Source organism: Zingiber officinale, chromosome 5A, assembly GCF_018446385.1.
Source record: "Zingiber officinale cultivar Zhangliang chromosome 5A, Zo_v1.1, whole genome shotgun sequence".
NCBI classification, from domain to species: Eukaryota; Viridiplantae; Streptophyta; class Magnoliopsida; order Zingiberales; family Zingiberaceae; genus Zingiber; species Zingiber officinale.
Genome location: NC_055994.1, coordinates 140352990 through 140425078, shown reverse-complemented (window position 1 = coordinate 140425078; position 72089 = coordinate 140352990). Strand labels below are relative to the sequence as shown.

The following is a 72089-nucleotide window of genomic DNA, read 5'->3' as shown; positions in this document are numbered from 1 at the left end:
ACTTAGCTGCTCCATAGAACAAATCAGAGACATAAATGTCCATAGAACGAATCAAAGACATAAATGGCTTGCTTTTACCCCAGATTAAATTATTTACATCATCATGAACATCTCTAATCCCTCATATTGACCATATGTCAAGAGCATGTTCAACATCTCCAATCAAACAAATTATTCACAATTACATTTTATGTACTGAACTAAAAATGTAACCAGTACCAGTGAATAAATGTCACAAATGTAAATCAATCTTAATCTTCCTTTTTAGCTAGAATCCATTCATTCTAATCAGTCGCTTTCCTAGTTATGCTCCATAGATCGAATCATCCATAGCCAATAGGAAACATGCTAAAGTAGTAGACACTGATCAGAACTTCAAGTAGACAGCTAAATAGTCACTTAGGGTAAAATCGAGATTAACTTATAATCTCAAGGGTCTCACATAGTAGAGAAGCAGAGATCCATTCTCCTACTACCCTTCTTGTCGCCATAGCACATGTGGTATGAATCACATGCTACGATGTTATTCTCTTTACCAAAAAGAGCGCATGTTTTTCCTAAATTTAACATCGTACAGATTTCGATCTAGACATTCCTAATGTCTAATCCTGAATTCAACATATGAATTCTAATCTGGCTTCAAGCAGATTCAGTAAATGGTGGGTGCATTTACTCCAATCATTACACAAATGATCTCATCTTGACACAAATATCAAGGCGACCTTAACTTATGGTATGTCTCTATTCACAGCTACATAAGCTGTCCCATAAGCAACGGTCTTACCTCTATTCGTACTTAACAAATAGAGATGATTGTCCATGTGAGTGGACCAATCTTAATCTGCCAACATGCTTATCGAGACTTTTATTCGAATGTAACCAAGACATATACACTGAATAGATCATGGTATTTTCCATTTATCAAAATATCTTTACAATTGTTACATTCTTCGAAGTCCCAAAGACTTCATATGCCCATGAAATGACTCTTTAGTCAATGGCTTAGTAAAAGGATCAGCAAGCATATTTCGTGTAGGGATGTACTCAAGAATAATCTTTTTCTTGTCAACAATATCCCTTACAAAATTATACTTAATTTCTATATGCTTGCCTTTGCTGTGGTATTTGGGATCCTTCGAAAAAGCTATCGCAGCTTGACTGTCACAGTACACAGTAACAGGACTCCCACTATCCTCAGCAATCCTCAAATGCTTCAGGAACCTTCTTAGCCAGACAGCCGCTGCACAAGCCACATACTCAGCTTCCATTGTCGACAAGGCTACACAAGCCTGCTTCTTGCTGTTCCATGAGATGGTGCCATCATTCAGCAAGAAGACATAGCCAGATGTGGATTTTCTGTCATCAAGGTCCCCTGCCCAATCTGCATCTGAGTAGCCACTTAGGCTCATATCTGATCCTTGGAAACAGAGGCAATAATCAGCTGTTCCTTTAAGATATCTGAATATCCTCTTCACCGCTTTCCAGTGTCTCGATCCTGGGTTTGACTGGAAATGACTAACTAAGCCAACAGCATAGCTTATATCGGGACGAGTACACAACATAGTGTACATCAAACTACCAATAGCACTAGCATATGATTTCTTCTTCATTTCAGCTATTTCCTCAGGAGTCTTGGGATACATACTTTTGCTTAAGATGGTACCTTTCGCAATAGGCGTCTGTTCAATGTTGCAATCTGACATATTGAAGTGTTGTATCATCTTAGTGATATAAGCTTCTTGAGACAAACCCAAAAGCCTCTTCGATCGGTCTCTAACGATCTTCACTCCTAAGATGTACTCTGCTTCTCCCATATCTATTATGTCAAATTGTGATGAAAGCCAACTTTTGACTTCTATCATACACTTTATGTCACTTCCAGCTATTAGCATATCATCAACATATAATGATAAAATGACAATCTTTCCTTTTTCCTTTTTTAAGTAAACACAATGATCCTCTTGATCATTTCGAAACCATAAGATAATATTACTTCATTAAATCTTATGTTTCATTGTCTTGACGCTTGCTTTAGCCCATATATAGACTTCCGAAGTCTACATACTCTTTTCTCTTGGCCTTCACCAACATAACCTTCTGGTTGTATCATATAGATTTCTTCGTCAAGATTACCATTAAGGAAAGCCGTTTTTACATCCATCTGATGTAATTCCATGTCATAGTGTGCTACTATAACTAGGATGACATGTATTGACACAAACTTCACAACTGGGGAGAATGTCTCTTCAAAATCAATACCCCCCATTTGGGTATATCCTTTTGCAACTAATCGAGCTTTGTATCGATTAATCGATCCATCTGCTTTCCTCTTTACTTTGAGAATCCACTTATTCTCAATAGCCCTTCAGCCCGGAGAAAGATCGACTAAATCCCAAACTTGATTCTTTCTCATTGACTCCATTTCTTCATCCATTGCAACTTTCCATTCTTTTCTAACTGAGCTGCTCAAAGCTTCCTCAACTGTTCGAGGTTCCTCAACGTCAACTGGGAGAACCATTAATGTCTCATTCTCAATATCAAACCTTCTTCGAGGAATAATCTGACGACTACTTCTTCGAAGGTTAGACTGTTGAGAAACTGACTCAATCAGTGGCAAATTACTCCCACTCGGTTGACTAGATTCAGGCATCTCCTGATTCGTTGATAAAGGAACATTATCCTCCTCCTCTATCTCATATAGAGGAATTGTCTTATCAACTTCACCTCGTATTGGGAACTCAGTTTCTAGAAAAGTAGCATCTCTTGACTATATTTCAGAGATGGTTCCATCTTTTCGCTCACCAATAAAAACAAAACCCTTAGAAGTCTCAGAGTACCTTATAAAGATACACTTCTTACCTTTAGGTCCTAATTTTCCATATTCGTGAGTCTTATCATGAACGTAGGCAGCTGACCCCCAGGGTCTCAGATTACTCAAATCCGGCTTTCTGCCTGTCCAACGTTCATGTGGGGTAGATGGAACTGACTTTGAAAGCACTTTGTTAAGTATATAGGCTGCAACTAATAATGCATCTCCCCAATAGGAGATTGGCAAATTAGCCTGCGCCATCATGGACCTAACCATTTCAAGAAGAGTCCTATTTCTTCTTTCAGCAACCCCATTTTGCTGTGGAGTTCCAGGGATAGTAAGCTATCTAATAATCCCTTTCTCATTACACATTGTCTTGAACTGATCAGACAAATATTCTCCTCCACGGTCAGTGCGTAAGGTTTTAACCTTACGTTCCAATTGATTCTCAACTTCATTCAAGTAACGAATAAAGCAATCCAATGCTTCAGATTTGTGAGAAATCAAATACATATGACCAAAACGTGTGAAGTCATCGATAAATGTAATGAAATAAGAACTCCCATTTCTAGCCTTCATATTCATCGGACCACAAATATCCGAATGAATTAATTGCAATGGTGATTCAGTCATAATAGCCTTACCAAACGATTTCCTAGTCGTCTTTCCAGCAAGATAATGCTCACATACAGACAAGTTAATCTTAGCATGAGTGCCTAATAGGCCCTCCTTAGCTAATCTATTCATTCGTTCTTGTCCTATATGTCCCAATCTAGCATGCCAAATTTCATCATTAACATCAGTATTACTAGTAAGAGCAATATTTGAAAAACAACTATTATTATTTGGTTCTACATCAAGAACCATAAAACCATTTGTTACATAACCATATCCAATTAACACAGAGTTAATTCGAAGTTCCACACAACGGCTATAAAAATTTACATTGTAACTTAAATCAAGAAGACAAATAACGGAAACCAGATTCCATCGAATCTCAGGAGTGTACAGGACATCATGTAGAAATAAGGTGCCTCCACCACGTAGGTTGAGCTTGCAAGTGTCAATTCCTTTGACTTCAATTCTTACATTGTTTCCTACATATATCCATTTGTTGCCAGCTGGTACCCGACGGTACTCCACATATGTAGCTCGATCACGAGCTACTTGGTTCGTTGCTCCTGAATCTACAATCCACAAAGGATACGAATCAGCTAACAACACTGTACTTGCAACATATTGCTCGTGGAAAGAAGATAAAAATGGATTTACCTTTTTAGGCTCAGTACAATCCCGAGCAAAATGGCCCTTCTTGCCACAGTTGAAGCAAGTCAACCTGCTCTTAGGTTTTTGTCCATATTTCTTTCCTTTCTTCTTGATTTGGTTTTTCGCAGCAACAACATTAGCCTCCTTTCCTTTCCTCTTTCCTTTCTTAAACCACTTGTTCTTATTCTTGGAACCAGAACCTTCAGCTACAAAAGCTTGACCCGAAATCCTTGCGGATTCAATCCTCTCCGCCTCAAGTTCCACATAGCGTGAGATATCAGTGAAAGTCTTGATACTTTCACTATGGGTCAGATTCTGTTTCATCGTTTCCCAAGAATCAGGAAGGGAACGGATAACTGCCTGAACCTGTTGTTCATCGGTCAGCGTATAACCAGCAGTCTTAAGCTCTCGAATCATGTTACCCATCTCCCTGAGATGTTGGGCCATGGTAACATTCGAGCGCTTCTTACAACTATCAAACTTGATAGTTAGCTGACAGAGCTTACTTAGACTGACTCCACTGTACTTCTCTCTAAGGGCTACCCAGATAGCATGAGCCGATGGTAATAGCTCATATTCAAATACCAGGTCATCCATCATTGAACTAATCAATATACCCTTAGCAATGGAGTCCTTCCTTTTCCATGCCTTATAGGCATCAAGGTCACGTTTGTGCTGTGCTGTGGAACCATCAACCGGTTCCTCCATGAACTGATTTACAACCTCTAAAACTTCTTGTTCCTCAAGAACGTATTGTATCTTGAGGTGCCAGATTTTGTAGTTATCCCCATTCTCACCCTTATTGAGTTCAGCTATGATATTTTTAGTTGTCAAGATCTACATAAATAAACAAATTATTTATTATTTCAGTGTAATTCATATATGTGCAACTATTTATTGACTCAGTGTAAATTAGAGTTAGTTTACAAAATCAAGTGATAACATTGTTTCCACTCATCATTTGTATGTTCTAATCTAATCAACACTGATCAATTATATTACACATATCTCAACTAAATGAACAAATCATTTTATATGAACGAATCATATTTATATGAACCAATCATATCATGAAATGAACTAATCATTTCCAAGTTGGTTAACATATAACATAACTTTTATTATATAATTATGTTCGTACAAAACAACAGAAATTATTACATGACTCAAAAACTAGATGAGCTAACACTGCTCGTACATAACGACAGTAAACAGAACACTAATAAACTAGATAGGCCAGCACTGCTCCCACTAGGACAAACACTAGTATAGCAGCCAACACTATCCCTATTAACCTGGACTTATTTGGGATAATCTCAAATGGGGCAGCTTCAGGATTCTCCATTAGATCCATTTCTGGATCTTCCTCGAGCATCTCCTGGTTCTCTTCAGACTCTTCAGGCTCTTCTTCACCCATATGGTGAAGTAGTTCCTCACACAGTACTGAATATGTGACACCTCCTTCATGACACCCTCATACGAAGTCTGCTATTATGCTGGGATACTCTGGCAATGAATGCATCAATGCTTAGATCCTATAACTGTCCAGGACTGGAAACTCTTCTTGCTCAAGTTTCTAAAATAGTCTATCCAGCCGTCTAACATGTCCGTCAACTCCATAAGCAGACTTATACTCTATCTCCTCAATCTCCTCTCGGAGCTGGTTTCGCCGTACTTCGCGACGAGTCAATGTGATAATTGTCCGTGCCATCTGAAAAATTGAATTTAAATAAGTCAGTACAAAACCGACTAACCAGTACAAAACCAATTTAATTCAATTTATACAGGCATACCATCATTATAAATCAAGAAAAACAAATCTTCTCGATTTTCATAAGTTTAAGTCGACTGACCCATTAAACCGGTCAATCAGGAGTCTGGATGTTAAACTTAGTCTATTGTCCTCATTAGAATTAATCTAATTGGACTTATGTTCTGTTATCCTTTAAGCTCATTTGAGTCAATCACAGACTTATTAATCAAACTCAGGTTCGTTTGACTTGTCCAATTGCCCATTGGATTAAGTCTGACTCATTAGAACAAATCCAATGTTTTATGATCAAATCTAACACACCAGAACTAATCCGGTCATATTTGATCAACCCAACTTCTGCAATCAAGATCACCCTAATTAATTCAACAATAAATCGAGCTGGTTAAACTAACAAATAATTTGAACCAGCTTTAGGTATCATTGAATCAAACTGGTCTGCTTAAATTAATTAATAATTTAAACCAGACCTGGGTTTGATCGGCCAAGTTGGTCTGGTTCCATTTTCAGTAAATTGAACCATAAATTAATTAAATATTTATTTATTAATTAATAAAACATTTCTATATGTAATTAATTAATTAATAAAAAATATTTAATTAAATCTTAAACTACTGTTGTATGTGAAGAAGAAAGAATAAAAAACATGCATGCATTTACACATTTTTTTTAAAATTTTTTTTTCTTCACTGTGCTTTGTAAAAACCAGTACATGTCTTTAATCGATTCCAGGTTTCTGAATCGATTCAGGTCATATTTTTTTTTTCTTACAGTGCTTCGTAAAAACACTGTTCATTTTTTTTTCCTTCTCTTCAATCGATTGAAGTAGTGTCTTCTTCTCACTGTGCTTCGCCAAAAGCACTGTTCATCCCGCGATTTTGAATCGATTGAAATACCATTTCAATCGATTCAATCCAATTGAATCGATTGGTTAATCGATTCAATCCAATTGAATCGATTGGTTAATCGATTCAATTGATGAACAGTATCATCTTCTTCGCGACAGAAGAAGAAAAACGCGAGCTTTTTCGCGTCGATTCCTATGCCTTCAAAACTATGCATGCTCTGATACCATTGTTGGTAGTTTTGAGAACATGAAAATCGAAACTAAGCAAAGATAAAACAATACAGTAACCACTCACAGTGATCTCCCGAAGAATCGCAACCGAAGACGTCGGTCGATGAAGAGATTGCCGCTGTCGGAAGCACGATCACGGAGCAACCGGAAAGAGCTTCAAGGTTCACGAGCCAAATCTCAGCCTCTGGATGCTCTCCCTTTGCTCTCTCAGATCACCTTCGCTGCTCCTCTGATCGCCTCGATCACCCACCTGATTGCCTTGGACGCTACCATATATATCAAGCAAGACATCGGTTATCAACCGATGCCTTGATGGCAGCTTTCAATGGAGGAAGATGAAGGTGAATGGGCACCCCTTCATCTTCCCGACGTTGCAACTAATGCAACGTTTAACAGATAGGCACAACAGGGTTGTGTTGCAAGAAAAAGTTTTGCTATTAGAAACAAAATAGGGAGGTGTCTCACGGAGAGGCGACGGCGGTAGGAACGGCGTGGCCTCGACGGCTCTTGACAGACAACGTCAGCTGCGACGAAACACGGCAGAGATTGGCGAGCGAGGCGAGGGCTGCGAGGATCGAAGAGCGAAGAAGGCGGCTCTCGACAGACAGCGACGGCAGTGACGAAAGACGGCGGAGATCTGCGAGAGAGGAGCGTCGAGGCGGGGATCGTCGAGCGGCGTCGCGGGAACGGCATCGAAAGTTAGTTTAAAGAAATAAAAGGAAATATCGAATGATGTGACAAAGAAAGAAAAATAAAAGGAAAAAATGTATGAGATGCCATGTTAGATGACATGTTTACTGTTGCAACGCGTAAAAATAAAATCGTGTATAATATATATATACAGATTTGATACTGCGCGCGACGGCACAGTGCGCGACTGTGCGCGTCGCGCGCAGTATCAAATTTTTTTTGTTTTTTTTTAAATTTTTTTTAATTTTTAAATTAAAAAATAATTAAAAATTTTTTTTACGATTTTATTTATAGGGTTCAGGCTTTGGGTATAGTGTTAAAACTATTTTTTTTTTAGATTTTAACTATAGGGTTTAGGCTTTCTAATTAGGTTATAGTGTTTGGTTTAAAAAAAAATTAAAATAAAATTAATTTAAGTATTTATTGAATATTGTAATGTGTTTAGGGGATATATCTATATATTAAATTTTAAATAAGGAAATGTTGAATTTTTAAAATTCAAAAAACAAAAAACAAAAAAAGCGCTGTTACTGTGCGCGACGCGCACAGTCGCACACTGTGCGGTCGCGCACAGTAACAAAACTCTATATATATATATATATATATATATATATATATATAACATGGGCGGATTTAAGGGGTGACAGGCCTGGACTGTAGCCCAAGCTTACTTTGGACTATTATCTCAACTATTAGTAGGATAGTAAAAAAAAAGTTAATATGCCCAATGTACAAATTTAATTTAGCCCAGTCCAAAATCTAATTTTCATTTTCCTCATTCCTCCCAAATGTTAAAGTAATTGAATGATCATTTATTTCATTTTATATGAGTCATGACTCATTAGAGATACACAAAAAAATCGAAGGATTTTGAGGAGTTAGAGCAAGAGGTAAGGACAGAGCTTGAGAAAATTTTTAGTCACCCCTCTAATACCGTGCAAAAAATTGTCATTAAGGTTTGGATAAGTTGGTATATATGAAAATTTTAGCGATAATTTTAGTATATAATTTTTTTTATATGAAAATTTTAACATTTATGAATTTTTTTTTGTACATGTGGAAATTTTAGCATATATAAAATTTTTGTGAAAATTTTGAACTTTTAGTATATATGGAATTTTCAACATATATATGGAACTTTTTTACATATATGAAAATTTTAGCAAATATAGATTTTTCCGCATATATGAAATTTTTTATCACATATGGAATTTTGATTTATATGAAAATTTCAACACATATTAAAATTTTAGTACATATGTATTTTTGGTATATATGAAAATTTTAGCACATATCAAATTTTTTACATATATAAAATTTTAGCATTTATGAAAATGTTAGGTTAAGTCAACTACTATTAATTCGGTATATAATTTGAAATTTGAATATTGGTATAGTTAAATATATATTTTGAGATAAATTAATTCAACCAACTTACCCTTCTTATGAAAATTAATTTATTTTAAAATATAAAAGAGTGTGTGTTTGCAATTTAATTATGTGAGTATTTAACCGGGCTAAAGGAGGTAAATAATTAATAGAATTGCAAATACTGAAATACATGTGGTGATAAACACTTAATGATTTTTCAGTTTTACATATGTGTAATAAATTGGTCAATATTTGAAATTTAATGTTGGACTAATATTTAAGTTTAGCAGTATCCTCTGTGCTTAGAACCCTAATAAAATTAATTATCATATATATATATATATATAATAATGACATCTTATGCATCGCACATTGCGCGACTGTACCTGCAAGATTTCAACGCATTTTATTATTTTTTTTATTTTCCATTTTAAAAAATAATATTTCTCTAAATATAAATCCTAAATATATTATTATGTCATGTAAACATCTAATTTTTTTTATTTTTTATTTTTCTTTTAACTGAACACTATAACCTAATTAAAAAATATAAATCCTAAAAATAAAATTTTAAAATTTTTTCAAATATAAATCCTAAATATATTACTATACCCCGTAAATATCTAAATTTGTTTCATTTTCAAATTTTCTTTTAACAGAATACTATAGCTTAATTGGAAAGTCGGAAAGATAAAATCTTAAATTTTTTTAACCTGAATATTATAAATTAATTGGAATTAGGAAGTCTAAATCATAGGTAGAAAGTTATATAATATAATTGACTCTTTCTTTTTCCTATTGATTTCTAAAAAAACATACTCCCTAATAAATGTAGGTAATCTCGTATCTATTTATTTTATTATTGGTGTTGTCATGTCTTTTTTCTCTCTACACGATGATCTGATGTCTTTCTCATCTCTCATCAATGATACTCTCAAAGACGTCATTTTCCTTCCTCACTAATAATTTACTTTCTGCATTTTTTTTCTTCTCCTTTCAGATAAGAACACAAAGTAATGATTTTTATGCATTCGATTTGATGCAAGATAGTATATCAGTTTTTTTAAGGAAAAATTTACCTGCAGTACCCATTAGTAAATAAATTATTTATCAAATTAAATACGTTTCTTTTTTCACCTCAAAATATACTCAATTTTAATTTAATGTATTGAATTTAATAAGAATTATACTCATTTTTGAACTATTGTACCGAAAAATATAAAGGTTAATTTCGATAGAAAATATACTAGATCCTAGTATAGAATACTAAATTATAGTGTAAAGTGCTGAATTTAACAAGAATTATACTTATTTTTAAACTTTTTATACCTAAAAAATAAGAGGGATAATTTTGATAGAAAATATACTCGATTTTTAATATAAAGTATTGACTTTAAGAACAATTATACTCAATTTTGGACTTTTTGTACCTACAAAATCTTAGGGGCAATTTAGGTATCAATATTTGCATGAGAAAGTTGGAACAAGTAATACTTTGTATACAGGGAGTGGAAACAAAGTTTTTTGGACATGGGTATTGTATGCAAAGTTAATATTGTGATTGGAGATTTTTCTCTAATTTACCATTTTTTTTAACATCAAATTAATTCCGGATATTAAAAAGACATTATTCAATCAAAATGTGAACTATATAAATTTGTTATTAATATTAAAAATAAACACTCAAAAGAATCAATTGAAAATTTAAATGAAAAATCACTTAAATTTTCCATAGAAGATAATACTTTAGAAAAAATAAAAATAATAAATCTAAATTAAATTAATACTTGAGATATTAAAAAATATTTTTTTAAAATGTATGAATAACTTATAGAATACTACTAATAATATTTGTTAATATAATGTCATTGGAAAATAAATTTTAAAATTAAAATCAATAAAGTTTTATTTATGTCTCAATAATATCTCATAAAAACAAAATAATTTAACAATTTTATCATTGAAAAAAATTATTATCAAGCTTAAATATAAAATTTTAATTAATTTTTTCATCTAAAAAAATAATAAATAATAAATTTTATATAAAATAAATTAATAATATTTTTTTAAAAATATATTAAAAATTTGCCTATGGCCTCGGAACCAGTTGAGACGAACCTGAAGTTTAGGCTAATAAATTAGATCTCACTTATATTATGAGCGTGTAAAAAAAAGTCTTTGTAGGTCTAAAGACCGGATATAAGGTAAGAAAAGTCCAAGAAGATTGAGCATCATATTCTTGGCAAAAGACATTTGTGCAAGTAGGAAAATTGGATGTAAGGTAAAAAAAGTCCAAGAACAAGAAAGTCGAAAATCTAATTCTTGACAAAAGATGAAAACCTAAGCAGATCAATCAGATGTAAGGGTAAATGAAAACTCGAAGATAAGAAAGCGTCACAAAAGTCTAGAGAATAAGATGAGAGAGATAAGAGAGATTAACTGTCTTGCCAAAGTGGCGGGAAAGTTGGGGCGCCCCCAACCCCTCAGCGTCATCATGCTCCCATTTCCTTGGTGCTACCGACTCCATGGCACCCCTACCTCGGGCTTCTTCATGATCTCGTTTCATTAGCGCCTCTTGGATTTTGTGGTGCCCTCGTCTCTTTGACAACTCAACTCGGGATTTAGGATTATTTCAAGAAGAAGATAATACTCATATGAATTTTAGGATTTATGACTATTTTAGAAAGAAGATAATACTCATTAGGATTTTGAGATTCAGGACTATTTAAAGAAAAAGATAATACTCATGTGGCTTTCGGAATTTAAGAATATTTCAAAAAGCAAATAACAAACTCCTAGGAGTAGAGAACATATGGAAAAGGTAGGGAGTATAGACCTAAATAGGAGTATAGTTGTGAGAGAGTTGATAAACTAAGGTGCAATTTACATGCTGAAAGGATTGATGACAGATCATTTGTCAATAAAGGCAAACAAAACCAGTTGAATTTTTTAAACAATCCTTGGTGGCTAAAACTGTCGTATGTTCTAGTAAGCAATTCCCAGAATATAATTTCTGTAGCAGTTTAATCTTTCTCTATGAGCAAATATTTTCAGTTCCTTTTAGTTGTGTACTGGCTTCAATTTGTTTCCTTGCAGCCAATTTGGCACTGATTTATGTCTTAATTTCAAACTGATAAACTTGTATATGTATTAATAGAATGATTACTCTTGATTTAGGGTATTCTTCTGCGGAGAGGATCTAATGGTAGGGGCCCTGAAGGGCTTTATTCTTTGGAGGCAAATCCCTCATTAGGTGAGGAAAGTGCTTCTTATACCATTATCTTCCAAGATCGTGGTCATTCCCCCTCAATTCCTCTATCCATACATTCAAATGGAATCATTAAGTAACAAAACCATTCCATTTTAATTCCATTTATGAGTACCAAATGCATCCTAAATTCTACAATGCCGCATTTGGCTATGGAATATCTTCTCTCCAAGTTCTTAATTCTCTCCTTCCAATATTGTCCATGTTGCTACTGCTTCTAAACTTGCCTATTCATATATGCAAAATCCTCCTCTTAAAAGTCCACAAAAACATGCTCCTGCTTTTCTTCCATATCCTATTTCAAGCACTTTTAGATATTGCTTTAACTATCTTCTACTTTTATCACTCCTATTTGTCTCCAATAGACCAAACAAGTAAAATATTTTGTTCTTATTTGCTACTTCTAGCAAAGAGTTAATTTGTACTATCCATCTCCAGTGAAGATCAAAATAGATGAAAAGGTATTGTTTTCAATTTATAATTCTAGTAGAGTTATGCTGTTTTATCCTTCTTCGCTTCATGATGTTTAACTAACTTCCTTTAAGGAAAAGGATACTTGAGAGATTTGTTCCTCAGGTATCTCTTCATCAAAAATTCATTTCATTTATCCTATTTATGTCGATTTGATTGTATGATGATCTGAGGTCACGGAGATTTTTGGTTATGATAATTATGTTTTGTTTCAAAATGGCTCGTGATGTAGTCTACATTTTCTAGTTCTAGTCCATGTAACAAGTTGGCATGTAGATAATATTTATACTTTTAACTCAACCAGGAGGATTAAGAGTATTAGAGTTAATAGGTTATTAGGAACAATGTTTGGTACCATATTAGTAGTTTTAGAGTTAGGATTAATGAGTATTTCATAATACAATATTTCTTTTCCCAAACTTAGCAGTTCAACTAATTCACTGATGCAACAAAAATTAATTCTTAGTGGTTGTATAAGATTTACCCATCTTTATAGCCGTATCTTAAGAGTTGACAATGCACAATGCACTAATAAATGTAGCTGAAGTATGAATTATTTTCTCAGAAATGCACGATATTGAATCAAGATGATTGGCATTTGCAGGAACTTATAGAGGCACTAAATTCGGATGCTTTAAAGCTACTTGTGTTGAGAAAGGGACAGATTTGTCTATATGCTGGCCAACCTCTCACTGAAGTTGAGACCGAGATACGCTCTTTGTTGAACTAAAGAAACTACAATGCGCTCTTGCTTTACATATTGAGAGGTCCATTAGAGATCAAAAATTTTTGAGGAAAAGACGAGCCAACCGAATTATTAGGGGACTTGGGTCTCTTTCTTGAACAGAATTTCAGTCATTTACTTAAGGATATCTAAGTTTTCCTCACATAGGTCAAGGATTATGTATTGTAGAAGAACATCACATAACCTCGTCTCCCTTCTGTTCGAGGCTTCACTTTAGTTTGGTCACGAATTCTGTTGGTGTAAATTGTGTGTCAAAGATCTAAATTTTCTATAAACAGGGAAATTTTAATTGCATAATATGATGCAATAATTTTGTATTCTAACTTACTGTTGAGAATGAGAGCTTTGATGTAACTGTACAATTGTTATCACATGATTTTGTGATCACAGTGTTTGAGTTGTGAAAATAATTTCTTGTAAGGCAATGTAGTTCATTTTGGCATCGAAATTCCACATTTGACCGAAGTTTGTGTATCCGACTACACTTTTGATTTCAGTAATTGTTGAGTGCTCTATATGGAATGTTGATTGGGGCAATTTAATTTGTTTTGATTTTTTTTTTATTTAACTCGAGGTATACAAATTAAAGTTGACATTAAGGAATAAGGATAAGATATAATACTAATGTTATCAAATCAGAGAGAGGAAGATACCTAAAATTTCATGAGCCTCGTAAGAAAAAAGATTTTTTAAAAATTAATAATTAATTAATTGTCATATTTTTAAATTATAATTGAGGTCTCTAGTTTTTACGATCCCATTAATTAGAGATGATCAATTGGATCCTATAAAAAAAATTTTATCGGATACCAGTGTAAATTAGAAAGCAAAATGGGAACTTATGATGTACTTCTGGATTTACCCTGATAACTGGTAGAAAATTTTCATAGAACTAGATGAGTTACTTTCAAAATTAATGGAAAAATTAAATAATTGGATTACCAAATAATAAAAAAAAAATATCAACTAAGATGGTAATGAAGAGGTCATTATTTTTTGTATATAAATGGCACTAGGTATTTAACTTATGTGATTAATTTTAGATTATTCCTATGGAAGTTTTCCAAAAAACTTAGCGTTTTTAGGTTAATCGTTTATTAAGAAAAATTTATTTGTTAATTTATCGAAATTAGGATTTAATCCTTAGATGTTATTGCAACACTATCACCGAAGGATGATAAGGTCATTGTTTATTTTTTTTTAAAGGTATATAGCTCTTTGAATTAATTAATTCTAAATATGATCGGTCGATCCTACAAAAGTTTTCCATGGATCATCAAAATAAATCGAGAAGCGCTCATAGAGACTTATCCAAATGGTCAACATTCTTAGAACCACTTTTAATTTAAAGAGAAAATCTCTTATAGTACATGTTGACAAAAACCCTTAGTTATTTATTTCTATTGCAGTATTATGCCGGAGACGAAAAGGTAATTGTTCCATGATGCATGTTGACAATATTTAGGACCCCACAGGTCATCCGAATTGGTATGTGGTGGGATGCTTGTCACATGAAGTCACGGATAGAAACTCAGGGTAGTCGGGGCGTAAATCTCCGGTCCTTGTGTAACTCATCCCACCCGCCACATGCTCGCTCAGGATGCTATGATTTGCCTCCCTCGTGATGGCCTTGGGTTGGGTCCGACAGGGGTGCTGGGAGCAAGCGATTTCACCTTTTACCACGTGTTAGACAAAATTTAGATTCAATTGAAATAATCAATTAATTAAATTAATTTGGAAATTTAGTTTGATTTACGTTCAGTTTTTTGTTTAAACATAGGTTATTAAATTGGTTTAATTTTAAAGTTTTAAAAATCAATTAAGTTAAATAGATTACAAATTTTATTAAATAATAATAATAAATAATTTTTTATTATACCAAATAATTTTTTATTAACCTTTTTAAATATTTTAAAATTTGATTAATTCAATTTCCAATAGAATTTGATTTGTTTAATTTTAATAACAAAATTTGATTAGTTCAATTTGTTTAAGAAAGCTTGCAAAATGTGAAGTTACCCAAGTTGAGGTTCGCTCGAGTAGCGTTTATGTAAACTGGACACTGAGGCATAATAAGTGGTGAAAGCTGGAAAGTAAGGGGAAACATTTATAACCACAAAGTGGTTAAATTCTTACAAAGTCAGCAAAATTTTTTACAAAAAATAGGAAAAGCATCTCAGGATTTCCTCCATGATTTTTTGGCACTTGATGAAATTTTTAGGGACATTGGCTATCAAATAGCCATCTTCCCTTAACTGCTTCATAGCTCCCTCTGCTCTATTGATCGATCTATTCAAGAGCTATACTAGGCTATAACCCAGCCCTATCCGTCCAAAAAAGAATGTTTAATTCTCTATTTTGTCGTTTGCGTATCCCATCGCTCAATTGATTCCTCCTGATCTCCAACACTGTGTCGTTGGACGGCACCGCAAACTCGAAGATGCATCGCTCGGCGGTCGGCATCCAACTATGGAGACGTGGAGTGACTTCATTGTAACGGCACGACGGCACCGCCGCACCAACCCTAGCAACGTATATGTATCTAAGTATCTCTCCGACTCCGACGGGCGAGGATGAAAGTTGGACAGGTAATTAATCTAAATCCCTAATTTTTTTTTTCTTTCCTACGGTAACTTGTTCGCAATTGCCTCCTGACTTCGGACATTCATTGTCTACTTATCTTGGCCACTATTGAGCAGCCAAATTTTCAAAGTATGTCATGGCTTCACTGACAATTGCCAAAGCATTGCACGTTGCATCGTTGCCACTTGCCGCCTTAGTTTTTCCAAAGCAGTGATTTTATCATTACTTTAGTTGCTAACTTCCTCGATATACTTTGGTAATCAATAAAGTAAATATACTTTGGTAATTTGTAAAGTAATGCCATTATTTTACTGCATTTTGTTATTATTTTACTAATTAGTACCCTTAGCTTTCAATTAGGTTGACTTTAACTTTTAGGATTTTATTTTAGAATAAGATTATAATTTATATTTTATCTCAAACTATTCCCTCTTATAATTTTTGAGTCATTAATTATTTATTTATTTGATTATTTATTTAGGGGATATAATTTAAACTATTTTAAAATAGAATATCAATCTACTACAAAGAAAAAAAAGACATTAATATCCTCTTTATTTAAAAAAAGAGATTGTGAAACTAGTAAAAGCATTTCAATTCCTACTGCAATGAAACATCAATATAGTCAAAATCTTCTCATTCCTAGTCTTCAAATTCCTTCAATTTCTTTTCCTAACGAAGATCATCAGTCATCCTTTGCTTGTATTGAACGAGATCCGAGAAAAAAAAATAAATATATGAATATCATGTTAATATACGAGATAAGATAAGAAGTTCATCTCTAAAGATGAGACCTTATCAACCGGATATGTTGGAGTATGCGACTATAAAATTTGGAAGTCAAAATCGTCGATTTCAGAAGTCAAGACATCATTGCTTTGGAGTATGAATTGGTACATTATAAGCTTGATGTTATGCAAAATTTGAAGGTTCCAACACTTGTTGAGTTGTGTCAGTAATTGACTAAGAGTGGACGGTCAAAAGTTTACATAATGTTGACTAGATTGATTCATTTTGTTTTAACGTTACCTGTTTCTATCGCTACTACTAAGTGAGCTTTTTCAGCAATGCAAGATGTGAAGATGACACTTCATAATAAAATAAAGGATGAGTTTTTTAAAGATTGTTTGACACTTTACATGGAACAAGATTTAGCTAAAGATATAGATATAGATTTTATTACAGATGAATTTTATGTTTCAAAATATCGTAGAGCACAATTTTGAACCTAATGTAATAACTTTTTTTAGTTATATATCTATATAATTTATTATATTTTTTAATAATAATATATAATTTATTACATTAAATTCAAGCCCACCCTAACTCTAATTTCGAGATCCGTCCCTGCTCTACTCCATAGCTAAACATTTTAGCAATCCGACTGGTTAACATTTGATTGAAGTCTTTAGACCGCAGATAATCTACTCTAAAGCTCTCATGCCGAACGAACTCCCTCTTTTTGCATTTAGCAAACTTTGTCTTTTATGCCTCCAGCTCAGCCTTCAGCGCCTTCAACTTGGCATCTTTTGTAGCAAAGACTGGTTGCTGCTCCTCTATCTGAAGCTCCCTAGCAACTTGCTCAGCCACCCGTCTAGCTCGTTCGATAAGTAGATTGGCCTCAGTTTCTTTTAATTTCTGAGTTAAGACCCGGACCTCCTTATTCTTGAATATGAGTCCTCAATAGTCGAGTCTGCGGCTACAATTCTCTAATCTGATCTGATGGGGCCTACTAGTGATGGCCGATCGAGACACTTGGGAGGCTCGGACAGATTATTAGCTAAACATATTGTGGGCTTCTCAACCCAACAACCTATTATTATTATTTTTATCATTTTGTGTCATGAAAGATAGAGAATATTCTGCATGCAAACTGTGCATTAAAACATTCTTCTCTACCAAACGTAGAGATTGCATGTCCATTTTAAGAAAGGTGTCAAAGTATCTTTATGATATGTCCTATTTTAGGCTTTGACATTTATGCATAAAAAGTGGCACTATAAAAAGGGATCTTCATTTACAAGCATAGGTACGCGAAGCTACTCGATTACACACATTTATACTATTGTTCACTACTCTCGATCGATTATTGACTACGCGTCAGAGTGCCTATGCCGGGACCTCTTCCTCGACCCGAATGCTAACGCTCTTTTTAATACACAGGAGCGCTTCATAGTCACTATTTGATAGAGAGAAGTCTTCATTCATTCAATATCAAAGTCACCTTTTTTTTAGCAAGCTATCTTCTTTATTTTTAAGCAGGATCATTAGTAAATTAACTTTTTTTTCATACACAAGCAAAATTTTCCATTCTCTTGATAAGTATTTGTTAGTGATGGTTTAATTCATATAGACCAATTCTCTTACTGAAGTTGACATATCCTCCTTGACCAAATAATTTTAACAAATTTCTAAAAGCATCAGTTTTGATCAAAATCATTTACATTGTAATAATTTGGTTCAAAATTATTACGATAATATTGGGTCAATTTAGACAAGTGCTACAATAATTTTGATTAACATCCGAATAATTTTGACTAATGTCATAATTTTATTTAGTGTTAGAGCAATTTTGACTATGATACGAAAAATTAACATGACATACTACTTTAATATTTTTTTTAATATAAAGATACTATGTTTTTTTTTCTAAAATTTATTATTGATTTATTAGCTTGATTACAATTGATTGTTTTTTAATTACAAGATTTTAATAAATTACAAATTTAAGTAAAAAATTTTAAATGAATTGTTAAGAAAAATTGTATGATTAAAGTAAATTTTAAGTTTATATGGTATTAAATCTTCGTCCATATTTAACAAAAAAAAAATTCTTCTTCTAAATTTATGAATTATAAATTTATAATTAAAAAGTTTTACTAGTTAAAAATACGAATTCAATTGCCGAGACTTTTTCGAAAAAGTCTTAGGCGACACATCTATTCTGTCTTTTAAACTCATTAATGATTGTATTAGTTGGTGAAAAAGCATAATATCTAGTTTGATGAAACTTATTTATATTCCTCTAATATTAAAATTATTGGAAGATTATATTTTACTGTAGTTTTCATTTTCCAATTAAGTCCCAATAATGTGAGATATGAATTTTATTTCACTTTTTTTTTGTGTAATGTATATTTGTTAAGACATTAATCATTCTTAATTTATTTTACTTCAATTTTCTATTTTAATATTATTTTAATGTCCCTAGAGCTGGACATTAGGCTTTATGCCGTTGGGTGGTTAGTAAGATTTGATTGAAGAACCATTTCTCATTATCAACCATAAATAAAATAGTGACGTTGTAATAATAAGCATCCTAAATAAAATAATTGCTCTATAATAATATATATATATATATATGGCGGTTAGTAAGATTTGATTGAAGAACCATTTCTCATTATCAACCATAAATAAAATAGTGTCGTTGTAATAATAAGCATCCTAAATAAAATAATTGCTTTATAATAATAATAATATATATATATATATATATATATATATATATACCTTCCAAAAAAATCAATTAAATATTAATATATATGAAATTTACATTGCAAAAATTGTGATTAAGTTTGAGATAATTTGGTATATATGAAAATTTTTGTGAAAATTTTAGTATATGAATTTTTTATATGAAAATTTTAACATGTATTAATTTTTTGTATATATGAAAATTTTAGCATATATAAAATTTTTGATGAAAATTTTGAATTTTTAGTATATTTGGAATTTTCAGCATATATGGAATTTTTTACATAAATGAAAATTTTAACAAAAATTCCTAATATATGAAAAATTTAGCAATTATTGAATTTTTAGCATATATGAAAATTTCAGGTATTTTTGATTTATATGAAAATTTTAGTACATATTACAATTTTAGCACACATGAATTTTTGGTATATATGAAAATTTTAGTACATATCAAATTTTTTACATATATAAAATTTTAGCATATATGAAAATTTTAGGTTAACTCAACTAATATTAATTCGGTATATAATTTTAAATTTGTATATTGGTACAGTTAGATATATATTTTTAGATAAATTAATTCAAGCAACATACCATTCTTTTGAAAAATAATTTATTTTAAAATATAAAAGATTGTGTGTATGCAATTTAATTATGTCAGTATATAATCGGGCTAAAGGAAGGCAAATACTTAACATAATTGTAAATACAGATGTGGTGATAAATACTTGATGATTATTCAGTTTTACATAATAAGTCGGTCCATAGCAAGGTTTATTGTTTGATATATTTTTATTGTCCATGTTTGATTAATGTTGGTGTAATTATGCTCTAAATACAAAATTCAATGTTTGACGAGCATTTAAGTTTAGGTTAATAAATTAGATCTTATTTATGTTACGAATGTGTAGAAAAAGAAAAGTTTTCATAGACCGGATGTAGGGTAAAGAAAGTCCAAAAAGATATCTATGCAGGTTAGAAAATCAGATGCAAGGAAAGGAAAGTCTAAGAAGATTGAGGACCTGATTCTTGATAAAAGATGAAAACCTAAGCAGATCAAGAGATCAGATAAAGGGTAGATGAAGGTCAGGAGACGAGGAAGTTTCAGGCACAAAAGTCCAGGGAATAGGATGATCTGGGAGGTAATATGAGAGTGTCATGTGGAGAAAGGAGATTAGTAGTCTTGTCGAAGTGATGATTCAAGCCAAGGGAAAGTCGGGCCCCCCGACCTGTTGGCATCCTCACGCTCCCATTTCTTTGGCGTCTTCAACTTTGTGGCACACCTGACTCCGTGGCACGTCGACTCTGTGGAGCCCCTACCCCCGGGTGCTCTCACGCTCTCGTTTCCTTCGACCCCCTCAGATTATGTGATGCTCTCGTTTCCTTGATGATGCGACTCGAGATTTAGGACTATTTCATGAAGGAGATAATACTCGCGTGGATTTCGGGATTTAGGATTATTTCAAGAAGGAGATAATACTCGTATGAATTTTGGAATTCAGGACTATTTCAGGAAGGAGATAATGCTCGTAAGGATTTCAAAATTCAGTAATATTTCATGAAGCAAATAACAAGCTCACAGGAGGAGAGGACGCGACGTTTATAGATACATGAAAGAACATATCAAAACTCTAAAACTACTCTTCTTTATTTATTCTTCCTCCACTACTGCTAAAAATTAACTTGAGCGTCGGAGTAGCTGAGCTGGGAACCACATGGCCTTCATTCTAACCCCTCTCTTTGGTCTTCTTCTGTATAGGTCCCAGCAGATCTCCTCATCGATCCTCGTTGTCACTAGGCAATTGGCGACCAGTCAGCATCAACACTAACTTACCGATGGTTCATTCGTCGGCGTTTTCAGGCAAGATCATAGGAGATTCATCTAACATGAGGTAATTGGAAAATGAGGGTAGAGAAGCTTAAGGCAAACTTTGGCCATTAGGATGGCTAAAATCAGTGTATCGTCGATTGGTAACATCAAGCAAATCGATTGACACATTGTATACTTGAAGGAGGATTTTATGTTTAAGGGCAAGTGTAAATATCCTAAATAAGGTTTAAAATTGATTACTAAGACAAAGCAATTGATTGCTAAGATAAACCCTCGAATCAGGGTCTTACCACATCAATCAATTGCTTGAACAATGTAATATATTGTTGAGTTAAACCCCAAACTTAGGGTTTATATAATTGATAAACAATTTTGAGCAAATAGAAGCTTCCTGAAACGACTAACCAATTTGACTAAGGGTTACCAATCGATTGGCAGAAAATGTCGAACAAACATAAGCTTGCTAAATTAATTGGCCAGTTCAACCGAGCATTAGCAATCGATTGATGATTAGTGACGTCCATCAATCGATTGGTATTTAAATTTCAGAATAATCTTAGCAGTGGATTTAGAGTAAGTGGTCGTTCAATGGATAGTCTATGATCATCAATCGATTGATGAATAATGACGATAAAAAGGTGCAAAAATAACCCGATTCAAGTATGTTGGTCTTCCTCAGCCAATGGAACAGTAACAACTTGTCACAATTTCATTGTTCAATCCAATCTTGAAAGCTCTCATTCTCAGCATCTTCAAGCAATCAAGAGGAAGAGTCTTATGCTAAAACTGTAACTCTACTCTTCTCTCTTATTGGTTTTTCTTTTTGTGAAAATATGTAAGTTTATTGTAATACAACAGTAAAAGGTTTCTTTACCTTTAAATTTGGTCCGAGAAGGAGTAAATTAATAGAGGTGGTAGAACGCTAGGTTAGTCTTAGACATAATCATCTTGGGGAGATGATGGACCAAGTAAAACTCAAATTGTTAGTATGTGTGTTGTGTTTTGTTTGACCATATGCTAATTGATAGGGTAATGAGATTAGAGGGAAGGGCATTTTGGAGATTTGCCCTCAATTAGGTTTTGGGTTTTTAAGTGGAGGCACTGTAACAACCAGAGTGGGTTGCTTGGCTCAGGGTCGCCGCCGCACAGCACAGAGGAGGCTTCGTTCCTTCCTCCACCACCTCCTTTCACAGACGCCACCACGCGCCGACAGTCCTCTTCCCTGCTCCCTCTCCTCTCGCCGACAGAGAGCCGTTGTAGGGAGCATATCGCCGCCTCCGGCTTCAGCCACCTTCGAGGTCGACGGCCATCACAGCCACCGCTGGAAGCATATCACCCCTCTCGGTCCCTGTCGCCTTCACTGCTATTCCCAGCAACAGTCCAACATATGTGGTTGTTTGCCTGTACATTGTCGCTACCTCTCCGACCACTGTCGCCGCCGACCACCACCGCCGTCGCCTCCAGTGGTCACCGCCGGTGACTCCCGCGGCCACCGCCTTCGGGCAACTGCCATCGCCGTCTCCAGCATCCGCCGACACCTCCCACCGCCGCAGCGACCTCCAATGGCTATATAGCAACCTCCGGTGGCCGCCATCACGCCACCTTTGGCGACCAGCGCTATCGTCACCTCTAGAGACTGCCATAGCTGCCTCCAGCGGCCGACCTCGCTGCCTTCAGCGGCAGTCGCCACACGCCGTCGTCACCCTCCGGGCAGCCGTCGCCCGAGTGTTTGTGTTTCGTATTATTTATTTGAGGCGGCCTGCGAGCCGATAGAGTGTTCGACCTTCGAGCCATTGTTGTATTCCGACCATCGTGCCCTAGTCCGGCCTGCGAGCCGATGCTGTAGTCAGACCTTGCGCTGTCTCGCGGATCCGTACCGCATCCGACTTCGAGCCACCGGATCCAGCTACTCAGCTGGTGGACGTCTATCTACTATTCAGGGTCACGGCGACGCGATCAGCTTACCCATCCATCCGAGGGCGCCCCCCCGGGGCCAGGGTACGTTATTGTACTCCTTATTCGTACTCGTCACTTATTTTATTGCTCTATTTATGCGGCTACTTATATGTTCGTGGGACCCACCTCGAGCATCGAAGTACCAGAGACCGGGGCAACCTGGTCGCTGGTTGTAGGGATTTTTGACCAGAGGACTTCAGACGACTTGGTCAACACATGAGACAGCTCATCAGCCGGGTCATGGGGATGCGGTCAACCTTCCGGACACGTCATTTCGGCAGGTTCATCTTCTTAGCTTCCCGACAGGATCACTAATGATAATGCACCATAAATCGACTTTGATAAGGACATAATTGAAGGCTCATTAATTTAAAAAATAAATTGTTAGTGTTATTTTATGAGCGTGTTCGGTGTTTTCAACATATTCATGAAATAGTTTTTATTATTTCCAAATTCGCCTACTTTCTAATGTGTTCTTTTACCTTAAAGGGGTCTCAGACTATTTAGGTGACATTTGATACTTGAGTATGGAAATAGGGAACGAGATTCATATCTAAATTTTATATTTAGTTGATAGAAATGAAAATTAGATTTTGAAATAAAACTTAAAAACTTGGATATTGATAAAATCCACCTTCTCCCTTGGGTTTCACTATATCCAAAAATTTAGACATCAAATTATTTTGGATGAAAATACTCTTAATATATTTGTTCAATTTTTCTTTCATATTACTTTCTCTCCTTATTCTCTCTCAACATACTTTCATTCTCCTGATTTTCTCATCACACTTTCTCTCTCCTCATTATCTCTCATCACATTTCTCTATCATTTTCTCTCTCATCACATACTCTCTATTCTTATTTCCTCTCATCATACTTTCTCTCTGTTCATTCTTTCTCATCACACTTTCTCTCTCATCATCCTTTCTTATCACACTCTTTTCTCATTCTCTCTCATCATATGTTCTCTATCTTTTTCTCTCTCATATTTTCTCTCACATTTAATTTTTTCTCTTATTTTCCTCTAAAGGTAAAAAAAGAAATTTTGATTCATTTCGATAGAAAATATTTAACTAACAAAACATTATTTTTAAGAGTAATATACATACTGTTGGAAATATGAATGGAATAAAGAGGTGGAGACGAAGAGACTCTATTATGCATGGGTTGTTAGTACCACATTAGAAGTCACTTGGCTTTATTGTTGGTTTAAATTTTAGCACATGCATTGATGTTGTAAACATATGCATGGGGGAGACTCTCTCACGCATGGGTGCATTGGGGTGGATGCAAATCTAGGACCCTGATTGTACTGAACCAAGGTTGACTCATGTGTGAACACGACCTGCGCACATTGAATGCGCGACCGATCGAGGCAAGATTTGCCCAAGTGAATAAACTAACATTTTGCCATCTAAATCTCTTCTTGCTACCTACTTAAGAGTGTAACGTAAGCATTAATATAAAATTAATGACAATTCCGTAATGTCTCGACATTAATGGTGACATTAAACTCATTAATGGTGACTTCGTAACGTCTCGACATTAATGGCGTCATTAAACCCAGTAATAATGATTCCGTAATATTTCGGCATTAATGAAGACATTAAACCCATTAATGGTGACATTAAACCTAGCATTAAATGACCATAATTTGGTTATTCATTGAAGGCAAAATGAGAGCTCCTATATAAGAAAGTTGGATCTTGAGTAAATCAAGAACGAGAGCAAAAGCGAAAGCAAAAGAATTCCTCCACTTTCGTTCCCCGATTCTTTTCTCTCAGTTGTGCATCTGTTCGGCTGAACCATTCATGATAGCACTCTAGTGTATTCTTATTTCACCACGAATAACTAGTGTTTGGTCACGTGCGTGGTTTTTGTTGGACCAGTTAGGGCTGGCAAGAAGGGATGAATTGCCTAAAAAAAAATAAAAACCTTTTCCATTCTTTCAACTCTAATTAAAAGCAACTATAATAATAAATGAAAATAACAACTTAAATATGAGGCATCATATTTACTTGGTTACAACCTAGGTGGTTGTTAATCCAAGACCAATGAAAGCACTAAAAAAATCTCCTTCATTGAAGGTGGAGAAGTCTCTTACACTCGTTGAAAAGCTTAGACAGTTGCTAGAAAATGATTACAAGAGTTGTTTTCTATTTCCTAGGTCTAGGGATCTTTTTATAGCCCTTAGAAAATCTTATCCGTGGCTTGAAGGCACCTTCCATAGGGCTGGAAGGCACCTCTAGCGAGGCGCCAAAAGATAAAGCTTTATCCTTTGGTAACGACAATATCAAATTGGTCGAAGGCGCTTTCTATAGGGATGGAAGGTGCATTCATACTGTTCATTGAAGGCACCTTCCAGTCATGGAAGGCGCCTTCTACAGTGAAGGTACGGGGGCACCTTCAATTCACTTTAAAGGTGCCTCCAGCAGCAATTCCAGTCTTCTTTCGCTCTTCTGCTGCTCCGATCGCTTAGGTGATCGTGGCCATCCGAAATAGGGCTCACCGGACCCATTTTTCGGCCTTCTCCTCGAGCAGGCTTCCGCTCCGGCTTCTCGTCCCTCGGAACATCGCACACGTCCTTCTCGTCCACCGGTGTACTCTTCTGCAACACCTCATCCCTCAAATGCATATAGCATGTCGGCTCCCTTCTCGTGTCGTCCTTCTCCCTAGCTACGTCTTCTGCTCGACTTCATATGTTCCTAAGTTCCTACATACTTAGACACAAGGGTCAAACACAACATGACCTAACTTAACCTGGCTGATCACATCAAAACTACCACGAGGTTCCAACAATCTTCTTTTTTATGTGCATCAACCCAGGTTCAAGTTAGGGTAAAAATAATGCAATGAAAGATCCGAACTCTGATTCAACAATCTTCTTTTGTTCTAACTCTGATTCAGATCCTTCCATCTCTTCTTGTGGCATTAAAGCCATAAAACTTATTTGGTCTAATTCTGAGGATGACTTTGGGGATTCGGACTCAGATCTGAACTCTAGTTCGACTTGATTCTCTAGCTCCATCGGCTCCTCGTGAAGCTTGGTCAATTGGGTTCAAAGCTCATATGCATTCTTGTACTTTTCTGGTCTGCATAAAACATTGTTAAGTAAAATATTACAAATAATTGTACTTACATTTTCGTTCAATTCTGAGTCCCGAGAAGGTTTTCTCAACATCAGCCAATAATCAAAATCTAGACTTACTAAGAAACATTTCATTCTTTACCTCCAGTAGTTGAAATCTTCTTGATCGTACGGTGGTGGTTCATGGATGCTCCGTCCTTCTTGAATAGACATTAGTATATGTAAAGAAAAATAATCAAGAAACAATTTCCAAGACTTTGTCTTGGGGTAAGCAGTGTGAGAGATAAAGAAATATGCGTGAAGAAAATAATATTTTTTTAATAATAAAATATTTAAAAAATATTATTATAAATTTTTGAAAATGTGATATTTCGCTAATATCGACCAATGGTGAAAAGATGAAAATGAAGTTTTCAAAAATAGTTTTGGAGGGAAAAAAAATGAAAGGCGTAAGGATATTTTTTAAACCCAAACGATATCTATTTTACTTTTGAAAAGGACCCCTCTTGCTTGATTGATGGTTGCACCAATTCAGAGTGGTAGCTGCTCTGATACCACTTATTGGATTGTGAAAGTCAATAGAGGAGGGGGGGGGGGTAAATATCGATTTAAAAAGTCGAAAAGAATATTGAGTACGCAGCAGAAAAAATAAACTTAAAGCAACGCTAATACAAGTAATTTTTTACTTGGTTCGGAGCCTTGGTCGACTCCTACTCCAAGGCTCATACTCGTCAAGTGCTTTCGTTGGGTAATTCACTAACAGTTCGAAAATTCGATTACAAATTTAAGGTACAAGAACTTTTTTAAAAAAATACCGACAATCTTAAAGAAATAAAAGCCAAAGCAGCACGTTATCGGAGTCGCTTCGCGGTGTCGCAAGAGCACAGCACGGCAGAGCAAGCTTTTGAAGGCTTTGTTGTTCGTTGTTCTTTGCTCCAAGGTGCATCCTCCTTATATAGGAGGCTCCGGGCGCCCGGATCCCTTCCGGGCGCTTGGAATGTGACGTAGCCTGTCCAACCAGAGTGCTCCACGCGACGAAGCGATAAGGGGATATACTTTGCATTCTGAGCGCCTGGATCCCTTTCTGGCCCCCGGACCCCTTTCTGGCGCCTGGACCTATGTTTTCTAGCAACCTGCAAGAAAAGTTAGTCCGAGGTAAAATGCAAAACTACCTTACAAAATAAAGTGTTAGCACAATTTATATAAGGAATAAGTATTAATTAGATTCTGTCTCCTCGAGACTGGAATCTAGTCACGATCTCAACTTAGATTTCTGAAATGGATCTAAGTTGGATTGACGCTTAGTGTTCCCTTCCCGGGAACGCGTCTTCATAGTCACTCCCCTCCAGTGACTTACCTCAACTTACCCACCAGACGTCCGGTCAGCCCGTCGACCCGTCTAGATTTCGCGTCAACTACTTGGTCAGCCGTCGACCTAGCTGAACTTCCCTGCAACACTGAGTTAGCACAATAGATAAAAATAGTGTTAAAATCTTTGGTTAGGACTTATCTTTGCTAGTCATCTAGTCCTGACTAGACTTCTCTCTCCCAAATATTATGTCCTGTTTGGATCAACCCTTGGTCATATTATCAAACATCGAAACTCTAGAGGTCGATTGCACCAACAGTTATGTCGGGGATAAAATATCCCATTCCAGGTGCCTGGAACCCTTCTAGGTGCCTTGAGCAGGGCTATATAAGCATCTCTGCTCCTATAAGCTAAAAACAACAAGAAAAAGAGAAACAACACTTGTACTCGTTTAATTTTCTGTTTAGCTTCTGTTTCTATGCATTCATTGCTGTAAAGAGGCTTCTCCGCCTGAAGGAGAAATTAGTGCGATTTCATCTGACTTGGATTAACAACCTTCCTAGTTGTAACCAAGTAAACATGTTATGCCTCTTTCCTTTTAGTCTCTTTTATTATTCTTATGCAAATGTTATTTTAATTAAGTTATAAGTCGAGAAAGACTCATTTGTTTAATTTATGCAGGGGATATTCACCCCCTTCTAGCCGACCACCAAGAGTCCTAACAGGTGACACCTGCGGCAAGCTACTTGATTGCGTAGGCACTTGCACAAAGCCTGTCGAAGGAGGAAGAATTGGTTGGAACCCCATTGGACCTTCCACTTGGGTCCCTTGTTCAATGTGAGGGCCCATCATTAACATAACAGGGTTGTTCTGTAAAGGACATTTGAGTACTTCCTGTTGTTGCTACACTAACTTCTGCGCTCGAGCAGCTATTAGCAGCTCCAAGTCTTCTTTGTGACAAGGCAATAGTGGTGAGTCATCCAACCTCTTCCATCTTCATCTTTCAGATTCAGGCGAAGTTTCCACAAACAACACTAAATTTGATCCTGTCTGAAAGTGGGGAGATGGTGCACTGGCTAGGGGAAGCGTCGAGATGACTTGTATGTTGATTGGAAGAGGACTTTGAGCTAGGAGAAGATGACTCAAGTGATCCTGGAGCTAAGAGCTACGGACCTGTGCAAATCACAGACAGAGCCAACAAGCGTGTTAGTGCAAGAACCAGAGAGGGATTCCCTGACGCAGGCACTCTGATACTCAAATAAGAACAGTAGCCAAGCGAAATGGAGAACACAAATGAGCAGTAGAACAATAGCATAAATGTATGAGTGTGCAGATATGTATGCATTCTTGTGTGTACCTGGCCAACGGAGAGGATCATTGTTTATACCGTCTGTTCGTCTCTCATAATCTCCACATTAATGAAGCGATAGAGAATGTCTGGTGTTGAAGTATGACGAGTGGTGGAGTATGTACGACAACCTTCCTATAGGTGGAGGAAGACTCTATTATATGCATATGCCAAAATAATGACATATTCCCTGACAGGTTGTTACGATTTCCTGACAATGTTGTCTCCTAGAGAAAGTCCTACAGGCTCTAAGCCGACCAACTGTAGATTATGAGTCATGCTCATGTGGGGAATTGGGGCCCAAATGTCCGATCAACATTGGGGCAGGGCGGATGTAAGCTGAGAGTCATGCCTATGAGCGGGAGCTGAGCCTAGTAAGTTCGACTAGCACTGGGGCCTGACGGATGCAAACTGAGAGCCTTGCATTTAGAGAAGTGGGGAGCTGAGCCCCTAAGGTCCGACCGGCCTTGAGTCGACTGAGTTTATGCTGGAGATTCAGAATCCGCTCAGACAATATGTCCGGTCGGACTTTATGTCAGAGTTTTATTTTGCACTCGGCCGCTATATTTGCATATAAATTTCAATCTAGCCGAGCGATGTGCCTAGCATGCCCAATTGGACTTTTAATCCGATCGGCCAAAGCATTCGACGGTGACTCTGGACTTATTTTAATAAGGCATTAATATGATCCGAGAATTTACTCTTTCTTAACTTTGATCGCTACATCAGTCAATTATCTTAACGTCGAACCTAACTTCGATGGTCCCATCTTACTCGCCATATCAATTAACATTATAGATGAATTAAATTGAGAGGTTGGGCAATGCCGTTATAGCAATTGAGATGTTGAACTATCGGGTACAAAATGTGGTTTTTAGTGTCGAGCAAGCTTATGCATTCCTGCAAAATGTGATGCCTAATGCAACTACTTTTATAAGGCAATTTGAAAATGTATAGCACCTCCAAAATACTCCTTCACATTTTGATTAGAGTATGAAGCGACTTTTGACACCGAATCCACATGAGATAGAAAATTCAAATAGATTATGGAGGACTAGATTTAACAATGGTGAAGTTCCTACAGAGCCGTATAGAGCAGTTGACAAGATTCTGATTAAAGCAATCGACTGATGAGAATTAATAGTTGACTATTAAGTTATTTTTAGCCCGGCCTAAAGCTTATAAAGGAGGATTTCATGAAGGATTTCAATGCTGAATCTTGAGGGATTTAAGTAAAAGTGCTACATTCCCGAAGACAAATCCAAAACAACTGAAAGTCATCATAATATAATTATTCATTTCATTTCATTTTGATGTTATTTGTATATTGTTTTTGTCTTATATTCTTAAGAGAGATTTCTAGCTCTCAAAAGTATCTAAGGTGACGTTTAATTAAATGATGGGAATGATTATGAGTATAGATTTGATAATAAGGTGGAATGAAAATGAGAATAAAAATGAAATCCACCTAATTATACGGTTTTGTTGATTCCCAAAAATCTAGAAATCATTCTCAAATTATCATTCTCAAACCCACAAACCAAACACTATCTTTTACTATCATTCCATTCCCTCATTCATAAACTCATCAACCAAACACCCCCTAAGACTTAGTAGGTTAGTGCTTGATTGATGTTGTTGTTATTGATGGACTCATAAGTTCTCACTTAATCCATGATCTATCTTGTGTTGGATTAGGAATTTTTTAATTTGTTATGTATTAATCATTATTCCAAAGGTTAATAGTCGCTCGTAATTTACCTTCTCCGTGTTAATCCTGGGATGAATTGACGGGGACGTTAAGGACAAACATATTCACCTTTTACCATAAACTTTTTTCCAATCTATTAGGTTGTGGGCCGGCCCAATCGTTGCCTCATCATGAACCGATCCCGTCTGACAACTCTATTCATTAGCAACCCCTTTAACAGATAAAACCTCTATAATTCAAGATTCAACAAATAATTCTTACATCGTCTAAGATAAAAATAAGAGACTAAAAAATAGTAAACTATCAAGAGCTTAAAACCTTTTACTTTGGTTCAATTCGAAACATGAGTTAATAGTTTTCGTAAGTCCTTCTTTTCTGTTTTTTAATAAAATTGAGATAAAGGATCATAGTTTTTTTTCTACCTTTTTTACCCCCTCTCCTGTCTCCTCTCATCCTTACAAATATAATTAATTATTTTAATAATAATAATAATATCTACATAAAAAAATCTTAATGAAATGCTCAAAATAAACATATAAATTCGTATCACGCTATTTTATATTTTTTTATGAGTCCATCATTTTAGATGACTATCCTTATTTTATATATATATATATATATATATATATATATATATATAAATAAAAGATTCTTTATATATAAAAGATTCTTTCCTTATTTTTTCTTATTTTAATTTGGTATATATTTAATTAAGATTCTTTCCTTATTTTTTTCTTATTTTAATTTGGTTTTTCCGCTTCTCTTCGCCTTATTTCTTGCTATCCATATTTTCAATGAAAACAAAGTCGACGGAAACTTAACAAGGGACCCTCAGGAAGCATCTCGCCTCCCGTTCTTCCCTCGAAGCAAATTTCTAGGGTTTTTTTTTTCTCTTCCGTTTCGCGCTCTTCGCTCCTCTCCTCGCTTCTCTATTTTTGATCGATGGAGTAGCAGGGCCCGTCCATGGAATTGGTCTCGACTGTGATTCTTCCTCGTGCTCTGGTCGCCATCTCACTGCTATGGGAGCCCTAACGGAGAATCGCAAGCGGCGCCTCGCTGTTGACCTCCGACTGTCTTCCTTCGCTCACCCCGTCTTTGATCTCGCTTCCGAGCCATCCCCTCCCTCCAAAAAGATCAAGCGCATCTCCCCACCGGTCTCTCTCTGCGCTATCACGCCTTTGACGCAAGTAGCGCTTACCCCGACCCCCGCGGCGCGAAGCTTCCCTCCTCCTTCTCCTCTTCCGCGCCCCGTCCACGGCCCCCAGCGCATCCTCAGAGCCTTTGGCCTTGGGTCGGCCAACGGATCCCGCCTTCTGCCGTCGCCTCTTAAGCCAAAAGACGTAGAGATGGGTAATCTCGTGTCGCAGTTCCTCCGAGTGAAGAAAGCTGCCGTCTTTACACCATGGAGGATGGGAAAGAGGGACCAGGCGTCTTCTCCGTCCAGTATGAATCGGGGTTCGGATGGTAACGATGGGAGCCATGAAGGGTTAGGGTTGGATCAATATGTTCAGTTGGTTAACGACGTGAAAGATGGTAACTTGGTTCCAGAGACGAGTCACAACAATGCAGTATTTCCTTTCTCAAAATCTGGTTTGTCAGACCTGAGAATTGTGACACAGAAATCTGAGGAGACGCCCAACTTACATTTAGTAAATCGCAAGGTAGAGGATGCCAGAAAACTTCTTCGCAAATCCTCTCCAGCAAGAGAGGATAAAACATCAGTCAAGAGAAGTCCTTTGTATAAAGAGCTGTACGTAGAGTCTGCTAGAAAACATGATACAAAGCTGAGGAACTTGGACCTTGAGGTGGAGTTGGCTGAGAAGAGGATATCTTCCTTCCGCTTGATACACCATGAGGAAGAGAAGCAATTCGAAGAGGTATGATTTATAAATCTTTAATCTACTTATTTAGTACTTATTGAGCTCTCTTTTGCATGGACTTACAAGGCAATTACTTTTAGAGGATAAGTAGATGAGTCTATTTTATTAATCTTTTTCTGTCACTATTATATCATGAACTCTTGAATGGACCAGGATTTCTCATGGAAAAATAAACACCAAAGGTATACTTTAAAAAAAAATTGTCTTGAATTTAACATGATGCTGAGAGTTCCAATGCTAGCGTCCATCAGCCACCAGGCAGTATATACTAGCCACTCTAATTCTTTATCTATATTGATATGTCTTCATGGACTACAAGATCTCTTCATTTAGGCTGTTTTTACTTGAGAGGAAGTAAAAACTATGGAAAAGTTTCCACAGTGGAACACTTTCCTCTGCTTGCTTTGTACAAAAGGATGGATTATATTCCTTTCTCTTATTTACTTCAAAAAAATAGAATAATTATTTTTCTTTCTTTTATTTACCTAATTATCAGACAGATTATTTATAAATCCATCGACGGATCATTTTTCATCATTTTTGCATCCATCCAATTCGGGCAGAAAACAATTCCCTCCTTCATCTTCAACGTGCACAACTATTTCTCGTAGTCGTGACTGACCTCACACGATTGTTATGGGCGGCCCCGGGCGATGCTCTCTTCCTTCGCAACGTCGGGAGTATACGACGAGAACCGAGATGGGGAAGAGAAGGGCAGGATCAGGGAAGGTCACAATCGCTTCTTGGCTCCTTGAATTCATTTCCCAATATCATCGACGAATTGGGGGAGGCGTAGCTAGTGACTTGGAAACTGCCCGCGTGGTTCAATTTCAAGATTTGGAAGTCCGATCTCGGCAAGAAGATCTTGAAGACGACCTCTCTTCCTGGGGAGAACAAGTAGAGGCCAGTCACATTGGTGGCCATGGAGGAGACCTCTATGTTGGACTCGTTGAAGGTCCGGGCATCGGTGGAGAGGCTCTAGTATCGCTGGCTGCCTTTCCAGGTCATTACGACATCGATGGAGGTGATGACAAAGTGAGTTGTGAACCCACGTGGAGGATTTGGTCGGAGAGGAGTGTGTCGGTCGGGTGATCGTATGATTGTCAAAGGGTGGCATTCGCGGTGTCGAGGAGGAGGAGGTTATCGGAATCAAGGAGGCGGAGGGCATGCACGGAGAAGGAGAGGGCTCAGGTGGTCCATACGACAGTGTTGTCGGGGAGAGTGACGAAGAGGTCGTGGCTGGAGAGGGCAACATTGCCGTCAAAGGGGATGGAAGCGTTATGGTTGGCCGACCTTGCCGGTGGTGGAGTGGAGGACGCAGAGATGGAAGCTAGAGGGATTGGCGATGGTGAGGGAGAAGACGACAGCGAGCAAGTTGAGGATGATGCCTCGTGATTCTCTTTTATTTTTTTTCTTTTTATATTCTTTTCCATCTCTTTCCCTTCCTTTGGAGAGTTTTTTCCTTTCTCTCCCCCTCGGATTCTTTTCTTTTTTCTTTCCTTTCTTTTACCATCTCGTATGGATTTTTTTCCACCATCAATTACTTTCTTTCCCTTTACCATCTTTTGGAGTAAACAGAGCCTTAGAGTTGTTAAGGATACTATAAGCCATGCATTTCATAAAAAACAACTTTCTTACCACAGGCTACATATTTTGTTGAGAAAAAACCAAATTGCTTTTAGGTGGTGCTATTCCTTTTAGGTGCTGAAGATTTACCTAATATTTGACCTAACAAAACTTTGATAGTAAATTTCCACTCATTTTATGACACTAAAAAACACAACCTCTAATATCCACAACACCAGATCTAGATTAGTCAAATAACATTATAAATACTTAGAATTTTGCAAGAACTCTTTCTTGTAAAGTACTTTGTTATGAATGATGATAAAGGTTATTTATTTCAACTATATATAGTGGGCTTGGAAGGGGAGCCTTGGCGTAACGGCAAAATTGTTGCCGTGTTAGCTGTAGGTTACATGTTCGAATATCGGAAACAACCTCTTGCAAATGAGAGTAGATTGCATATAATAGACACCCGCATTGGCGGGAGCTTCGTGCGCTAGGTTGCTTTTTCTTATATATATATATATATATAATGGGCTTGGATGTTTAGCTTGATTTGCCTTTATAATAATTCTCAACTATTTGGGATCAACTTAACTCATTTCATCATTGAGCTATATAATCATGAGTCGTAATTCTTCTTATGTGATTGATCATGATCAAGATGCAAAAATGATCTACATCATATATATACTCAACATTTAAAAGATTTATGATGATTTAATTTGATGCGGAAAAGTATAACATCATATAAAATCAATTTTAACTTAGCAAGTATAACATCATATAAAATCAATTTTAACATAGCCAAATCATTAAATGAAATCAAATATATGTAACTGATACCCAAGCCATCTATAAAAGAAGAAAGAGAGGAGGTTTCTTTTGTTACACAAATGAAATAGATGGCTTTGATACTTGGATTCTTCATCTATCATTTTTGTGCATGTGTGACACTCATACATCAACCCACTTAACTTTCCTATTGGTCACATAGTAAACTTTTTTTAAACAATTGTGTTAGACATTTGGATTCACATTTTGTCAGATACGAGAGGGGAAGAGTTGGTGATCCACCTTCTTTTGACACACTTCTACGCGAGTGGCTAGTTCAATTGAGGGTAAGCATGCAACCTAGTGAGCATGAGAGCCATACCTCTTTGTGCCATGTGGATTCCAAAGGTCCCAAATGGATGTCATTTTCGTCCTTTGACAAACTATCACTTAGGTCCATAGTTTGTGGGATCGTGATCCTATGCAGGATCGATTTAGGATCAGAATCGGATTGGTGGGATTGGATCGTAGAATCATACGGTCCTATCAAAAACCCTTAAAATTTAATATAGTATTTGATGGGATGGTCAAATTGATCAACGAAGACTAAATCAATTTGATATTTGATTAAAATTTCCTTTAAAATAAATTAAATCAAATTTATAATAATATTAATGATATTAATGGAAATAATAGGTTGAAAATATATATAATAAATAAATAAAATTTATTTATAGTTTTTAAAAATTAAAATAAATTTATATATATTTTAATAGAATAATTCGATTAGTGTTTGGGGCCGTCTATTTAAACTATCTTATTTAAGTGAGGGGTTGATTGAATCAATTAACTAAAATTTCAATTAAACACCTAAAAACCTAAAGTTCACTCATCACTGTGCTGCTGCTCTCCTCTCCCCTCACCCATGCAAGGTGCTTGCTGCCGCTATTCCCCTCACGACCACTACTCCCCTCACGACCTCACCCGCGCGCTCGCACATCCCTGTCGCCCCTACAATCTGGATCGCGATTTTGCAATCCATGCTTAGATCCACCACATGGCGGGAGCTTCGTGCACCGAGCTACTTAGATCCACCACATTGCATCACATCGATTCTGCATGCAAGATAGTGTGCGTGTAACACCACATGCTCAAAGTTGATGGAAGGCATAGAAGAAGACAAATTTTGTCTTGTGGTGAATAGAGGTAAGCATAAAAAATTAGAAACCCAATCAATTGGATCCAACCAAACTAGACAGTTTTTAGTTTGAAATAGACATTTGAAATACACACTCAAATGGACTGTATCTTTGTCCATCACCAATTTGATGTTGGGCTCCACTACATTGCATTGCAATACCTGCATGTAAGATATAATTAATTGATATTATTTTTTTAATTAAATATTTGATTATATTATTGAAAATATTTAGCAATGATATTTAATTATGATATTTTTATTAAATAATATGGAATACATATTAATCAGATAGCATTTGAGGCAAACCATGCTCGGCAGTAGGCAGTGTGAATTTGATTCTGTGCTGGGCTGGGCATGTTTTAGAATTGTGATGTTCCCAACTTGACTTGCGAACTGCATGGGGCAGTCTGACTCTCTTTAACTCTATTTTTCATGTATCATTGTAATTGACTATGCCTTACTCTCTTTAACTCCTTTTATGCCATTGAAACTCAAAGAGTTAACAGTGAGAGTGGAGTGATGATTAGAGGGAAGAATTAATGTTGAACTGCCTTGATGCACGTTTTACTTCTATTAATGAAATTAAAAGACAAGAAATTTTACTTTTAAACAATGTAAGATAATCGAACATGTTGTTTTTGCAATGAGTCAATGCCAATGTGTTCCATGAGTAATATTGCTCTGTTTGAGAGGATATTTCATTGTATTGTTAAGGCAAGAAGATTTAACATTTTTATATTTCTTTTAGCCGAACTCCATGATTTATGTTTTAAACAATAATTCACCAAAAATCATTAATGATTTCAATCTTAATCTCACAACATTGCTTCAATAATATGGTTAGTTCATTTAGGTGTTTTTTTTAAAAATTATGTGCAGTGCAATTTCCGTTTCTCTCCCTTTTCACTCCATCTCTAGTTATGTCTGTCTAAAACTGGAACCTAAGAATTGTCTTTGAACATGTCTATACCAATTTTATCAAATTTTGTCATCAACAAGGCTATTCCTTATTGTTTGCAAAATGTCAAATTAGATCTCCATCTAAAATGTAGCAGTGTAATATAGAAAAGAAATCATCCCCTAAAAATATCAAAACAGAAAAGATACTCCACTTGCAATATGTTAATTAATAAAGCCAAAGCTCTCCACAAGTTCTTTTAGCTAGGCATTCTTCTAACAATTTTTTTATTGTCTATTTTTCTGATCAATTGACATGTGATGCCTTTTTTTAGGTTCATGAGTTCTAGAATAATATGCACAAATAATTAGCATTTTTTTGCTTTATGCATCTGGATCATTTCTGTTTTTGTTTCAATAAATATAGGATTTAAAAGAAGTTTTTTCCCCACTCACGAATGAAGAAGAGGAGGAAGTTGACCATGCATTGAATGGTAAAAACAGGTAAAACATATGTTCATATTTCGTACAGCTGATTACTTTCTTCTTTCTAAATGAGGTTCTTTTGTCTGTGTCAGTTGTGAAATCCTAGTTGTACATGAGCCCTCTAACATTGAGATAACCAAAAAGGTTTTGCATTGTTTAAGCTGGAATGATTGGTTAAATGATGAGGTAATTCTTATATAGCATTGTATTCTATTCGGATTGGATACTTGATGTTCTGCAGTTGTTGATGAGATTGTTTTCTTAACAATTTATCATTTACTTATCCACGAACATTATCTCTCTTTTTTTTCTGTGTAGGTCATAAATCTCTACCTTGAATTATTGAAGGAGAGAGAGAAAAGAGAACCTAAGAAATTTCTGAAATGCCATTTCTTCAACACTTTTTTCTATAAAAAGGTAGTCATTCCTCAGCTGTTTTATTACCATAAGTGTTGTTTGTTTCAGTATGGCTTCCAGCATGATCTAATAGTAATACTTATAACACAAGAATTCTTAACAATCTTATTATTAATTTTTTGTTTGGATTTAAGTATGTAAATATTGAATTAATCAAAATCAGAAATGAACTAAATTATCTTTTACAAAATTATCCTCAAATCTAAGTGCTACAAGATTGGTATCTTTGTTAAATGTTGACATTGGTTGATTTAGTTGGCTTAAAAAATTGAGAAAATTTATAGGATCACAAGAGAAAGATAAATTTATGAATAGCATTCTAAGCATGCTAATAAATTTAGAAAAATGAAAATAAATACACATAATTGCACTAACAATTTGTTATCATGCTAATGGATAACCGTGGATAAAAAGACTATGCATATCTATGCAAAAGAAGACTAAAGATAATGATAAAAACCTAGCTTGGATAAAAGATGACTTCACTTGTACAAAGGAAATTTGTTTTTGGTGTTAATAAGAATAAATGATATATTTCTGGCATGTGGGTATAATTTTTGTTGTTGTGATTATCCAGTTACCCTGAATACTCTCTAGAATTTCTGTCCATTAATGAATCTATGGGAGTGAATCTATGTCGTTTCTAATGTCAAAACACATGTACTTGGGTATTCTATGACTTAAAGTATACTGGAATATATTTTTCCTTCAGTCTCATCTTATCCATTGTGCGATAAGTGTTTCTTATAGTCACTAAGTTGATTTGAACACTTTACTATATATTTTAGCGGTCCTAACAATCTTCTTTTTAACAATCTGCTCTTGTTGATGGCTATTCATGTCACAGTGAGCAAAATACTCTTCTATGTCATCTGATCCTTCGTTGAATTTTTTTGGATTTAACAAACAAGTACATGTATCTTTGACTAATGTGTTTTATGATCCCCCTTAATTGATTCCTAGGTTTGTTCTGGTGCCTACAACACTGTCTCATACATTTATTGTGATCTTTAGGACATTGACTTAAATCTTCAATAAACTTGGATTAATTGCACTGTGGATTCAAGTGCATGTATAAGATGTTATTTATTAATGCCATAGTGTTAGACTCTCTACTCAGTTGATTCAATTAATAGCTTTTCAAAAGATTGTTAGACATTAAAATTTTCTATTTGTAAGCTCTTCTGTTCATATTGTAGTATTTGATTTGAGATTCTCTACCAAGCATCTTCATCTCTTAGAATGGTAGTATTGTTTCCTCCAGCTATCTGTTGATGTAGATTTCTTGGGACTAAAGTTGTGGAATTCTTGGATAAAGTGAGATGGAGTTTTGTTTGTGAGAAATTAATATAAGATGGAATTTTCTTGGTGGCAAAAATTAATGCAATTGCATAATAAAAAAACTAACAATAAAATCAAACAAGAGTCTACTGTCTAAGATGCTACTCATTCAAATCTCTATCAATTCAATTTAGTTTGTTTGCTGAAGGTAAGTTTTCTCTTTTGCAATCTTGATTAAATTTCTATACATATTGTTACATTTGCTCTTAACATATATTTTTTAAGACTCTGAAGGGCTTGCCCTTGTACGTAGTCTCATGTCCGTGAAGGGAATCATCTGTTTAATGGACTAGGATGTAAATCTCACTCTTTTCTAATGGATTTGGTTGCTGAAGGAGCCATTCTTAATTGATGACACTGATAGTGATGGTAGCACCCTAGTAGGAGGCTTGTCTTCCTTAAGAAGTTGGTAACATTATGCTTGAAGAAGCTTGAACACTGGTGTGGTGATTGTGATGGAAAATCCCAGCAAACTCAGTTCTGGCATGCAATGCGACTGAATGGTGGGCAAAGTCTTTATGTGGGAGGTGGCGGGCAAGACTTTTCTTGGTCATGGGTTTTTAGAAAAGCAATGATGGGGGCCTTGTTTGGGGTAGTAGTAGGGGTATATATGACCTGATGGTGCTGCAATTAGTTCAATGGAGAGGGCAACAATAGGAGGTGGTTTCATAGTTGATTGATGCTTCTTGTGTAGTGGGATCATCAATAACAATGAAAAGGGTGGATTTGGTGGTGGTTGATTCAGGTAAGCTATCCGGGTGGATACCCTACCTCTTGTGGAGCTAGCTTGGCTGTCAGCTAGGGATGGAGTAATTCTAGTATTGTTGAGCTGAACCTGGTCACATGGAATTTGTATTATTGATTGAATGCCTCAAACAAGGATATAGAGCCTCTTTCGGAGTAGTTGGTCTGTTTGCTACTTAAACAGAGTATAACTTAAACAGGGAAAGTTAGAATGAATAAAAATAATGTTTTTATAGTTCTGAATCTGTTTATTTGGATTAATATATTTTATTACATCATTTTCACAATTTTAAATAACTTTTCTTCTATCAGTTCTGAAAATACAAGTCTAATATGTGGTTTCAATTAAGCAGATCTTTGGTAATCACTGCAACTAATACTTATTCAGATTTATATATGATCATGTGATGAATTTTGCTATGATTATTATTTCCTTGATTGGTAGGGTTGACTCCAATTGATTTATACCTCATAAATGCTTAAGAGTTCATCTATGTTTCTCTTCTTTGGAGGAAAACTGTCAATTATGTGGTGTTCTACTTAGAACCATCTTTTTTTTGGTTTTATTTATATTTTTTATTTATAGTTTTGTTGCTCCCTTATCTGCTAGTTTTTTCACCTTTGTTTATTAAACAAAATTGAGCATCCTGCTTAAGTTGTAATTCACTTTCTTCTTTTTTTTTGTTTAGTTGGTAAGTGGAAGAAATGGATATGACTACAAGGCTGTAAGGAGGTGGACAACTCAAAGAAAGCTTGGATATAGCCTTATTGAATGTGACAGAGTAAAATTTTCCATTCATTTCAATGTGCTTGCATTAGTTTTCTATCCTTGCTTCAACCTATTTATTATTTAAATGCAGATATTTGTTCCAATACACAAAGAAATACATTGGTGTTTGGCCGTAATCCATGTAAAAGAGAAGAAGCTCCAATATCTTGATTCACTTGGTGGAATGGATATGACAGTGTTGAGAGTACTGGTATGTTTTAAGTACACATTCAAAGCCAATAGGATAGAAACCTATTTTGGAGATGTGATACTTCTTATGGACTTATTAGCTTTTGAGTTCTTTTGCAAATGACTAGTTATTTCTGTAATGCATCACTAAAACTGATTCCTTGAATCACACAGAAACACAATGAAATTGATAAAGCAAAGGGATAAATCATCACATAATTGAAAGATAATTTGATTAATCTTCCTAATACAATAAGATAGGTCGAGTTTATACACTCAATAGCAACTAAATTAGGAAAAGGACACCATTAATTAGAAACACAATAATCCCGATAAGCTCTTGTCAAATCAAAAAAGGTACCTATTAAACTGTTACCTAAGTAGAAGACATTAATACTTAAAGAATTACTAAGATCAATTACAAATTCAAAATTATTGATTTTGTTAGATTATCCTTCTAGGCGAGCTATGAGAATCTTTAGTTAGATTATCATTTTCAATGAATAATGAATAGGAGTAACACAAATTGGAGTCTTTAAATATGGTAATTTTGTTCTTTTGACTCCCTTCCAATGGGTTAGAAATTGGTGCATCTATCTTTTCTTTTGGCCTGTCTTCATTGTTCTGCCTTTTTAAATTTCTTGCTCCCAACAAAGAAAACATATTAGTTTGTTATAGGTGTAGATGATGTTTATGCTCGTGTAACTGTGAAATTAAACATGGATAAGTTTTGCATAAACAAACCTATGATAAAATCAACACAAAAGGATGAAGGCTCAAAATTCTCTAAGACAATTAGCATCTCCTCCAATTTGAAAATTGAAATAAATTGGCAAGTCAAATAAACAAGCTTTATAATTATCCTTTCTCATAATATGACCAAATAAATTAGATATGATCGATATCAAATCGATTATCCTTGAAAAGGGTCTAGTCAATAGAGTGAGATTTTTCTAAGATTATATAACTAAGGGGCTTATTTGAGGTATCATTGAGGACTCTCCTAAAGTATTTCAAAGCAATTTCCTAAAAATGTCAGGGGAAGGAACTTTTATGGGTAAGTTATCGACTATTTTTTTTTTTAATTTAACTTTAGATATTTTCTTTGGATTTTATTCACTTAAGGAAATTGTTTTGGTTTCACAAAGTTATTAGGTGATCATCTCTTAAAATATAACATAACTTTTTATTTTTAATTTTTTATTTCATGCCAATATGTGATAGATATATGCCTATATAATAGTGGTTATGAACACTACCAAAATTCTCCAGCAGCTCTTATGAATTTATTGTTGGTAAATCATGTTCGTTCAGTTGAAGTCATATTAGGATCCGATTGTTTATTAAAACTAAAGATGCCTGATTTTAACATATTCATACCAAGGTTAGATCATTATTCTTAGGAAAGCGACTTGCACTTTCTCTTGGTATAGGACAATGTGATTACTATAAGTGGGCATACTATTTATGAAATTATGGGTTCAAATAATTATTCGGATGGTTAGTTCTAGTTATAAATTTAATCTTGTCCTCCATTAGTTAGTTTTGTCTCATCTCTCAATTGGGTAAAAGGTGATTACGCTCGTCCCCAGCGCTCTCGTCAGCCTGCCCTAGGACTATCACAAGGGAGGGAAACCACAGTGACTGAGAGGTAAGATGGATGAGAAGGTGAGTTATGCCGGGTGTAGGGATTTACACCGTGCGAGTCCTGGGATTTGACCTTTCACTCATTGGGCAAATCTACCATCCACTTACCATCTCAACTAAGTCTATGGGGACTTGTCTCATCTCTTAATGTGGCAAAAGGTGATACACTCGCCCCAGCACCTCTGTCAACCCATCCCTAGGCTAACACGAAGGAGGTAAATCACGGGTGACTACTAGCCAGTAGTGCAATGGCCAAGGCATAGGAGAAGACATACTCGGACACGTCAAGTTTCGACTTCATTACCTAATGTGGCAAAACCCCATGCCTTAACCACCACATCACCCTGAGGGGACAAATTGTCTCATCTCTCTCTAAAAAAAAAGTAGATCCACTACTTTAGCGGCCTCCCTAGTGTCGGCCCCACGGATATAGAGGAAACTAAATGCAGGTACACAGACCATAGATGCATGGTTGAGCCATTTACGCTAGAGATGTCATGCGCGCCCATCGTCTATGCTACGCCTTGGGGGTGAGCTTGTCTCATCTCTCAAGGTGGCAAAAAGCGAATACGCTCGCCCCCAGCGCTCCCGTTAACTCATCCCAGGTCAACACAGAGGAGGTAAATCACGGGTGACTATTAACCTTTGGAATAGTGGCTAGCACATAAAGGAAGCATTTACCTCGGCTTTGCCGAGATTTGAACCTCAGACCTCATGGTGGCAACACCTCATGCGCTAGTCACTAGACCGGCCCGAGGGGACACTTGTCTCATCTCTCAAGATTATATAGGTGGATGAGGTGGTTCCTCTTATCATATCAATCTAAGTATTAACTAGTAGTGAGGATTATAAAATCAAGCAATGCGATAAATTAAATATAATGCAAGAAAATAGGAAAGATGATAAACAAATTAAAATGGAAGTAAAGAGGATGCTATTATAAGGATGATAATGACAGGATTATGTCTTCTTTTTTCCTTTTTTAATGATGAAAAACTAAGAAATTTATTTATTGATATTCTTTTAACAGATAATGAATGCTTACTTGCAACAACTTGTAAGAATAAATAATTAAACCTAATAAATTTAAATTAACCAACTTAAATAAACAAAAGGACTTTTTTTTAAAAGAGGAGATATGTTTATACCCTAGATGATGTGAGCCAAATCTGATGTTGACATTATCATGAGGTTTGAGTTTAATCAATGAATTGGTGTGCTAAGTTTCTTTCAATTTTTACAATTCTTTGCTCCAAATCCAAACTTGTATTGAATCTCCAATCCACAACTTTTTTCCTCACTTTTGTTTTTCAAAATAGTCGGTGCTACTTGTTGCCCCTAGCTTAATCTCTTTTTATTTTTCTTTTCCATCACCTAATCCTTTTTTTTTAAATGTTAATCTAACTAAATTGGATCCCTAATTGGGATTCAATATGTCAGTCACATGTGTGAGGAGGTTTATTAATCATACTGTGGAAATGAGGATGTCGCGTGTTGTGGTGTCCACTAAGTAGGAAAACAATGAATTTGAAGTAAGTAGTTTTGAGGTGACAAAGGTTGCCCCTGCATTAGGATTGAAGGGATTAAATTTGACTATTGCATGAATGGCGGTGAAGTTGTTGGTAAATGGGGTTGCGATACCCCCTTGATTGTTGTTGGCTTACACAAAGCTTCTTGGAGTTGGAGATGGAGGAGCAGACTAGGTTATAGCTATGGATTTAAATACTATGTCGGTCGGCATGGGCGGAGTTTTCCATTCCACTCATAGATTGGCATTGAAATGGTGTTGCAGATGAAGATGCTATCTCGCGACATTGACGAGGTAGCCGTGTGGCCGTGGAGATAGTCACGACCTCATGACCACCTATTTTTTTTATTCATAAAGTTATTTCTTTATTTTACATTTCTATTTTTTATTTTAAAATCTTTTTTATATTTATTTATTTGTTATTATTTTTTTTATTTCTAACCGTTAATTCAAATTCCTTTCCTTATTTTTTTTTTCTTTTAATTTTGCTTATAGTCGACCCCACCTAGTGGGATAAGGTTGGGTTGTTATTCTTGTTTATATCTATTAATTGTTTTTCTCCTTTGTTATTATTTGTTTTCTTTATCATCTGTTTTAGCTCTTGAATAATGTTTTTTCCCCCACTATCTGTGAATGAAGAAATCTCTCTTAAAGGATGATTACTTTTTTCTCTATTTATCCACAAGATAAATAGAAAAAAAATAAACCTCTTTAAGATGGAGGAAACAATTGTTAGAAAAAAAATATATATATATATAATATAATTTCTAATCTTATAAAATATATTGCTACGAGTTAAATTTTAAATTGATTAAAATAAATCTAAATTAAATTAAATTTAAATCTACTTGACTTTGTCATGTCTACTTGGTGGAGCATCATCAAACATTGTACGAGATAATATCAAAATTTGAACTCAACTTTCAACATCTCAAAGATAATTCAATAATAAGTATTTATAATAATCAAATATTAATTAAAATATTTTTAATTAATATATTTATATTTTAAAAGTATCAAAATTGTATCAGCATGACACAATATAATACTAAACTGTATCTCCGGTCATAAATTGAAACTTGGGCACGGTTCAAAATTTTAAACCTTGGTCATAGCTATACTAGGGTTGAGAGAACTTGATGCCAATGGCACATTGACCTTGGTGAGTCCTACAAGATTAGCAGGTGAAGACAATTAGGAAAGTAGAGATCCAATGCTCGAGGGGGTTTTTAACCGCTGGGGGCTGCACTAGTCTTCCACTATTGGCTAGCGTCGAGTGGGCCTGTATGGGAAGTGGCAGAATTGCTGTGTATGGCAGAACATAGTTGAAGCCCTAATTGCTTGAGGGGAAGCTTGTTGTTGGATCTAAGGGTTAGATCCCTCTTTTTTGCTGATGAAGAATGCAAGGATGACCAAATGGAGAGATTTGACAGAAGCTTTCTGCTCGATATGGGGTTTCTTCATGTTGTAGTAGTGCGTGAAGTGTGTGGGAGAAGATTAGATCTGCAGGCAGAGATCTAAGTTCTTGTTAGTCAGTGCGGGCCAGAAGTTAAAGTGAGATGGCAGGTTGTGATAGTAGATGTCGAAGTATCGAACACCAAATAGGAATTCAGTTATTAAGTACCAAAATTGAACTCCTGAATCACACACAGATGAATTCTGACAAAATTGATAAAATAAAGGGAATACCTAATCTCACATAAAAGAGAAACCTTATTCAGAGAATTAGTATTTTATTAATTGAAAGCCTTGTAATACAAAGAGGCGCAATTTTATATCTCAATATCAGTTAAATGTGTATAGGCATAGGGTGCAATTAGAGGACAGCTGGAATTCAGATGGATATGAATAAAATTATCGTTGATGGTATAATATTGATGTCTTGTAATTTCTATTTTAAATTAGTAATATGGGTGTTGTTGGGGTAATATTATTTTATGTCTTTTAGTAATAATAATATATATATTTTATTTAAATTAGAAATATAACCTTATCATGTCATAGCTATTTATTAGTCACGGAACTTCATATATGACATTGTGTTGATTAAATTTAATCAAAATATATTATTGTTTTGTTGTATTATATTTTAATCGCCAATATAGATAAATCATTATTATTTATTATTAATTATGTTGTTCATTATATAAAAGAGGAACTTTGGCGTAATGGTAAAGTTGTTGTCGTTTGACCTTATAAGTCATAAGTTTGAGTCATAGAAATAACCTCTTATAATGCAATGGAAGGTAAGATTGCGTACAATAGACCCAATGTAGACCCTTTCTGAGACTTGCATTGGCAAGAGCTTCATGCACCGTGCTACCCTTAATGTTATTCGTTATCAATATTCTATATCTTTATAAGCTATTATAATAAATGTGGACAAAGCTTTGCATTTTACCACTTCATTTTATTTATTTTACAAATATATCGTTCTATATCAAAATCTCACATGTATATGATTTTGTCTATCTTAACCTAGTAATTTAATGATTGTAATTGATAATAGTCACTATTATGTCTAGTGTGTTTGGATTTAGCTACTTATCCATTATTATATTGTTATTATTATTATTATTATATATTTAGTATATTAGCATGGTATTTGAATGCAAGGAAAGACCAATAAAAGGAAATAGAATACAAATTGAATAGATAAAGAAAGAAACAAAGGTGGAGTTAAATATTTGTCAAGATAATGATAAGAACATTTTGAGTATATAATCTTAACCAAACATCAGGAAATTGAGTTTATTTTAAAATAATGGAATTTATGAAAAATTTATAGATTTGGAAAGATATATATGTAATATTAATTTTTTTTGCCATTTCATAATTTTAAAATGGTAAATATGTATATGCCCCTATAAGATTAATTAATTCTACTTAATTTTATCTACATTGAAGTTAACAAGTATTATTCAATTTGTTTTAGGATGATCTTGCTCAAGTTGGATGTATATGCTCATTGTGGTACTACTAGTAAAGGCTCGCTAGAAAAATATTAATAGAGAGATCATTTTCCTTTTAATTTAGAATTTGGTTATACCTTTTAACTTATTTCTTGAAAATTTGATTTATATTTTAGGATTAGAAATAGACAAGCCACATAATATAGCACTACAAGAGGAAGACACATCCAAATTCATGTCAGTATGGTATGTATCAAAATCTTACTGTTCCAGGTCAGGTAGAGATTGTTGCCTTTGCATGGAATGATGCTAATCCTTGAGTTTGTGCATGACTAAGAGAATAAACTTGTGTTGTGTGGTATGATTGATTTTGCAAATTGTTTTTTTTTCTCAGCTCAAGTTACATTTTTATTATGTTCAATTGTAATAATCAATAGGTTCTCTAATCTCATATATTGACTATGTGATTCTAACATGCCAACTTGAAACTAAAACCTTATTGTAACTGACTGTTCATCCAGTAAATATCTGATATTAGATCGTTTTAATTTCAGGCTAAATATTTGATGGATGAAGTGAAGGATAAGAATGGGAATCAGATTGACACTTCATCTTGGATAGTGCAAGCAGTTGATGACCTACCTTTGCAGAAGAATGGGTACTTGTTTCTAACCACTGCTATTAGCTGGTGCTATTGAATTTCCATATATTTGCCTTCTATTGCATTTATTCTCTACTGTTTTTCTCTTGAATATTTAGTTTTTTGTTATCACGAAGATTAAAACTCCGTGATTGGTGCAATAAGCGTACATGTTGATCTGTTTGTATTTTCCCACCTTTTGGTACTTTTTTACGGCTCTTTGTTTCTTCTAAAATGTACGACGCCTCTTATATGTTCCTACTTTGGTCATGCGTAGTTGTGGTGATGCAGCACTGAGAACCAACTCAACAGCTCATTAAAATCCTACTTTTATTAAATTGAAAGGTGACTTAATAATGTATGGGATTGAAGTCTATTCTAAAGGTATCTAGTCAAAACCAAAATGAATTTGAGAATGCTGGATTCCTAAATTTAAATCTACTTAAATTCGGTGGTAAATACCTATTCTCTAAATAGCTTATTCTCCAAAATAGTAATAAAAATTTATCTACTTTCTCTTGACTTGCTTTAATAAAAACTTGTAGCATTCAAAATATTCTATTCCAAAACTGCTAAACTAAAACCTTCGTCGTTGATCCTAAGCACACTATCCCACTAAAAATTCAAACCTTGGCAAGTAGTAGGCAAGTTGGCAATATCTTTAGTTTGGGTATTATTACTATTGAGTACTTGATCTGAGTCTTGAACCTTCAATGAATATAACTTCTGCTTTGTCTTGTTCGTTGATCATTCCTTCTAATAAGAAAATGATATGATCGATCACTATTAGGAATTCTTTGTATAGCTCTTATTAATCATGACGTGGGGAATAATGTTGAGGACGAGAATATGGGCAGGAGAATCTATGACAAAGGCAACATGTCAGATAGAGGCTCTAATATCTTTATGTGGACAATTGAACTAATGTTTGATTAAGTTGACAATTTCCTTTTAGTGTGTCTTTGAAAAATGGACAAAAGGGGTTTTAGAAGAAATTTTTGAGACAATTTGCAGAATGTTCGTCCGTTTTGCTCTGCACGAAACGAAAATTTAAAGCATGGATAGGACACACATCAATGAAGTTGTAATTAATTGTTAATGGTCAAATTGGCTTGTAGTGGGATTGGATTTTGAGGCTAAATTAAATATTCTGTTTTCCAGATTGTAGTTGTGTGCGTAATAGTTGGTGTGCATGTTTTTGTAAAGGGACTAAATTATCGTAGGACACTTCTAGTGATAAGCCATCGTGAGGCACTTGTGTTAAGTTATATAAATCAATCCTAAAGGTTATTCGAATTTAAGTAGGGATTTTTGCTTTTCTCTTCCAAAGTGCTAAAGTTGTTGTCATGTTTGAATCTTTTATTATGTTTGACTTAGGTGTGTCTTCTTTTTAGTGAAATTGTGCTCATGGTAGTGGTTCCTCATCACAACCTTCTGAATTTTTTTTACAATTAAGGCACTATTTAGTCTCTATGGTTGTATAATAGAGTTCCTCAATTGAAATAAATGAAAATGGTTGGCATTCTCTAAGAATTTCTAGGTTAAGTCCATAAACAAATTGATAAAGGATTGAAATTTTATAGCTGTGGGAGTGGTGTGGAATTTCTAAAATATATATAAAACATTAGAACATTAAATTTTTAATTAATGATAAGGTAAATAGTGAAATTATTCAATTGTGAGAGTTAAGATAAAATTTAAATAGTGAAATAAAAAAAATGGAAGACTTTGAAGGTCAAAAAAGTTGAGTTTGGCTAAAAAAATAGTGATAATATTTTAAAAAAATATTTTAGGAGAATTTTAAAATATGAAAACCTTAAGTTTAGTGCCTAGTTGGTTAAGTGGGAATTAATTAGATTTATGTGTCGGTGCTAAGACCAATCAATGAAACTAAATTAAAAGTGATGTAATTGATTTAAACATGATTTAAAATCTTTAACTGTGATGGGCTCTATGTTTGGAAGATATGTGGGTGGTTGACTTAAGTAGCCGGCGGAAACTTTCGTGGGCCAAGTCGGTTATCCTAGGATTACTCAGCATAAGCTAGATATCTGATATCAACTAAAAAAAAAATATTCTGGTGTCAACGACTCGTGATTTTGTTCTTGGTCTGGAACTATATAGTTTTAGTATTGTACCTATAGTTTTGATATTTTTGAAATATAAAATATATATTAATTAAAAATAAAATATTTAATTTAATTATTTTAAATTAAAAAATATTATATATATATAAATTAATTAGATAATTTTATTAGACTTTAATTAAGCCTATTTAAATTATTTCAATCATAACTAAGATTTGATTAAAATTATTAACTCAAATTATTAAGTCTAGGACTTATAAATTTTTATTTATTAAATTAAATTAAATTAAGTTGGGAGTTGAATAGAAATGTTAACTTAAGTTTTGATTAAAACTCCTAAGTTCGTTTTCCCCTTACCGTCGTGTCTTCTCCTGCTGCCCACTCTCGCGCGTCACTGTTCTGGACGCCTGCTTCTCGGTATTTATTAAAGCCTAAGAAATCACTTGTTCTGCTATGCAATGACTGCGAGCATGCGCAGCCTGCACGACGTGTCCGGAGGCATCTACGAGGCCGGGCATCTCGCGGCATGCCACTGCTAGTTTGCTAGTCCGTGGGTGGAACGAGATATTTCGTCCGTATCGGACAAAACAGCTCGAGATTTAGTCCATGAATTTAAATATTATTAAAAATATAGATTTACCGTATGTTGCCTTCCTGTTTGTTGAGGATCGTTGATGGAGCCTGATAACGGAAATATCATATCTAACTCTGACCCAACTTTTAAGTAGCCTGCGTAATACTCATCAAGCTTGACCTGAAAGTATTATGATTCTTTGTATAATCTTTATGGACTCAATTTGATTAATTGGCGTTTCTTAACTGATAATTTTTCTATTTCTGATCTACATAGAAAGGAAAATCTTCACCTAATAGTAGATCTAGTCATCTTCTGAAGCACCATTATTCACCTAAAGAAAAAGGAAGGACTGATACTTTCTTCTGTTTGATTAGTTGTTAATTTCTAACACTGAATCATTTGTATGTTCACTGCAGTTAGTACAAACCGGGATGTTATGCTTCTGTGTTGGCCCTACTTAATTGATGGCAGTTCAACTTAATATATCTTTATTTTTTTTATCTTGAATAATTTGAAAATAATTGTTTATATCAATAGGTGGGATTGTGGAATGTTCATGCTCAAGTATACAGATTTCTACAGCCGTGGTTTAAACCTCTTTTTTCAGCAGGTACTTCCTTAAACTGAGTTATATGATCATCACCTATCCCTACCTGGTGAAGCTGTCAGATTCTTAGTCTAGGTTTTTTTCGTACTGATGATGGTACATTTCATAATTATATATGCCCTTTTCTCAGGAAAACATGCCATACTTCAGGAAGAGGACTGCCAAGGAGATTCTTAGATTAAAAGCTGATTGAAAGGGGGAAAATAATACTGAATAAGAAGCAAGTTTCGGCATGAGTTTTAGCTGAAGTCATCTTCAGAGCAAGTGTGAAAATGGGAAGATTTAGTGAACCGTGGAGGCAAATGAAAAGTACTCTGTTTTGAGAAATGAACTAACAGTACTCAAGGAGTGTCCGATATTGAGAAAAGATGGAACAGTATGCATCCATTGAATTATCTCCACATATATATATATATATACATATCGATTATAAGATGTTGCAAATATCCTCTCAGCAGAGTTAACGAGCCTTTTTCTGTGAATCCATATTGGTTGTAGGCCTTTTTGTGTGAATTTGTCTTTCTCTACGTTGGCTTGTCAAGCGACTCAACGAGTATACAGTCGTCTCATCAACTGGTTTTGTAATGATTATGATATTGCTAGCTTAGATTTTTTTTTTCCTTCCATTTAAAAATGTGGTATGTCACACCTAATTAGAGGAAAAGTGCTGAAGGCTTAAATGGAACTCTTTCTATTATTATTATTATTATTATTATTATTATTATTATTATTTTGATTATTTTATTTTATTTTTTTAATTGACATTGTGTATTTAATTTTGATTTTATAGAAATTTTTGATTGATTATCAAAATAAATTAGGAAGAATTTATAGTGGACAGTTTATCAATTCAATTCAGTATTCTTAAATTAATAACATATTAAGAGAAATTTATCTCTTAATTTATCAAGATTATGTCTGGAATTAATTATATATATATATATATATATATATATATATATAGTTTTGATCTCTTGCTTGACGTGCATAGTCAGTGCGCGTCAACTATGTGCGTTGTGCAAGAGATCAATTAATAGTTTTTTTTTTTATTTTTTTAATTTTTTAAATTAAAAAAAATTAATATTTTTTTATATAAATTTTTAATATATTAATATATCCCTTTAATATATTATAATACTCAATAAATATTTAAATTAATTTTATTTTATTTTTTTTTAAACCAAACACTATAACTTAATTGAATTAATTTTATTTTATTTTTTTTTAAACCAAACATTATAACTTAATTGGAAAGTCTGAACTCTAAAAGTAAAATCTAAAAAAAAAAAAAATTGATATTATAACTCAAAGTCTGAACCCTAGAGGTAAAATCTAAAAAAAAAATAAAATAAAATAAAACTTTGATACTATAACCCAAAATCTGAACGCTAGAGGTAAAATTTAAGAAAAAAATAATTTTGATACTATAACTCAAAGCCAAAATCCTAAATAATTTTGATACTATAACCTAAAGCCTGAACCCTAGAGGTAAAATCAAAAAAAAAAATTACTTTGATACTATAACCCAAAGCCTGTACCATAGAAATAAAAATTTTAAAAAATATTTTAATTATTTTTTTAATTCAAAAATTAAAATAAAAATAAAAAAAAAATTAAAATCAGTGATATGCTGCGCACGCATAGTACGGACGTGCAGGATGTCAAAATATATATATATATATATATATATATATATATATATATATAATTCTTTTGAAGAGAACGTTTGCGGATTAAAATCAGGAAAAGTTCACTCGTGTAAGTTTCTGCTCGAACAAATCAAGTTTCATGTTACATATGAACAAAACACAATATATCAACCATACATAAACGTTAAATCTTTGCCCTCGATGAGGTGCATCTTCTCAGTTTCCATATATATAAAACTTAAGTTCTAATCTTAACAAATTAAATGAATTTTTTTTATAGACAGTTAACTTAAAAATACTGGATTAATGGACCGTTAAACACTTTCTAATTTATGCCAATTAAAAAGCAAATGCTAAATCTTATGAACAATACACAACTTAAAAGGTGAGACAATCATGCAAAACCAACAGCGACATTAACACTATAAACGGTGCAAATCCTAAAAAGATAACTTTGAAACACTTTTCTCAAATTGTTCGCCATATCAAAATTGCATGTCAAGTCCTCAATATGATAACAAGTAAACGGAAGTTCAACTTAACAATCTCCGAACAAGAAAATCTCAGATGCATAACTAGAAAATAAGAAACAGATATAGAACAATTGGACCCTCCGAGTTGTACTTCGACTTTGTCTCGGATTCAAAACATCATGCAGATCCAAAATCAAATCAAGTTTAATTAAGAAGTCAACACACTAACAATTGGAAAAAAAAAACAATAACTATCCAACCGAGGAACAAGAAGCATAACTTTATGCGTAGGGCAGATGCACGCACAAAAAACAGAATGAAAAAGAAAAAAAAACAAAAATGAGAGCTATTAAGAAATAATCCAAGGTAGTACAAGTGGCAAAAAGAAAAAACAATTCAATAAGCACAAGAAACAAATTTAAACGTTTATTACATCTGATATCGTACCATTATTAACTATTGATACGATTTAGTAAATGTAACCAACTGTTATTAGCTTAAACTACTCGAACTAGCAATAAGCAACTAAAAGAAATATTTTATACAGAAGAACATTATATCAATCTAGCAATGCTCAATCTAATCTTGATAAATCTTATTGAAACCTATTTCCTAACCATCCATAAATGAAATGTTTTATATTGTTTCTACTAGGTAAAAAGATGTTTATGGCTCTTTGTTTGAAGTCCTAAGATTTTTCTATTATTTAATCTTGAAGGAAAATGATAACTAAAGAAATCATGAATGAGCAATTGCATTTGCATTCAGAGATGCAACATGGAATTGAGAACCCAAAGTGTTTTTTACAAAATGCATTTTATACCTCAACCTCAATGCACTTTGGGTTCTGCATGGTAAAGAAAGATTGTGTTTTTCTCAATAGAAGTTAAAGTTAACTTGCAAAACCATTTTAGTTATGGTAAAGAAAAAGGCACTGTATCATAGTAAAATTATGATATGAGAATTTGAAGAGTTGATTACATATAGTATATTTATGCCAATAAAAATACCTTAAAAATAAAGTAATGTCAAATTACAGTTTTACCCTACAAATTAATATTTAATATTAAAACTACTTCCATAATTTAAAAGTTTGTTTATGTATTGATTAAATTTAATATATTACATTAACAATTAAATCCAAGCAAATTTACTAAAATTATTAAAATTAATAAAGGTATTCTGTAGGAAAAATGATAATACTAAATTATTAAAACCTATGAAGAGGATACTAATTTTGACTAGTGAAGTGCCAAATTTTGTAAGACAATGATAAACATAAAAGAGAAAAGTCATTGTAATACAAAGTAATAATGAAATTAACTAGATACGTAAATTTCAAAATTTTAAAGAAGTATAGTTCTTTTTTATTATATTTGTTCTACTTAAAGTTTACAAAATTTAAGTACATATTTACATAGGATAAAGTTGGTCAACAACACTTAAAGTTGTGATTATCAAATATTACTGCTTCCACTTTTTTCTAAATAAATTCACCAATAGGACTTCTGAAATGGGAATGCAATAGCAAAACCATCACAAACTATTTTCTACACCTGTTAGAAATTCTCAACTAAATTGTGTCTTGTTTTTTCGAACTAAATTGAGGGTCACAATCTTTCCTACTTAAACTTGCAAACCAGTTTAATGGATGAAAGAAATGCGGGAGATAAGGGAAAGTGATACAAAAATGTACATGAATAATGGAGGTCTGTATGTAATTTTATGTCTCTCTCCCTTTCCGGACTTCTATCCAAGTAAATAAGGCTTTAATGTTCTCATCAAGGTCCAGAATCTAGATTCCACAATAATAATAGCTTCATTAAGCCTCATAAACAATTAACTAACACAACTTTCAATCTAGCACTTAGGATATCATGATTTAGGATTGACATAATATTGCCAACAGAACAATAAATATTATCCACAAAGTAACTATTTTCTTTAAAGGATTCAGTATCAATTAAAACATGGATTACATCATGACATTACACACAACAACTGTTTTTGTTGACAAAGAAATATTCTCAAAAAAAGTTCAACTTAGAAAAGCAATCTACCAAACATTTCAAAAACAAATCTAAAAAAAACATTGCAATTTGCATTATAAACATATTAGTAGGTCATCATGAATCAAAATCAAATGTCTATTAAAACAAAGTATCATGTTTACAACTAGAGATACATCTAGACGACAAGAATTTGATGACTTTTATGAATCATAGTAATGCTAGGATCTAAGCAAGGAAATAAACCATACTGTAATTCACACAAAACCACACAGGCAAAAGGGTAGATAAGAAACATGTTTTACTTTACTGTTGAACTGGATCAGCTTGCATCCTTAAGCCTTTTTATTAGGGCATCCAATGATTTTTGTTTTGGGTTCTGCTTTGCCCCTCTTGTACCAAAAGTTCCAAATAGTCGATCCGATGATTCCCTGAACTTCTCTGTTATTGTAACCACCTTCTTGTAGTCAAGCTTGTTATAACTCCTTTCTCTGATCACTGCGTTAAGAAAATTCTCTGGGTTATTGCTCATGAGCAAATTAACCAACTGTCTAGCTTCTAATAATGCAAGCTTCAACTCATTTGCACTGGAATCATCAGAATCGTAAAACACATGAGATTGATTCTCAGTAAACGACTCAAACATCTTCAGATCTATATCAATTCCTATCACGGCATTTGAATTAAATCTCTTAACAGTATCACTCATGAAAAGACCAATGATCTTGTCACATATATGGCTCAAAACCCCCTGAAGGACCCTCCATAGAACATTGATAGGCAATATCTGCTGTGCGGTAGAGACCAATGTCTCAAGGTATATGATCACCTCATTAGTATACTCATTCCCATTTGGTGGTGGGCTCTCTCCCAGCCAACTAATGCTGTCTGTCAGCATCATGAAATCATCAATCTTATTCCTCAGCAGCCCCAGAAGGAGACGTTCAGTTGCATCACGAGATTTCTTCAATGGGAACTCCCTCCTTCCCTTCTCTGCATTACGTAATGGAATGCCTGAGAGCTGGGCAGCATGCCGAAACAAGAATTCACAGGCCCTTTCCAAGACAGCCATATTGGCAGCCACCTGCATTGCCTGGGAAACACCAAGCCCGCCAGAGTCAATAAGCCGAACAATGGAGCCGTCGACAACCTCAATAAGGAGTCGCTCAAGGTACTTTTTGACAATAGGATAGATGTCAAGCTGCCCTCCATGGGACATGAAGCTGACAGAGTCCTCAATGAAGGATCGAGAGATCCGGCAAAGATCTGGAACACTGGAGGAGAAGGGTGCGACATAGGGGAAGGCCGGAGTGATGTCGGATGTCTGGATCTGAAAGGAGAGGACGTTCATTGAGTACTCGTACTCCTTTTTCATTACCATTTGCGCAAACTTGTCTGCGTCAAGGGCCTCCGAAACCTGCCGGCGGCAATCAGAGAGGAGCAGATCATGGTATTTGTCCCGATGCTTGGAGAGAACGTTGAGGAGGGGGTCAACCGCATATCGATAGCGGTGGAGGGTGACGCCGAATAGGCTGACGTAGTCCTTGATGAGAAGGAGGTGGTTGGCCGTCTGCATCCGGGAGAATTGGTCCTCAAGCACAGACACCATCTTGTTGACGGCAGTCTCCCAGAGAGCATCAACGTCGGGTCTAGCGATGAGGCCACCGCCCGTGCGGAGGATTCGATCCTCTACTATGAAGAAGCCAGCAATCTGAGCGAAGAAGGTCTGGTGCGATTCGAGGAACGGGGTCAAAGAGGAGACTTGGAAGTCTGAGGTTAGCTGCAACTTGCGGTTCTCGAAATAGTACCTCCGGAATCGCTCCTCGAGGCTGAGGGTTTTGTGGATATGATAGGCTCGATAGAGAGGGGTGAGATCGAGACCCGGAGTACTGCCTTCCGAGGTTGCAGCAGCGGCTGCTGCTGCTGCGAGATCATCCGCATCGTCGCCGGCCCAATCATCATCCTCCTCAACTCGGAGGGAGTAGGTGTTATCACGGAGAGCAGGAGTGGGCGTGACAGAGCTGGATCGGAGGAGGCCCTGCTCCTCTGCTTGGCGCTGGCGAGCGCGTAGCTCCTCCTCGCGCTGGCGTGCGGCGGATGCGCGACCAATAGCGATCTGGCCTAGGTGGCGGCTCGCGACGCGGATCTGAACCATCCAATCAGAGAACTCCTTGGAGATCTTGCGCTCCGCATGGGCACGGACAGCGGGAATGAGGCGGAGAAGCATGCGTCGAATAGTGGGGTGAGTGGTGGAGGGGAGGTAGTCCCGCTCGGCGGCAGCGACGGCGCGCAGCGCAAGGTACAGATGGTCTGCTTCGAGATGCTCGTTGGCGCGGGCGAGGTGCGCGAAGAGACGACTGCAGAGCTGGGCGGCATCTAGGGCGGCGGAGAGATTGCCGGCGACAGCACGGGCCTCGAGGTAGGAATCGAGAGCAGCGAGGAGAGGGCCAGCGGCGGACTGGAGAGCGGTGTTTGAGTCATCCAGGGCCGATTTGAGCGAGTCGACATCCTTGAGAAGGGAGCGAAGATCGTCCACAGCGCGGATGAAATCCTGGTAGTGCGCCTTGCACACTTCCTCGATCTCAGACTCCTTCGACCGAGAGAAGTGTCGCAAGGAGGAAAGCAACGACTCCGGCCGTCCGGAGACGAACGCTCTGCGGACGAAGGGGCCCAAGTCCTCCCCGTTGCTGATCGCGGAGAACAGCTGCACCTGCTCCTGCCGCTCCGCCTCCGTCGCCCACCCTCCCCCGCCTCCGCCTCCTCCTCCCGCCACCATCGCCGAAGAATCCGGTGCCACCCTCCGCCGCATCGCTCGCCCACTTCTTCTCCGTGGATGAGAGAGAGAAATGGCGGACGGAGTAATTGCTTCGCTTGAAAGGAGGGGGGATGGAAATGGAAATAACCGCCCTAATTACCAAACTATCCTTGATCTCGTCTCGGTCAGGTTTACTGACCGATCTGTGGGGTCGAGTTGAAAGTAGCACTCCCCGTGACGACCAAACACCATACAGGTTTAGCATCCACTAAAAGATTGCCACTTCGTTTTCCCATCTCAGGGACAAGCCAGCTGGGACATGAGAAGGGGCGGAGAACCGTGTAGCCTCTTTACCATAATACTTTTAAGCTCCGTCGGCTGGCGTGTACCAGAAGGGCGGTGACGGGACTCGAGGGAGATTAGTAAGCTGAACAAACGGGAGAAGAGACGGTGGACGGAAGGGTTTGGTGCGACTTCATCAAAAATGCCTCATCGTATCGTGGGGTGGCAGCGCCAACTCACGCTGATTGTCTTTTATACTAAAAATTAAGGCATCTCATATTAAAAAGCTATCTTATTTTATTTTTCCTTCAAACTAAAAAGAAATAAATTTAACATGATCTTTAAAAAATCAATAGAAATATATTCATTGATAAAGAAAGAAAGACTTTCAAGTTAAAAAACAGGAGAGAGAGAGAGAAGAAAATTGAAAAATATATTGAGCTTATTTAATAATAATTTATTTTAAATTTGTGTATAAATTGTTAAAGGTTATTCATCATGAACCCGATTACTTTCTTAGTGTTACAATGAGTAAGTATACAAAATAAGTACATAAGAAAATTTACAAGAGGAGAAAACCTCCTGATCTACGTAGAACGAACTTAAACATAATGAAAGAGCAAATATATGTTTTTTTTTACAGGAGAGATGCTTAATTTTCCTAATAAAAATATACATGACAGTATATAATCCCACTTCGTATCATCTATTTTTCTAGGATCACGGCTTCTGTGAAGGAGATGGAGTCACCACAACTCAAAGCTTCATCTGTTTTCCGTTGCAACGAAGAGTAAAGAATTTGAGAATGAAATCTTGCAATACTAACAATACTGACAATGAGATGGGACTTCCTTCTGGTTATTGTTGCTGCAAAATGACATCAAAATACTGTAATTGTAAAATTTTGAGATTAAGAATGACTCAAAGAAGGTAATAATCGTGATTGGGACATCTCGATTCCTAATAATTTATGCGACTCTTGTTGTTACTTTATACTTCATTTATAGTGAACCAACTATGAGAGTAGAAGGTTATTGTTTCAGAACACTCACTTGGGTGTATGACCTCTCATCATAGATTGCAACTTCACAATTCCCAGATGTAGAAGCCCAATTTTGGAAGCTAGCATCATAACCTGGACCGGGTGTCTCGAAATGATTCACTTGATAATCAAGAGTGTGTTCCTGTAAACTATGATCTACCTCGGGCTTGAACATCCTTTCATTCAACAAAGTATGACCATACGTTTGGTAGTGGAATTGTGCTCCTAGTTGTAGCCTAAAACAAGCATTTGGGCTAAAACCATGGAGGGATTCATCCGGTACTAGTTCATTGGCCTCTGTTTGTTTATCTGTGTTGAAGTAAGCAGGATAATCTGGAAGACCTGTATCCGAGGAGCATCTTACATTCCTACAAGGAAAAATAACAATTCACAAATTGAGAATCATTTCATCGTCTTTCACAAGTACAAATCTTAAGACATCAAAATATATACCAACAACAACAACCAAACATTATCCACTAGGTGGGGTCGGCTAACATCAAAATATACAAATGAAAAAAAAATTAGGAATTCGATCATGAAGTCAGTCCTACTTTCCTACACTAAGATTCATTAGAAGTAAACAGAGTTTAGTTCTTGAACATGCACAAAGAATCAATGAGTTATATTTACAATGAAAGGATAAACTATGATCAAAACTATTGAAAATTCCAAACCTTACCTATAAATAAAGGATGATTTTAGAGTAAAACATATTATTTCCTCACCTCTGAGATATCAAATTAGCATCTTGTGGAAGCATTAATTGTTGACAATCAGTGTCATGCAACCATGACACTGATGAGGCTCCTTGTGCATAGCCTAGTCCCAATGGCAAATGCATGTCATTTTGGAACTGTATATATGAATAAGTATGCATCAATTACTTTCCATAGTGATGAAAAAGCAAAAAAAAAAAAAAGACAAAAAAACTAGTATACTTGGCCATTGCAATCTACAGAAATAAGTTGTTTCCCAAAATTTTCCTGTCAAGATGGAAAAAATAAAATAATTTTAGAATATGTTAAAATAAAATACGAAGCAACAATATTTTGGGTTGAGACTCAAGTGAGAAGTATTTGGCCAAGTTAATATGCAATAGACATGATAAAATATACTATGAGATGATGCATTTACTAGGCAATTGAAGTTGAGTTTAGATATTTTAGTACCTTATGTGCCTGAATTCGGTTTAGGGATTCCTTGAGTGATTGTTCCATAGCTCTAATATGGTCTATGTTATTAATCTTATCTGGATCTGCCCAACAACTGAAATAGAAAAGTAAGGTTGTAATTGTAAACTACTCTTGATCATAATCCATTAATAACAACAATATATGTGTTTTTGAAGTATTCAACATCATATCATGATTTTCTTATTGAATGAAACTTTGTTGACGTGGAAGATAAAGGGGGAAAAAGATGGCTAAAAGAGAAAATAAGATATGCAAAAGAAATCTATTATTTCTATATATATCAAATAGAAAAGCAATATTCCTACAAGTTAGTGTATTATTCACAAAACACACATGAAGAAATGGTTTTGTACAATACAAGGTATCTATTTTTCTTCTTCTTCTTATTTATTGGCATTAACTAATCCTCTTACAAATTACAATTGAGAGCCATTCTCATATTACCTAACTATGATTCTATGATTTATTTTCTTTTATGTAGTTATCCTGACCTTCTATTATTTTTTTACTAGTAGATATCTTATAAGCAAGATAAAACATTAATTAAATGACTAAACCACTCAAGAAGGGAGGTACTAGGTCAAGATTAATTTAGCCATATTATTTGTAATCTTCACAAAAAAATCAAACAATGTGGCTCCCTTAGGCATCCTTGACCTCCTCTCCCTTTGTTACATTCCCAACAACTATTGGGTTGGTTAGGACATACTAAAAAATAAACATCTTTCTAAACTCAAGGCTTCCAGTGGAAATCCAAGTGTCTATTCTTTAGTTGCATAACAAATCTTTCTTTAGTCTTCACTTATTTGTACACAATTATCCATGATTATGCATAATGACCACAACTAACAATGCTGTCTTTAGGATATTGGGTTGTCACACCACCTTCTTTATCATAAATCACACATTAACAAATAGTTGTTAAGTCATTATAATAACATAGCACAGTTAATGAATATATAAAAATGCCACAAGTAGAAAGATAAATTTGAAACCTCCCTTTGGGCAAGTTACAATCTAGCTGCCCAATTGTTTGATGTTATATGACAACTTATGTAACATGGTAGAACTATCTCTAGCATACAATTGCATATGAACTATGAATTATCACCATGAACAATCAAGGTACAACTTATTAAGACAAAAAGTAACTAATTGCTTTTGCAAGCCCTAATTTATGGAGGAAGGAGTATAGAAATTTTTTTAAAAAAATAGCACCTTAATCTTTTTTGTACTTCTAGTAATTGACCATGCAATGACCTCAAGTGATTTGTTAGATCCTGCATAAAGATATATCAAGGATCAGAAAGGTCTATTAAAAGGGATATTTTAGTATTTCCCCTTGAAGTTTAGACTAAGCCTCAATTTGACAAGTGAGTTTTAAGTGTCTCAATTTTCCATTAATCTTTAGTAAACTCAAACTAATTAGTTATACACCATTAATTACAATTCAAAATTGGATATGATTATGCATAAGATATATTTAAAATTTCAAGGTCAAATAGAAACCTAGACTAAACTTCAAAAAGGCTAAAATCAAAATTTACTCTATTTTTCAATGATGATGGAGGGATAAATTTCAATGTCATACCTCAATTGATTCTTCGCTGTAAGAAAAAATAAATTATGTTAGAACTAATCAAGGGCATTATGCAAAAAAAAAACATTATATAAACATAAACAATACCTTGGACCAAGGAACTCTTGGATATTGACATCATGGTCCAACTTCTTAAACGTTTTCTTAAGAGCCTAAAGAAAAGATAAAATTTTAAACTGTGCAAACAAATTAATTGTGTGAATTCAGTCTTCTCCAAAACAAAGATGGAATGATCATACTCATTTTTTGATGGTTAATGTAGAACGGTAAACAAACTTACTTCAAGGCTCTCTAATTTCCTATCAAATTAGGAAGAAAAAGGTTCTCATTGAAAAGTCATGGTAAGGAAGAAACATAAAGCAAAATCAATGAGAATAGATGCATACCTTTTTGCCCTTTCTTGTGGAGATACTTGAGCAAACCTTTCAATGACCTTCTCAATATTGCTAGTTGACAAAAAAAAAAAGAAGATAAAGTAAATGGTCTATAGAGTGGTTTAGATCACAATTTGTTCAAATATAGGCGAGGTTGAATAACATTAAAAAAAAAACATTCCTAAGTAGTTGCTATATAATATTACAAGTTAATGATAATTGTAAATTTTTAAAGTTAGTAAGGTAAGTTTGAAGGATCCTTTGTTGTAAAACAGTAAAAGTTAGTAAGAAGACCCATGGTAATTGGATCGCATGCATGCTGAGTCACAAACCACATGCCTCAACAAAAAAAAATAAAGATATCTTCATTAGTTGAACATAATTGAGAATCTAACATCATATTGATGATTGGTTAACCATTATAAAATTGAGAATGATTGAAGTCTTTTTTCACTCTTAAAAGTTAGGGTTTAATTTGTTAAAGTATGACCTGGATTTTGCAATTGACAAAATACAAACTAGAAAGAAGTCATTAAATATCATCAAAGGGGAGAATGCTAGCTAGCTTTTGAAGAGTGGTTGCCAAGCCAGGCTATTCATCCAAATATAAGTTTCATAGTATTTTTTTTTTTTTTAAAAAAAAGACATTAGGAGGGTTTAGCTTTGGGTATCTTGAGAGAAAACTAGCATGCGCCTTTTAGAAAACACTTAAAAGTAAGAAAAGATGATTATTTACAATTTCAAGTAACTAAAACATGAGAAGAATTTTTATGCTTGCTTAAGATGATCGCGAATAGATATAAATTTTAAAATACTTCATGTGATGAGATGAGACTATTTCCAATGATAAGAAATTCAATAACTTAACATTGAGGAGGAAAGGTCTACAATATCTTGGACATATTTCAGTAAAAATAAGGCTAGTTCCTTCCAGAGATAAATAAGCGCACAGAGATTCAATCCAATGATCTTGCCGTGAAAGGAACATATTTCAATTTAGTTAAATATTAGATCAACATTCTCAAATGCAAATGTAGCATGTAAATTGATCAAGGGGGGTAAGAAACATTTACCTACGATCTCCAACGCATATAGTAGCTTTTGAATTAGGCGCAAACATGATTAAAAGAAGATCGATGTCACACAAAATGGAGAGCTCCTTTGCCTTCTTTAGTATCCCCGCTTTCCTCTTCGAATAAGTGACCTGTCGACTACTGCTATTCTCCAACCTCTTTATCTTCAGTTTCACCCTTCCCATCGAATCGATCTTCCACGAAAAGTTGCAATCTTTCGGTCCCGATCCGAATAAACACTCGAGAGGAGGCAAAGTACCTTAAGGATCCGCGTGTGGGCGGATACCAACGAAGGGAGAAACTGAATCAAAAACCTTAAAAAGATTTCATTTCTCGGAGAAATAAAAAAATTAATAAAAGATATTGGAACAATAGCAAGTGCGTCAAAGGATCACGATTCATCAAAATTACAATCTTACCTCCTCTCCAGAATCAATCTTTTGGGGTATTAGTGCAAGCAAACCTAGAGATTGGATGGCAATCTAAGAAAGGAGAAGACGCGAAAAGTAAGAGGATAACGAATGTGAGAGGAGAGAGAAAGAGACGAAAGACCGAGAGAAAAGGGTCCGCGAGTCCGTCCAACCGAAGCTACTTCCTAGGAAATCTCTGTACCAAATCATCCACAATGGTTATGGTAGATCATATATTATATATTTAATTCTGTAACAAATCGAAAATACCGACATATTAATTGAGACAAATTGAATTTTTTTAACAAAATAGGATTATAAATATCATTTATTTGATATGATTTAGAATCAGAAAGAGATTCTTTTTGTTTAACTGAATTATTAGCGTATTTAATCAGAGAAGAAGAGACAAATAAAATAAATTAAATATTTGTAAAAAGATGTATTAAAAAACAAATACTACCATCCATACTAACCCACCTTAACCCATAAGTCGCACACCGTGACCGACAACGACCCTTCCGACGACATACGTCAATTACCCACGGAATATATTATTAATTCGGTTTGATTTTAATTTTTGAATTTTTTATTTAATTAAATCAAATAAATCAAAATAAAAAAATTCCTCCAGCCGCGGTGAGGCTTTTGTTCGTTACTCGAGCTTCGTGTTATGAATTACGTGTCCTCCAGCCGCCGCGTGATCTGGTGGGTTTCTCAAATGTAACTCGACACTGTTTCCAACCCAACGGCCGTTCTGTCTAGATCAACTTCCTGAATTGATGTGCATTAATTAGCAATTTAAGAGCAATATTAAAAGCAAAGTGGCATTTATTTTTTAAGAAAATCAATTTAATTCTAAAAATAAGATTAATCACATGGTAAAATGTGCTTTGCTCGTCCAGCACTCCTAATCTGTCCAGAAAAGACATGTTCGGACACAGCTAAATTTTAATCTCAAAATTTTATATAATAATACTCTATATCTTAAGGGAAAAAATAAGATTAATCAGGAACTACTTCAAATTGTAGATTAAAATATGTGGTATTCCATGAAAATAATTGTAATTATAATAGTATTTATTTATTATTTTTTAATGAATATAAGTATTCTAATTTTAAAAGTAATCTATGAGTAAACTAAAAAAAAACTAGCATTTAAAAAACAAATAATGAACTAACACTAAATTTGGACAATCATTAGGACTATAAACAAGTCGAGTCGAATTTTGGGGTGTTCAAGCTTGTTTGATAAGATAACCAAGTCGAGCCGAGTCGAACTTAAAATGAACCAAGCTTTTGAAATGAGTGTTCAAGCTTAGTTTCATTTATTTTTTATGAGCTTGAGCTTTCTTGAAACTTGGCTTGAGCTTGGTTCGTTTAAATATTATCATGCTCTCAATTCAAATTTGGCTTGAGCTTGGTTCGAGCTTGACTTGAGTTTGATTCGTTTAGATGTTATCAAACTCTCAATTCAAGCTTGTTTGATTGTTTGAAACTTTTAATTGTTTGATTGGTTATTAAGATTGATAATTTAAATTTATTTATTTTATTTTATTGTTTATTTAGCATATTGAAAAGAATTTTATTAATAAATATAGTTCGTGAACAACATTCACGAACAATGTTCACGAACGTTAATGAGCTGAACACATATGTGTTCAAGCTTGTTTGTTTAGCTTTGACGAGCTATTCAAGCTTGTTTATTTAATTAATCTAATGTATATTGAACGAACATAATCAAATTCTTACCAAATCGAACACCAAACTTGTTCACGAACGCTTGATTCATTTACAATCCTAACGATCATTTGGTCACATAAAATTTTTTTATTGATTAATAGAGTAAATATAAATTTTTTTTATTGATTAATAGGGCAAATTAAGCTCATAACGGACCATTTAAAAGCATAATATCACGTTATTGTATATTTTATTTAAAGAAATTTTTTTTATAAATGCATAGAAGATCGAATCTTAAATACTTTGTGACAATTTGACTCACAGTATAAAAATACTAGAAATTTTTTAATAATCTTTAAAATTATTTTCAATATAAAAAATATTAACTTAATTTAATTTTAAGTTTTACTGAAATTAATTATTAAAAAGCTAAATTTTTAATTAAATAGTACAATATTATTTTTTTATTAAAACATACGCGTATTCATTTTAACATTCACATTTACCTGATATTATATTTATTTTATATATATATATTAAATAAATATATATATATATATTTTTAACATTCAAAGAATTAGATGTTGGCATGTGATCCATATTTATTATAACATTTGAATATTATAGTATAACATCCACACGTTACTATAGTGCTCTGCGAAGAGGACTTGAAAACCCCATCCCCGCCCTGCTGCTCCAGGATTTGCTTGTCGGAACTCTCTCTTCTACGCCCCACTATGGAGCTCCAAAGCCCTAGCCATGGCGACGAGTTCGAGAGCGCCTGCTCGACCCCCTTTGCCAGTGCGCCATCCAGTCCCGGTCGCGGTGGTTCGTCCTCCGCCATCGCGGGATTCTTCTTCTTTAGCGCCCCGTCTAGCCCAATGCACTACGTCCTCTCTTCCGCGACCTCTCCCTGTTCTCCTGAGGACTCCCCTTTCGATCCTGCTTCCGGTGAGTTTTCCTTCGAGTTCGAATTCTCCTCCCGCTACCACCCAAACTCCACTGCCGCCTCTGCCGACGAACTGTTCCTCAACGGTCAGATCCGGCCGATGAAACTGTCTTCCCACCTCCAGCGCCCGCAGTCCCTCGCACCACTCCCAGATCTCGGGGCCGAGGAGGATGAGAACGCGGAGGATGACGCGCGGGGCAGCCGTGAGGCGGTGGATATCGAGGTACGCGGACGGGATCTGAAGTTCCGGAGTAGGTCCGTGCATCGGAGGGCCAGATCAATGTCGCCGCTGAGGAATCTTCCGTTTCGCTGGTGGCAGCATGGCAAGGGAAGGGAGGAGTGGGGTGAAGAAAGCGAGAAGACTCCAGATCCGAAGCAGATCGAAGCAGAGGAAGTTCCGGCACCTCCCGTTTCGGCGTCCTCCCGTTCCTCGTCCTCTTCGTCAACGTCGTCGTCTTCCTCTTCAGGGCGGATCTCAAAGCGGTGGATCTCTCTCAAGGATTTCCTCCACCGTAGCAAAAGCGAAGCGAGCGGCCAGGGGAAAAAGTTCTGGAATGGGATATCCTTTTCGTCCTCCAAAGCCAGGGAGAAGCCCGTGGCGCACTCAGAGCCAGAAACGAATCCGCAGCCAGCTACCTCCACGTCAAAGCGAGAGGAGGGGTTTCAGCCTCCGCCGTCGCAACAGAGGCCAATGAACGGTACGGGGAGGCGGCGGAGGACAGTTCCGTCGGCTCACGAGCGGCTTTACACGGCGAACCGGGCGCAGGCGGAGGAAATGAGACGGAGAACCTTCCTCCCTTACCGGCAGGACCTCCTCGGCTGCCTATGGTTTAGCTCCAGGAGTTACGGTGCCATTAATAGCTTCGCCCGTTCCCTCAACTCCGTGTCCTCGAGGTAACTCGTTGGTTCTTACTACCCCCAAATACCCCCCAAAAAACGGTGTTCCGTATGGTACATATCTTGTGATTGTTGCTGTATTTCCTAAATCCTTCAAGTTTCAGTGCAACCAGCCAATTCCGCGAGGATTTCTTGTCGTCTGTTTGGTTTTGTGTATTTTATCATTACCTTGTTCATTACTTGCTTTAATTGATCAACTGCAACACGGCTTTGCTTCTGCGTTGTAAAACAAAAGTTGCAGAATAGTTACTGAATGAACCAGTGTTATTTGTCATGTCATTTGTTCTTCCAGGGGTAAAGACGGTGGTGTTTGTGATTAACTCTATTTATGATGTGCTTACTCACTGTCTCCAGATCATTGATTGTTAGGCTTTGCTTCTCTTATTGATTAACCAAGCTGACTGCACACTTCTGTATAACACTCCAATGGACTTTTGCTTTCGCCTATTATTTAGCTTAAGCTATTGATTGTTCAACCATATGGTACAAGTGTCAATTTAGAGATCAGTTTGTGCATCCTTCAGCCAAATGTACACGAACAGGAGTCAAATCAACTGCTCAACTTGATGCTAACGTTGGTGACAGAACCAATCCGAAGCTTATCAAGTTTGGTGAAATGCTAGGTGGCTTCTTCAGTCCCATACTAGCGTGTTCTATTATCATGCACGCACATGATCCGTTCAGGAAAGGACCACATCATTGGCGGTGGGGCTCTGCTCACTCTAAACAAACAAATGGTCAGGTACTCCTTTCATTTTATGTAGCCCCACATTAATTACTTCACTAGTTTAGGGTTTCTGGATCAAATCCCGTGCCCACAAAATGATGCTCTGGATTAGTAACTATCTCGGGCTTACAACTTGTGAACTTTCTGGTGCGTCGAAGTATCACTTGCCATTTTTTATGCCACCAGGTATGATTGAGCACTTGAGCAAAGCTTTGGATGCAGTAGCCGCTAAAATAAACAAAACTAGCTTTCATTGGTTCAATGGATGCGGAGATAGATTATTTGCAGCGCAGAAAGAAAGGTGGTTGTTGCTGGGCAAGAGAGCTTCTGTTGTGCATGTGAACATGGGAATCTCCCAAGCTGCAGAGCTGTTAAATGTTGAGTACTAAAAAAGAGGTTTGTTTCCTTGTGCCGCCCTTTAACCTTTACTACGCAGGAAGGTGACAAAGGCTGGGAAAATCCACCTACCCTTTGAAGTAGTGAGCTGTGTATGAGCTTTGACTGGTACGGGGCATTTTATAAAGCTGTACGTATCATCTCGGCGGCCCTTTCTGAGTGATCCTCCAAAGGGATGTAAATTATAGAGAATTTTGCCTAGCAACAACAGCATGGAGAAGTTGAGACAGCCAGACAACCAATGAAGTACTCTGTACTGGTTGAAAATCTACCAAGTCTGTTAACAGTAGCACTATTATTGTATGAATCAAGTGTGTCAGTTCATGGGCAATATTGATGGGTGAGTGGATGGGTGAGAATCTCTTGACTGCTGGTATTGGTGGATCATTGAGGACGATAGTTTTTTTAATCGATTGATTAGGTTCCAACCACCCAAATCAGGTTAGCTCTAAGCATATGCCCCCGGTAGGTTATAGTTATAAGGACGCTGTGGTCAGTTAAAAGGGGTTGAATAGTAGGTTATAGTTATAAGAACGCTTTGGTTTGAATAGTCCTGAAATTAGAGTTAGAATAATCTTTTGTTTTTTGAACTAAGTAAATAATTATAAATAAATTAATCAGTAATATAAAAAAATAAGATTTATTTGATTACAACTTAAATGGTTATTAATTCAAAACAAATGAAAGCTCAATAGGAATCTCATTCGTTGAAAGTGGAGGAGTCTCTTATAATCGTTGATAACTCAATAAGGAATATAGAAATTGATTACAAGTTGTTATACGAACAAGAGAACAAGCTCTCCTTTTATAGCCCTTTGGTTATATTTGACTGTTGGCTAATGTGATAACTCAGGAACTTGGAACAGGTCCCGGCGTCCTTAGCGGTACACCTTATCTACTTCGCAACGACTCTTGAAGATAATGTTTTATCCTTGTTCCGACGCCTAGATCGATCTGGGAGCCTAGAGTGTTGTTGATGTGGACTTCAAACGTTATTCGTAGCAATGTCTGGATGAGGCGCACCTGTTCTGTACTAGGCTGGTCTAGGTGCCCAGACTTAATCCGAGTGTCGGAGTCCATGAACCTGGAGTTCAAGTGCCTGGAGTCTAAGAGCCTGGACTTGTCCTGGTGCTTAGACAAGTCAACTTTATGTTGACTTGTTCGGCTTCTGCTCCAGTCGCTTAGGTGATTCTCCGGTCATTCAGAGTTGAGCTCACCCGAACCCAACTCCGATCTTCTCCTCGAATAGGCTTCCTCCCCGATTTCTCGTCCATGGACCGCAGCGTGCATCCTTCTCACTCCACCAGTGTACTCTTTTGTAACTTCTAGTTCCACAAATGAATCAAGTCCGTCGACTCGCTTCCTATGTCATCTTTTTTATTCGTTGTGTGTTCCACTCGACTTCATGTGTTCTTAAGTCTCTGCGCACTCAAACACAAGACATCAAATAAACAAAGTCTAACTTAACCCAGTTGATCACATAAAAACTCACCCAGAGTACTTATAATCTCTACATTTTTTATATGTATCAACTAAAGTTAAGTTATTGTAATAATAAACAATAAAATATATAAATTTTGCAAGTAAATATGATAATATGACAATTTTAATAGATAAAGAAAATTTATAAATTAATATACCTCCCCTAAACTTAATCTCTCATCTTCTCTCCTTTGATTATATATATAAAAAAAAAAAAAGGAAAAACTAGTGAAAAAACTGATTTTTTTTTAGATTGAATGCATCAGTTTGAATAATTTTTAGAGAATTATTTTTCAAATATTCAAATTTAGGGTTTTAAAAAAATAGATTTGATAAAAATAATTTAAAAATTATTTTTAAATTTCAAAAATTACTAAAAAATTTTCTTATAGTCGAATAGAAAAAAATCAGATCAGGGAAAAATTGTTTTACGAAAAATATATTTTTATTTTGATCTGAATGAATATTATAATAAAAAATAATTTTGAATTTAAATGTTTAAAAATATAATTTGTCATCTACAAATTTTATTGATTATTTTCAATGTTCAAAATACAATGATAATTAGTCGAAAAATTAGGTTTTTCAAAATTCATCTATGAAAAAAATTAAATTTTAAATTACATTTTTTTATTAAAATTCATAAAAAAGAAATATAATCGTTGTATGCATTTCGTCCTTAGCTTGCATAATGATCTAGAAAGTTTTTGTATGTATACCTTTATATAATTGATTAGGAGATACAAGACGTACCTCACTTACCGTGTCGTCCTCGTAATTTGATGCTTCCCCTTTATCACTATTTTTTTATGTTTCTCCCCAGATCAAATCTTCTGTCCCCAAATTTCTCTGTCCTCGTGTCCCTTGCCGATCGGACAGACCAGATTACATCTCAAGGCATCATGACATCTTTAAGATGTGTGCGGTATCCTCGTGATGTGCAAGACATCCTTGAGATGTAATCTAGTCTGTCCGATCGGCAAGGGGACACGGGGACAGAGAAATTTGAGGACAGGAGATTTGATCTCGTTTCTCCCCTTGCATCTCTAAGGTACTTTTATTGTCTTTCTGGTGATCCGCTATTAGTGCTAGTTTGACATATTCTTCCAGCTTGGACTCGGATGACAACTAGTCCCATGTTACTCTAAGGTTCTTGTGCTTGGCAATTAGTATTGTTCCGACAATCTCCTCGATCTCAGACTCTTTTGAAGATGAATTGATATCCATTGTAGAATCAAATTCTTCTTCTTTTGTTTGTTCATAGAGTTCTAAAAACTTTTCTTAAAGTTCTTTTGTATAGTGGTAGTTGTCAATTCTATCGAGTTCTTGAGTAGAAAGAACACTCAAAAGATGGAACTCAGCCTTACTATTAGCCATGAATTTGTTGCGCTGCTTCTTGGTACAAAGATACTCTTCTTTTCCATCTTTACTTTTAGGTACTTTAAAACCAAATTTAATTGAAAGCATTATATCAAAGTCAGTTCAAAAAAATACCTATATTTTTCGTTTCTAGAATACAAACTCCTTCTCGAACGTTAGTGGGTAGATGCTAGATCCGACCATGTTCTTGTTACTTCAGTTTGTCGTTAGTCCTTCTGAGACGGTTGGACTCTGATATCAATTGTAGAAACATTGAGGCCGGCTAGAGGGGTGAATAGCCCTGAAATTAGAGTTAGGATAAACAGTTAAACAATTATAAATAAATTAAACGACAACGTAAAAGAGAAAAGGTAGGATTTACTTAGTTACAACTTAGGTGGTTGTTAATCCAAGGTAAATGAAGGTTAATAAAAATCTTCTTCGTTGAGGGCGGAGAAGTCTCTTACAATCGTGGACAACTTAATAAGGAGTATAGAAATTGATTACAAGTTATTGTTGTAAGTACTCCGAGTGAGTTTTGATGTGATCAACTAGGTTACGCTATGTCCTATTATATTTGATCCTTGTGTTTAAGTGTGTAGCAACTTAAGAACATCAAAAGTCAAGCGAAAGACACGGCTAGCAAAAGGATGACACGAGAAGCGAGTTGACGGACTCGGTGCATCCGAGGGACGAGGT

General features: G+C 35.3%; 4 protein-coding genes across 6 annotated transcripts; 2 read left to right on the top strand and 2 right to left on the bottom strand.

Annotated features, from left to right (window-relative positions):
• The first annotated feature begins 31551 nt into the window (after positions 1-31551).
• LOC121982126 (ubiquitin-like-specific protease ESD4) lies at positions 31552-51547 on the top strand. Its single transcript, XM_042535039.1, has 9 exons — positions 31552-32649; positions 37518-37594; positions 37669-37762; positions 37895-37993; positions 40768-40860; positions 40939-41058; positions 47678-47781; positions 50965-51037; positions 51165-51547. The coding sequence occupies exons 1-9, from the start codon at positions 31792-31794 to the stop codon at positions 51225-51227; spliced, it is 1581 nt and encodes a 526-aa protein (XP_042390973.1). The 5' UTR covers positions 31552-31791; the 3' UTR covers positions 51228-51547.
• A 3738-nt stretch (positions 51548-55285) lies between these two features.
• Positions 55286-58013, bottom strand: LOC121982125 (exocyst complex component SEC15B-like). Its single transcript, XM_042535038.1, has one exon. It carries the CDS (start codon positions 57972-57974, stop codon positions 55488-55490), a length of 2487 nt encoding a protein of 828 aa, XP_042390972.1. The 5' UTR covers positions 57975-58013; the 3' UTR covers positions 55286-55487.
• Positions 58014-58790: 777 nt separating this feature from the next.
• On the bottom strand, positions 58791-64078 carry LOC121982124 (agamous-like MADS-box protein AGL65). Of its 3 annotated transcripts, none has more exons than XM_042535037.1 (12): positions 63907-64078; positions 63488-63801; positions 62427-62486; positions 62321-62339; positions 62128-62192; positions 62032-62047; positions 61659-61720; positions 60417-60513; positions 60186-60230; positions 59973-60100; positions 59255-59612; positions 58791-59069 (listed from the first exon to the last, which is right to left on the bottom strand). In XM_042535037.1, exons 2-12 carry the CDS (start codon positions 63670-63672, stop codon positions 59061-59063), a joined length of 1044 nt encoding a protein of 347 aa, XP_042390971.1. In that variant the 5' UTR covers positions 63673-63801; positions 63907-64078; the 3' UTR covers positions 58791-59060. The 3 variants fall into 3 exon arrangements, with proteins under 3 accessions (XP_042390971.1, XP_042390969.1, XP_042390970.1); XM_042535035.1 differs by having other exon boundaries at positions 63488-63788; XM_042535036.1 differs by having other exon boundaries at positions 63488-63746.
• A 2128-nt stretch (positions 64079-66206) lies between these two features.
• Positions 66207-67746, top strand: LOC121982123 (uncharacterized protein DDB_G0271670-like). The gene has a single exon (XM_042535034.1). The coding sequence runs from the start codon at positions 66318-66320 to the stop codon at positions 67425-67427; it is 1110 nt and encodes a 369-aa protein (XP_042390968.1). The 5' UTR covers positions 66207-66317; the 3' UTR covers positions 67428-67746.
• Positions 67747-72089: the final 4343 nt, after the last annotated feature.

Coding starts and splice junctions, on each gene's coding strand:
- LOC121982126 (XM_042535039.1), top strand. CDS start 31,792: ATGGGAGCCCTAACGGAGAATCGCAAGCGGCGCCTCGCTGTTGACCTC. Junction 37,595..37,668: donor GCATTGAATGGTAAAAACAG/GTAAAACATATG, acceptor TGTCTGTGTCAG/TTGTGAAATCCTAGTTGTAC. Junction 37,994..40,767: donor ACACTTTTTTCTATAAAAAG/GTAGTCATTCCT, acceptor TTTTTTGTTTAG/TTGGTAAGTGGAAGAAATGG.
- LOC121982125 (XM_042535038.1), bottom strand. CDS start 57,974: ATGCGGCGGAGGGTGGCACCGGATTCTTCGGCGATGGTGGCGGGAGGA.
- LOC121982124 (XM_042535037.1), bottom strand. CDS start 63,672: ATGGGAAGGGTGAAACTGAAGATAAAGAGGTTGGAGAATAGCAGTAGT. Junction 62,487..63,487: donor ATATGCGTTGGAGATCGTAG/GTAAATGTTTCT, acceptor TTTGTCAACTAG/CAATATTGAGAAGGTCATTG. Junction 59,613..59,972: donor GCTAATTTGATATCTCAGAG/GTGAGGAAATAA, acceptor TTTTCCTTGTAG/GAATGTAAGATGCTCCTCGG.
- LOC121982123 (XM_042535034.1), top strand. CDS start 66,318: ATGGAGCTCCAAAGCCCTAGCCATGGCGACGAGTTCGAGAGCGCCTGC.